The sequence below is a fragment of the Coregonus lavaretus genome (assembly GCF_964263955.1).
Source record: "Coregonus lavaretus genome assembly, chromosome: 29".
Taxonomy (NCBI): domain Eukaryota; kingdom Metazoa; phylum Chordata; class Actinopteri; order Salmoniformes; family Salmonidae; genus Coregonus; species Coregonus lavaretus.
The window spans coordinates 31,866,173-31,938,261 of NC_140016.1; positions in this window are offsets into that span (position 1 = coordinate 31,866,173).

The following is a 72,089-nucleotide window of genomic DNA, read 5'->3' on the forward strand; positions in this document are numbered from 1 at the left end:
ATACATTTGTGCTATTTATTCCAAATAAAAAACTGAAAATGCACATTTACATACAGTAAGTATTCCGACCCTTTACTCAGTACTTTGTTGAAGCACTTTTGGCAGCGATTACAGCCTTGAACTTCTTGGGTATGACGCTACAAGCTTGGCATACCTGTTTTTGGGGAGTTTCTCCAATTCCTCTCTGCAGATCCTCTCAAGTTCTGTCAGGTTGGATGGGGAGCGTTGCTGCACAGATATTTTCAGGTCTCTCTAGAGATGTTCGATCAGGTTTAAGTCCGGGCTCTGGCTGGGCCACTCAAGGACATTCAGAGACTCCTGCGTTGTCTTGGCTGTGTGCTTAGGGTCTTTGTCCTGTTGGAAGGTGAACCTTCGCCCTAGTCTGATGTCCTGAGAGCTCTGGACCAGGTTTTCATCAAGGATCTCTCTGTACTCTGCTCCGTTCATCTTTTCCTCGACCCTGACTAGTCTCCCAGACCCTGCCGCTGAAAAACATCCCCGCAGCATGATTCTGCCACCACCATGCTTCACCGTAGGGATGGTGCCAGGTTTCCTCCAGACGTGACACTTGGCATTCAGGCCAAAGATTTCAATCTTGGTTTCATCAGAACAGAGAATCTTGTTTCTCATGGTCTGAGAGTCTTTAGGTGACTTTTGGCAAACTCCAAGTGGGCTGTCATGTGCTTTTACTGAGGAGTGGCTACTGTCTGGCCACTCTACGATAAAGGCCTGATTGGTGGAGTGCTGCAGAGATAGTTGTCCTTCTGGAAGGTTCTTTCATCTCCACAGAGGAACTCTGGAGCTCTGTCAGAGTGACCATTGGGTTCTTGGTCACCTCACTGACCAAGGCCCTTCTCCCCCGATTGCTCAGGAGGCCAGCTCTAGGAAGAGTCTTGGTGGTTCCGAACTTCTTCCATTTAAGAATGATGGAGGCCACTGTGTTCTTGGGGACCTTCAATGCTGCAGACATGTTTTGGTACCCTTCCCCAGATCTGTGCTTCGACACAATCCTGTCTCCGAGCTTTACGGACAATTCCTTTGACCTCATGGCTTGATTTTTGCTCTGACATGCACTGTCAGCTGTGGAACCTTATATAGACAGGTGTGTGCCTTTCCAAATCATGTCCAATCAATTGAATTTACCACAGGTGGACTCCAATCAAGTTGTAGAAACATCTCAAGGAGGATCAATGGAAACAGGATGCACCTGAGCTCAATTTCAAGTCTTATAGCCAAGGGTCAGAATACTTATGTAAATAAGGTCATTTTAATAAATTAGCAAATATTTCTAAAAACCTTTTTTCGCTTTGTCATTATGGGGTATTGTGTGTAGATTGCTGAGGATTATATATATATTTTTAATCCATTTTAGAATAAGGCTGTAACATAACAAAATGTGGAAAAAGTCAAGCAGTCTGAATACTTTCCGAAGGCACTGTAAGTATGACTGGGGTCTGAACGGATAGTTCAGCGCTTCTGCTCTTTTCTATAACCTGTTTGGAACAAAATATGGTCTATACTTGGCATGCATGTTTCTCACTTATGAGTGGCACAAATCGGAATATGGGGGAGGGGAATGGGCAGGGTATATCCAAATTAAATACTGTAGTATTTATTATAGTGTCACGTTCGTTGAGCGGTTGACGTCTGGTTCTGAAGTGGAGCCGCTGACCGGAGCTGAACTAGACCCCAGTGGAGCGGACTGCTCTGGCTCTGGACTGGAGCAGCTGACCGGGGCTTGACTAGGAACCGGTAGAACGGACTGCTCTGTCACTGGAGTGGAGCCGCTGACCGGAGCTGAACTGGACCCCGGTGGAGCGGACTGCTCTGGCACTGGAGTGGAGCAGCTGACCGGAGATGGACTGGGCACCAGTGGAGCGGACTGCTCTGGCACTGGAGTGGAGCAGCTGACCGGAGCTGGACTTGGCACCGGTGGAGCGGACCGCTCTGGCACTGGAGTGGATTAGCTGACCGGAGCTGGACTGGGCACCGGTGGAGCGGACTGCTCTGGCACTGGAGTGGAGCAGCTGACCGGAGCTGGACTTGGCACCGGTGGAGCGGACCGCTCTGGCACTGGAGTGGATTAGCTGACCGGAGCTGGACTGGGCACCGGTGGAGCGGACTGCTCTGGCACTGGAGTGGAGCAGCTGACCGGAGCTGGACTTGGCACTGGTGGAGCGGACTGCTCTGGCACCAGCCGTACCGGGCTGGGGACACGCACCACTGGTCTGGTGCGAGGAACAGGCATGGGCCGCACCGGGCTGGGAACACGCACCACTGGTCTGGTGCGAGGAGCAGAAACGGGCCGTGCCAGGCTGGCGACATGCACCACTGGTTTGGTGCGAGGAGCAGGTACGGGCCGTACCGGACTGGATACTCGCACCACTGGTTTGGTGCGGGGAGCAGGTACGGGCCGTACCGGGCTGGCAACATGCACCACTGGTTTGGTGCGGGGAGCAGGTACGGGCCATACCGGACTGGATACACGCACCACTGGTGTGGTGAGGGGAGCAGGTACGTGGCATACCGGGCTAGCGACACGCACCAATGGCTTGGTGCGGGGAGCAGGTACGGGCCGTATCGGACTGGATACACGCACCACTGGTTTGGTGCGGGGAGCAGGTACGGGCCGTACCAGGCTGGGGAGGCGCACTGGAGGTCTGGAGTGTACAGCTGGCACAACCCGACCTGGCTGGATGCCCACTTTCGCACGACACGTGCGGGGCGCTGGCACAGGACGTACTGGGCTGTGAACGCGCACTGGCGACACAGTGCGTAGGACTGGCGCAGGATATAAAGGACCGTGGAGGCGCACTGGAGACCAGGAGCGTTGAGCACTGGCGACACAGTGCGTATCTCTGGATACCTTGGTTCCTCAATGAACACATGCTCCTTTTGTTGCCTAACCAGCTCCTCTCTCCGTGCATCCACTAATTCCTTCTCCCTACGGGCCTCCTGCAGCGCCTCCTCTTGAAGGGAGCTCTCCTGCTCTATCCTAGCTATCAGCCCCCGTAATGTGGTGGCCTCCTCTCTCAAATTGCTGATCCGCAGGTCTTGGAGGACCTCTAAAATAGCGGCCTCCTCCTCTACAGTCAGCCCTTTCACGGCCTCCTGCTGCTTCGTCGACCACCCCGTGTTCCCCCCCGCCCCCCCATTTTTTTTATTTGGGATGCCTCTTGGGTCTCCTTCGTCGATTCGTATTTTGGAGTCGCCTTCTTTTCTCCCTCGCTGCCTCTGTTTGTTCCCAAGGAAGGCGATCCATACCTTCCTGGATCTCTTCCCACGTCCATGATCCTTTTCTTTCCAGTATCTCCTCCCATGTCCAGGCTTTCTGCTTTTCCTGGCCACGCTGCTTGGTCCGTTGGTGATGCGATCTTCTGTCACGTTCGTTGAGTACAGGATTGGACCAAGGTGCAGTGTGGAATGGATACATGTTTATTTATAAAGTAAACACATGACAAAACAACAAAAGCAACGTAACGTGAAGCTCACAATGGCTACACACACACACAAGCCAAACAAGAGTCAAGATCCCACAACTATGGTAGGCAAAATGGCTGCCTAAGTATGATCCCCAATCAGAGACAACGATCGACAGCTGCCTCTGATTGGGAACCACACCCGGCCAACATAGATCTAAATATACTAGATCTCCACATAGATACACACATTACATAGAATACTCACACCCTGACATTTACATTTAAAATTTTCGTCATTTAGCAGACGGTCTCATCCAGAGCGACTTACAAATTGGTGCAATCACCTTATGATAGCCAGTGGGACAACCACTTAAAAAAAAAAAAATATTGGGAAGGTTGAACACCAGACGGGCTGCGGCATTCTGGATGAGTTGTAGGGGTTTAATGGCACAGGCAGGGAGCCCAGCCAACAGCGAGTTGCAGTAATCCAGACAGAAGATGACAAGTGCCTGGATTAGGACCTGTGCCGCTTCCTGTGTAAAACAGGGTCGTACTCTGCGAATGTTGTAGAGCATGAACCTACAGGATCGGGTCACCGCCTTGATGTTAGCGGAGAATGACAGGGTGTTGTCCAGGGTCACGCCAAGGCTCTTTGCACTCTGGGAGGAGGACACAATGGAGTTGTCAACCGTGATGGCGAGACCAAACGAACTAGCGAACTCTATGTCAGGGCGTGACATATAGTTACAGTTCAAGTCGGAAGTTTACATACACTTAGGTTGGAGTCATTAAAACTCGTTTTTCAACGACTACACAAATTTCTTTTTAACAAACTATAGTTTTGGCAAGTCGGTTAGGACATCTGCTTTGTGCATGACACAAGTAATTTTTCCAACAATTGTTTACAGACAGATTATTTTGCTTATAATTCACTGTATCACAATTCCAGTGGGTCAGAAGTTTACATACACTAAATTGACTGTGCCTTTAAACAGCTTGGAAAATTCCAGAAAATGATTTCATGGCTTTAGAAGCTTCTGATTGACATCATTTGAGTCAATTGGAGGTGTACCTGTGGATGTATTTCAAGGCCTAACTTCAAAATCAGTGCCTCTTTGCTTGACATCATGGAAAAATTAAAAGAAATCAGCCAAGACCTCAGAAAAGAAATTGTAGACGTCCACAAGTCTGGTTCATCCTTGGGAGCAATTTCCAAATGTCTGAAGGTAACATGTTCATCTGTACAAACAATAGTACGCAAGTATAAACACCAAGGGACCACGCAGCCGTCATACCGCTCAGGAAGGAGACGCATTCTGTCTCCTAGAGATGAACGTACTTTGGTGCGAAAAGTGCAAATCAATCCCAAAACAACAGCAAAGGATCTTGTGAAGATGCTGGAGGAAATAGGTACAAAAGTATCTATATCCACAGTAAAACTAGTCCTATATTGACATAACCTGAAATGCCGCTAAGCAAGGAAGAAGCCACTGCTCCAAAACCGCCATAAAAAAGCCAGACTATGGTTTGCAACTGCACATGGGGACAAAGATCGTACTTTTTGGAGAAATGTCCTCTGGTCTGATGAAACAAAAATAGAACTGTTTGGCCATAATGACCATCGTTATGTTTGGAGGAAAAAGGGGGATGATTGCAAGCCGAAGAACACCATCCCAACCGTGAAGCACGGGGGTGGCAGCATCATGCTGTGGGGGTGCTTTGCTGCAGGAGGGACTGGTGCACTTCACAAAAAAAGATGGCATCATGAGGAAGGACAATTATGTGGATATATTGAAGCAACATCTCAAGACATCAGTCAGGAAGTTAAAGCTTGGTCGCAAATGGGTCTTCCAAATGGACAAAGACCCCAAGCATACTTCCAAAGTTGTGGCAAAATGGCTTAAGGACAACAAAGTCAAGGTATTGGAGTGGCCATCACAAAGCCCTGACCTAAATCCTATAGAAAATTTGTGGGCAGAACTGAAAAAGCATGTGCGAGCAAGGAGGCCTACAAACCTGACTCAGTTACACCAGCTCTGTCAGGAGGAATGGGCCAAAATTCACCAACTTATTGTGGGAAGCTTGTGGAAGGCTACCCAAAAGTTAAACAATTTAAAGGCAACGCTACCAAATACTAATTGAGTGTATGTAAACTTCTGACCCACTGGGAATGTGATGAAAGAAATAAAAGCTGAAATAAATAATTTTCTCTACTATTATTCTGACATTTCACATTCTTAAAATAAAGTGGTGATCCTAACTGACCTAAAACAGGGAATTTTTACTAGGATTAAATGTCAGGAATTGTGAAAAACTGAGTTTAAATGTATTTGGCTAAGGTGTGTGTAAACTTCCGACTTCAACTGTAACAGAGTGTAGTGTTTTTGTGGACAGTAGTGTTTTTGCTGACATTACTACAATGTATTCTTTTGGGATAATACTGTAGTATTTACTATATTATTCTACAGTACGGTACAACATTCTATAGTAAGTAATACACATGATCGAGGGATACTACAGTGTGCAGTATAATGTTCTACAGTATACTGCATTTTACTACAGAATTCTATAGTAAGTAATGTAGTATTCTATAGTAAACTAGTATATTTTTCATGTGGGGATATAGACTGTCCCTGAGGGTGGCAGGTAGCCTAGCAGTTAGAGCATATGGCCAGTAATCATAACAGTGCTGGTTTGAATACCTGAGCTGACAAGGCGAAAAATCTGTCTATGAGCTCTTGAGGAAGGCACTTAACCCTAATTTGCTCCAGGGGCACCATACTACTGACCAGTGGAGGCTCCTCAGAGGAGGAAAGGGAGGACCATCCTCCTCAGTGAAATTTCATAAAAATAAAAATAGTGAAACATAAAAAAAGTTATCCTTTTTAGATAAAACTATACTATATTATTCATATGTCACCAAATAATTGATTAAAATACACTGTTTTGCAATGAAGGTCTACAATAACTTCAACAGCACTGTCTGGGGTAGCACCATGGTTTAGCCGGAGGACAGCTAGCTTCCGTCCTCCTCTGGCTACATTGACTTCAATACAAAACCAAGGAGGCTCGTAGGCCTCACCCCCTTCCATAGTGATACATGGTAATTATGACCACTTCTGGAGGACGTCCTCCAACCAATCAAAGCTTTTGTAGTATGAACTGACATGTTGTCCATCCAATCATAGAATTAGGATCAGAGAATGAACCTAGTGTGTTGTATTGGGATTGTGCCACAGAGCATCATGGGGGTTCTATGTGTTGAGAAGCTTGGTGACGTTGTATAGAGATTAAGAGTGAAGAGCGATTAGCATTTTGGGGATATTATTCCATTCAAATTAGTTTTTTCAAATTACAGGAGACAGAGGTATGTTATGGTTTTAGAACTTTATTTTTGTGTCCAGTTAGTGCAATTTATTTCAATTTGCCTTGCTAACTTCAGTAGCTAGCTAGCTACCAGCTCGAGTGTGCAGTTTTCTCCGCCAGAATGGTAGAATGGCCAACGCTGCCGAAAATGTTGTGGACTTTTTGTTGAAGAACCCCTTTAATTCTCTGGGGTACACGGAAAAGGTGCGAATTAAAAGCGAGGGTCGACCTCTGCCTGAGATCAGTTTCATGAAGAAGGATGAAAAGGTGAGGGCGTTCAATACCAACTGGTATCAAAAGTATAGCTGGTTAACAGGGAGCCTTTCATCAAGCTGCTTGTATTGCTGGCCTTGCCTGCTTTTTGGAAAGTCTGTGCTTTGGTCGAAAGGTGGGTACAGTGACCTGAAGAACATTGATAGTGACCTGAAGAACATTGATAGTTCAGCTAAACGGCAAAACAAAAGCAGGGAGCTTCTGGGAAAAAGCTGCATTGATTATGACGAAGGTCTGCGTATTCAAACTGCACAACACAACGAGAAAGTAAGAAGAAACAGGTATGTTCTCAAGCTGCTTATCAACACCACTGCGTTTTTGGGCATGCAAGAATTGGCTTTTAGAGGACACGACGACAGGGAAAGTTCCGCTAACAAGTGCAACTACAAGGAGCTTGCAGAGGTTATTGCACGTTACGATGCTTTACTTGCTGAACATATCGAACTTTCAACTGTCTTTTCTGGGATGTCGAAAACAATTCTGAATGATTTGATAGCTTCCATCGCATCATCCATTAAAAGTTAGATTAAAGACATAGGTTGACAGAGCACATTTTTTCATGTGCGTTCAAGTAGGCTTTCCACTTTCCTCCTGTATTTACTTAGAAAAGATGATAACGCATAATCACTCCGGACAGACACAAGCCAAAACTCATGACATAAATGTTGCAGCAGCATAAGGCCACACCTAAACATTAGAAATCTGACATGCTGTATGTGATGAAAACGAGACTATCTTTCCAGTCTGATCAACTGTAGGCTACTAATAATAGCAGCTGCATACAGCGTATGCACCCTGTCCATCTGGTCAGGGTAAACAAATTGGTAACATTGTGTATTTATAGTCCATTTGTTTGTCAGGAGAAAATGTGATTGTGATCAAATTTGGTTTATATTCAAACTTGGGCTGGCTAGGCTGCCTACCTTTTCAATCCAAAATTATTAACTGGAATTAATCAATCAACATAATAGTGATGATTATTTTATAAGGCCTACAGTTGCATAGGCCTGCATGATGCAAACATGCATAAAGCAAGCTCAGCCATGTGAGTTCTATTGTCTATCAGTTGTTGTCTATGTGGATTAGGAGGAAATCCCCTCCTAATCTAGTCAAAATATAATTTATATGAAAAAATATATAAGGTCGCTGCAGTTTGACAGGGTTTTCATCTCCCCCAGGGCCAGGAGTTTCTTTCAGGAGTTATTTTAAACCATGTGACCTGGTCCCATCATAGCCCATATAAAACCTTTTTACAACTGATTAATCACTGTCATACCTTATAGGGTCCAGAGTTTTCTTAGTTAGGTTAACATATACAGTGGGGAGAACAAGTATTTGATACACTGCCGATTTTGCAGGTTTTCCTACTTACAAAGCATGTAGAGGTCTGTAATTTTTATCATAGGTACACTTCAACTGTGAGAGACGGAATCGAAAACAAAAATCCAGAAAATCAAATTGTATGATTTTTAAGTAATTAATTTGCATTCTATTGCATGACATAAGTATTTGATACATCAGAAAAGCAGAACTTAATATTTGGTACAGAAACCTTTGTTTGCAATTACAGAGATCATACGTTTCCTGTAGGTCTTGACCAGGTTTGCACACAATGCAGCAGGGATTTTGGCCCACTCCTCCATACAGACCTCCTCCAGATCCTTCAGGTTTCGGGGCTGTCGTTGGGCAATACGGACTTTCAGCTCCCTCCAAAGATGTTCTATTGGGTTCAGGTCTGGAGACTGGCTAGGCCACTCCAGGACCTTGAGATGCCTCTTACGGAGCCACTCCTTAGTTGCCCTGGCTGTGTGTTTCGGGTCGTTGTCATGCTGGAAGACCCAGCCACGACCCATCTTCAATGCTCTTACTGAGGGAAGTAGGTTGTTGGCCAAGATCTCGCGATACATGGCCCCATCCATCCTCCCCTCAATATGGTGCAGTCATCCTGTCCCCTTTGCAGAAAAGCATCCCCAAAGAATGATGTTTCCACCTCCATGCTTCACGGTTGGGATGGTGTTCTTGGGGTTGTACTCATCCTTCTTCCTCCAAACACAGCGAGTGGAGTTTAGACCAAAAAGCTCTATTTTTGTCTCATCAGACCACATGACCTTCTCCCATTCCTCCTCTGGATCATCCAGATGGTCATTGGCAAACTTCAGACGGGCCTGGACATGCGCTGGCTTGAGCAGGGGGACCTTGCGTGCGCTGCAGGATTTTAATCCATGACGGCGTAGTGTGTTACTAATGGTTTTCTTTGAGACTGTGGTCCCAGCTCTCTTCAGGTCATTGACCAGGTCCTGCCGTGTAGTTCTGGGATGATCCCTCACCTTCCTCATGATCATCGGAGTCCGCACCTTTGGGGGGGGTGGGGGGGGGTACTGTCTTGCCCTGACTCAGGGGACGTTTATTTGTTGAGTCAGGGTGTGTATTTTCTGTGTTATGTTCTATGTTGGATTTTCTATGTTTAGATCTTGTATGTCTAGATCTATGTTGGCCTGTGTGGTTCCCAATCAGAGGCAGCTGTAGCTCGTTGTCTCTGATTGGGGCCCATACTTAGGCAGCCTGTTTTCACTAGTCATTTGTGGGATCTTGTTCCGTATGGTTTGTTGTATTACCTAGGACTTCACGTATCGTTTTGTTGTTTTTGTTCGTGTTTTTTACACTTAATAAAAGTATGTAGGCCTATCACGCTGCGCCTTGGTCCGCTTCTCATAACGATCGTGACAGATGTCTGAGTTTAACTTCATAGAGAAACTCGTTGTCCAAACCTACGATGGCGCAGATGAAATGGAATGTATCTGCTATTTGTATTTATAGCTAAGTCCCCTCTGTTCCCTGATTAAGAGTTGATGACTACTCCACTCCACTACCATTGTCAACTTTCTCCTGACATGAACTGAAGCCACGTCTCATGTGCCCGCTCATCCACTGGCATATTGAATGTTTCCCCTCCAAGCACTGTGAGTACCCCTATCAATTTTCTCTCATTACTGTATGTAGAGTCAATCACATACACAATCACATTATTACACATACATTATTTTACTCCTTGCTTGGACTAACTCATTCTTAGCTCTTTTGTCTAACTGTGTAGTGTGTTGTTGTATATTTTTTTTGTCTTCCCAGTCAAATCCTGTCCTGCACTGGTCAAGCCTCTGAACACCTCAACTCATGCCTCATACCCTCATTCAATCACTGCTGTGATCCCTTCCCAACACTGTGTAAGTAGCCCTCTCATTCCCATTCCCCATAATATTGTACTATAAATGTCTTTATTAAATACTTTAGGTTAAAATAATTAGTCTTTGACGATTTTTGAAACACAGGTGCGTTCCGCGCCTATACCGTGGGTCTCCCATCCTCCTCAATTTCTCAAGTCACCAGCCTCCACTGCTACTGACCCTGTAAAACAACACATTTCACTGCACCTATCTGGTGTATGTGACGATAAAACATATATATTTATTTATTATTATGATTTTCTTTAGGTCCTCTACCTGGAGGGAAATTATCAACGTTCTTCCAGTACGTCTGGCAGTGGTCACATGACCTAAGCCATGTAAACTGTCAGTCACGTGCCCGTCTTAAAAGGATAAGAAATGAACCAGAAGACTAATCCTAGCCTAGGAACAGATGTACGGTGCCCATTGTAGGGCACCGTCAACCTCCAGCCTTACGCCTCACCCCTCCTTGTGAGGAACAAAGCCTCCAAATGCCAGATGGATGGAACAGCGTTGCACGCTCGCCCTCTCAGCCCTCTTTGTGAGGGGTTAGCCGTGAGGCTTGAGGCCGAGGGTGTCCTAAAAGGCCTTAACCTTCATGAAAAAGGCCTCACCATCTGAAGGGCTAGGGCTTAGGGTGTCCTAAAATGGACACCGAACAGCTGATATCTATCCCTGACTCATTACACAAGGAACACAGCTTCCAAATGCCAGGCGGATAACGCCGGCGCACGCTCTCCCCACCAGATAACAGATGAGCCAGGCGGATAACGCCGGCGCACGTTCGCCCCACCAGATAACAAATGAGCGAGGAATTAGGCCTTGTGCACATTTGTCATCTACATGTTGTGGCAGAATTATTTATGAGGTTGTTATCTGGTTTCATTCAGATATCCATCCCAATGCATTAAATGTGATCACATTGAGCTTTGAACTTATGCTTTGTGTATTGTATCTCTCCCCCTAAATCCCTTGTGCTCTGAAGATACATGCCTGTTGAAGGAGAAATGTCAAAATGCTTCCCAGGCTGGCTGTGGCTGGCTGGCTGGCTGGCTGGCTGCGTGTGTGCATGCGTGATTGCGGCTCTGTCGGTCTGCCTGACTGCATGCCAATCAATCTGTCTGTCAAGAAAGACAGACTTTTCTATCAACTGCACATACAAAACAAAAACATTCTACAGCTAAATATAACTGTTTTCAAACTACTTACAGTATCCTTACATTAACATGAACTAAAGTTACCCTCTATCCTCCATGTAAAAAAAAGAAGGAAAAAAAGCATTTTAGTGAACTAACACTTGTACTTGACTTTTTTACTCCTTACTAGTTCAGACTTTGCTGATAGCTACTTTGAGGAAAAAATGTACTTACTATGACTGTGAATGTGGTTGTCCCACCTAGCTATTTTAAGATTAATGCATTAACTGTATGTCGCTCTGGATAAGAGCGTCTGCTAAATTACTCATATGTAAATGTAAATGTATTTAGTTGGTTCTAAAATAAACCAGCACAGATGAATGCTTAGATCACATCGACACGTAACTCTGTGGCGACAAAGCCCTCAAAACTAAATCACTCTTAAAAGGTAATCCCTTATAAATCATCCTAGGAAGTCCATATCCTGAGAAGATAAACACTTGAAAATGAAATGTGGAATTTCAATGATTGAGAGGCTCAGCAGTGTCTGTCTCTCAGCTCTCAGCACCACCATCAGAATGAAACAACGTTATCAGCAGACAATGAGGCATTACAGTCAATTAAATTTGAATAAAAGCACTATTCAATGTACTAGAAGGCTCATTATACTTTATGGTATTGGGTATGAACGCACTACAAGCCATTTAGAATAATAACACTCTCCATAGTTTGCTCCATGGTTTGCTTTATTGGTGACAAGTAGGCAAAAAAATACATTAACAATATGGCTGCCTCATAGCCTGTAGGAGTTAAGAAGAGGTAAAAGAGAGTTCAGCCGGTCAATCATGGCACTGTAATGAGTCTCCAGTGTTTTCCAAGTTAGCTGTCTGCTTTGCTCTCAGTGGGACTTCCAAGCTTTTCAAAGGTTTCTAGCTAATCATTTTCAAGAACATCCAGCAAGGTATGTTCCTCTCAGTGTATGACCAGACTGGTAGTATTTCTTTGATCTACCAAGGCTACCTTTTCTTGGTCTTACACTGTGGTCAATGACTTGCTATTAATTATTAAAATGTAACCTTATTTATCCTCAGAGAGTGTTGCATTATTCAACTGGCTTTGGACAACCACCTGTAATAACATTATCTGTCACTGGCCTTGGGAACAATAACAATCCATGTATAAAAGGACTGAATGTATGTCACGCCTCCAGTGGGATTGTTGCAATCACCTATGCTCATTTATACAATGGGTGGTTCTAATCCTGAATGCTGATTGGTTAAAACCGCATTCCAGCTGGTGTCTATTCCACAGGTTATCACCGGCAAAATCTATTACGTTAAAATGCCTATTTGCTCTGTTCCATCTGACTGCGCAATCCACTGTCTCATCAGCCCAGCCAAACAGTTTATAAACTTGATCTACACTATAAAAAGCATCTAGACATTATCTCACATTTCTTTTAGACTAACATTTCATTTTCAACAGTGGATATTTGTATAAACCCTGCTGTCTGTCTCTCTGACATTTGCAACATTGTTTCAATATTCAAATTCGATCTCCAGCTGTCCCATAGTAATGAATGTGTCGGGAGTCGGGACGAGACATACAGGCAGGCAGCGTTTCTCAGCCAGTCAAAATCATGAATCAGCTGGCATCATTTTTATGGATATACACAAAGAAATGTCAATTGAAAAAAGGTCAAACGAAATGAAGTGCAGCTAGTTTGCAGTCTTTCCAGCTTCCGTTTGAAGTGATTGTGTTAGCTGTGTTGTTGGCTAGCTCCTCTGAACAACAGTGTCCTGACGAGAGAGCTCATTTTCTATGCCAGGCAAAATCGCGCCTCATTAGCTTATTGTTATGAATATATCCAAATAAATGTCTATAGAAAACAGCTTAAACAAATGCTAATGCAGCTACTTTGCTGTTATTCTGGCTGCACTTTGACGTAACTGTAAATTAGCCCTAGTTGGCTAGCTAGCAAGCAAGGGATAAGAACGTTGCCAGCCAGTATGCCAAATGGAACATTTAGAACGAACGACTGGGTCACGTCCATAGACACAGAACAAAAAGACTGAACGACTGGGTCGTGTCTCTAGCAACCAAACCGATAGAACGAACGTCCAGACGGCTTGGGTAGCAACCCTACATTTGTGTCGGGACTATATCTTGTGGAAGGATGAAATAGTATGAATAAGTTAATAAAAATAACGTTTTTAATGAAAATATGTCAATCATTATTTGAATAAGTTGGTAACCCATTGTATAAAAGTGATAATGCCCTCAAAGCCTGTGTTTGGAAGATATATTGGCTCAACTTCGTCTCGGGCCTAACAACACCCGTGCCAATATATCCTCAAAACACCAGCTTCTCTGGCATTATCACTTAAATATTGTACTGTAGATACAAGAAAATCCCATGACATTCTCTCTATAAACTATAGTTGAGAGAAGAACTGAAGAACTGGACAATGAAATAAAGGTGAAATTACTTTGCTATTTGTGGGCAATAGAAGCAGGGCTTTCCTCAATCGCTACACACCATTACATAAACACAGTGATGTTATCTAAGGAGGGCCAGAACAATGTGGCCACACTTGGCCAATACTATGATGTGTGGCGAACTGCGACCTGTACATCCATTAAAGTGCAATGCATGGGCAAACAGCAAAGACAATAACAACAACACTTAGTGGCATGAACACACACGTGCACACAAACTGACACATACACACACACACACACATGCGCACACACACACACACAGGATTACCACACAGCTACAGGGGGTGAGCTTGTGATAACCCATTAACCCTCACCCTTCCTGTTGATGAACTAGATAAGTGACCTGACCATCTGCCTTCAAGACCAAAAGGATCCACACAGGGTTAAAGACACTGTACTGCACACAGCAAACAGCTTGAGCCCCATGTTATACATGTCACATGTTTACATCAATACTGTATCCCTCAAATGGTGATAATGTTACACTAATGAAAGTGTTACCCCATGGCTGGGATTCAGTCAAAACTGCACTGAGGAAAATCTACACTATGGGCAAATAGCATTGCTGTGCCACAATGAAGTGCACTTTAAAGGAAAAATAAGAAATAATGAACCATACTATTACAATTACTCACTAAGCTAAATGCTAACATGTTAATGGGGATGTAAACACCCTCGTCTGTAGCTACCCCTCTATTTGTGCTACATTAGCAACATTAGGCTAGACTAGCCCACTTTCTGTGTTATTCACAGTGGTATAAAGTACTTAAGTAAAAATACTTGAAAGTGCTACTTAAGTACTTTTTTGGGGTATCTGTACTTTACTTTGCTATTTATATTTATGACAACTTTTACTTTTACTTCACTACATTCCTAAAGAAAATAATGTACTTTTTACTCCATACATTTTCCCTAACACCCAAAAGTACTTTTGAATGCTTAGCAGGACAGGAAAATGGTCTAATTCACACCCTTATCAAGAGAACATCCCTGGTCATCCCTACTGCCTCTGATCTGGCAGACTCACTAAACACTTGCTTCATTTGTAAATGATGTCTGAGTGTTGGAGCGTGCCCCTGGCTATCCGTAAATTTAAAAAACAAGAATGGTGCCGTATGGTTTGATTACTATAAGGAATTTGACATTATTTATACTTTTACTTCTACTTTTTATACTTAAGTATATTTTAGCAATTACATTTACTTTTGTCCCAAAGTATTTGATTCAAAACCAAATACTTTGGGACTTTTACTCTAGTAGGATTGTACTGGGCTACTTTCCCTTTACTTGAGTCATTTTCTATTAAGGTATCTTTACTTTTACTCAAGTATGACAATTGGGTACTTTTTCCACCACTGGTTATTCACTGGTCTCACATAGACCTAATGGAGACAAAGTCAGTCGAAGTCGATAAGCTATTTCTCACAGCCCATAAAATAGACTTTGACAGGCTATAGCCATGAATAGTGGTGAATCCCAAATCGAACCCAAACTCCTATCCCAACCCGCTGTGCACTAACGTGGATCTGCCAGACATGACTAGAACTGAGCACTACTGCATTCAGTCAAAAATGCTAAGCGCATTCAGTCAAAAGTGCTAAGTTCCCAATTGACCCCTAACTCCTCAAACCTAAACACGTTGGGCCTGTTTCCCAGACACAGATTAAGCATTAAGGATCAGGGAACAGTATGATACAAGTATTTACAAAACGTTTACTCCCATGCTGTGGTATTCCATTCATATTTCATCCAATTTACCATCATTACCATTTCAACACCAATTGATGTGCAACACATTGCCAGAGTAGCCCTGTCTGCTTTCTAATCTCAATCTAATCTCAATCCATTTTCCAGGGGCCATATTCATAAATCTCAATATAGGAGTGCTGATCTAGAATCAGTTTTGCCTTTTTAGATTGTAATGATAGGACAGAAAAAAATAAGCCAGTTTGTCTAGCAAATGAGCACGCGCTGGTTCTGTCCCAAGGGTGCTTGAAGTCATTGTAATGAGAGGCAGAGCGCACATTAATTCCTGCTGTTCCATTAATATGAGAACCTTTTCCCCCGCCACAATCTCATACCTGTTGCTAAACACATTTAATTGTGTACATTTAAGTCCCAAAAAAAGACATGTGAAAAATGCCTCCTTCAAATACAAAATGTCCTACTGAGTTGGATATTGTTTGGCTGAAAGGTTTTGTAATCACGCCTGGGCTCAAAATCGTTTGGTTGAGTCTGCCTGGAGTGCCAGATGGCTGGGTTTGCAGTTTTGGTTGTTTTGGCGAGCTCAAACAGGCCCTCATAAAGTATTTGAAACCCAGGTCTGTTTGTAATGCATGGGATTCCGTGTGGCCTGGCTGTCATATTCATTCTTATTGCACAGCATTGTTGAATACTCAATTCTGATTGGCTAGAAGGGCTTTTCTAGAATGGACATTAAAACAAGATAACGGGACAGTTGGAAAAGATATCGGGACACCTTGGAATCATGACGCAATATGCGCCTACACATGCAGATCGTACTTGCTACAAAGTTACAGAATGTTAAACCAACACCTACACTAACCGAAATTGGATACAATGTAAACGCAGGTCCAACAAGGAAAAACTTAGTTACTAGGATTTATTTGTTTTTGCAGAGATATATATTTTTTGGAGCATCTGACGACCTAACATGGTCAGTGATGAACATTAATTTATCTGGTCCCTACTGTTACAGTCATGCTGCAAGTGGCGCTATGCTGTCAAATCCTCCCATGTTTCTAGTATGACCAGCTGTTTTCAGCAACTGATATTTATTTATTCGGTTGTCATATTTGCAGGTTTGCTAGCAACAAACTATATAGCTAGCTAATAGCCTAGTGTTTGATATGCAGTACGATCTCCTCATAATGAACAGTGTCGAGTGTCCTGACGAGAAGGCAAACTTTTCTAGCTATGCCACGCAAAATCGGGCATTATCAGCTCATTGTTATGGATGTATCCAAATGAATGTCAATAGAAAACAGCTACTTTGCTGTTATTCTGGCTGCAGAGGTTGTGACTGTGTTAGCCATAGCTAGCTGGTTAGCTAGCAAGCAAGGGATAGGAACGTTGCCACTGAGCATGGCAAAGGAACATTAAGAACGACCGAATGGGTCGCATCCATAAATATCGAACTAATCGAACAAACCACTGGGTCGCGTCTCTATCAACCAAAAGATGAGAAAGTATGAATTCGCTTATAAAAATGCAATTATTAACCCCAAAAAATGATTTATACCGGTAAATGTGTACTTTCATATTGTTTTCTTTGGCAACTTTGGTATAAGAGGGATAAACACCTCCGTTCTGTACATTACCTTGGAAAGATTAACTACGCAAAGGGACTCGGCACCACCTTATCCCGCTGCGTCATCCATTATTTCCAAGGTAATGTACAGAACGGAGGCATTTATCCCTTACATATAGTGACATTTCCAATGGATTTATGGGGTATCAGTCACTCCATTGTTATTGTAGAACATACATTTCCGTTGTAATTGTAGGTTATGCCGGTCTATTGAGGAATGTATTGTGTTGGGTATTCCATCAATGCCTTGGCTAACAGTATTTGTATGTCAACATGTGTTGATTGTGTGTGTGTGTGTGTGTGTGTGTGTGTGTGTGTGTGTGTGTGTGTGTGTGTGTGTGTGTGTGTGTGTGTGTGTGTGTGTGTGTGTGTGTGTCAAATTCTCTTGGATTTACACAGAAGAGGTGTTGTTCCCTTCTGATTTTTAAGATTAGTGGTCACAAACCCTTGAAGTGGAAGGTCACGATTAGTAAAAGCTAATCGATACAGAGTGAGTGGACAGCATAGGCGATGCTTGAATAGTAATATCCTAACTGGTTGAATGACTGTTAAACGCAACTTCTCCATATTCAGCACCTTCTGATTAATTTGAATCAAGGTGGCCCTGACATGGGAGGTTGAACTGTGTAGTGAATGGAAAAGGTTGAAATGTATCTGTAAAGTTTGGGAGATGGTGTATGTATGCATCCCTAATTCAAAGGGCACTGCCCTTTCTCTAATAGTCTCTGAGTTTCTAATGACTGTTATCTTCAAGTTTGGATGGCAAGGGGCAGAGAGACGTAGAGGGGTCATTAGGCCTGTCAGAGACAGACAATCCAAAAACACATTGGGTAAATTTTCTACAATCAACCCATGTATCAACAAATAGTCAATTTGAATTCAATTTAAGAGCTTAAAAAATGTAGGAGCTTATTCAAACCGATAGCACTACCCAGTCGGATTTAAAGACTAAACCGGAATAAAGTCCTACATCTGCTGATGAGAAGATACAGTACACAACAATTCAGAGTAGTGGGGAATCTACAAATCAAATTAATGGCCATCACGGTCTCTATAAAGCTAAATGAGTCACGCGCAGCGAGAGAGATGATGAAAAAAACTTGAGTATCCTATAATCCTTCCGCCACTAACCGTGTCACAAGGATTAGCATGCTAAAGAAAATTAACACGCTAAATACTGTGCAGCGAAATTAAACGCCCCGAAGCACCGGCGTGGAGAGTCCCTGCTATTCCCAAACATAATCATTTCGTTTCATAACTAGGCTACTCATCACCGCATTCTAGCAGGCTACAGTAGCGCAGTCACCTATAGCCCACTAACAAAAAGCATGCATTCAAACTCGCAACTTCATTGCCATCAACTGATGCAGTTGTATTGCCCACAGTTCAGAAAGCATTGCTTGGTTTATCAAGTAAGTAAACTAAATGCCAACCCTGATACATATATGCTTTGAATAAAATGACATATTTCAGGTAATGGGAAAATAGTTTATGGGAGGGATTTTCCTTTGATGTCGATTAAACTGCAGTTCGATGCTAAATGAAACACTTTTATGGAAGGTGCACTTTCAGTGGACTATGGTTTGTTTTTCTATTCACATTTCACCTTTTACATTTGTTATTTAGCAGTAGATACACTATGAATATCCATGTATATTGTGTTTTACCTGTATGTCCAGAGGCAAACCATCCAGAAGGATAATCCGAACGAGATTATAATTTTTTTAACAGTAGTTCACAACAACTATATGTCAAACGGATCCGATCAAATGCACCGATTGTAACTCGACATTCACACAATAGCCTAGAACTCTGAGGAAGTTTGTAAACGGGATGTCTGTAAATCCTTTCGAATACCATCAACCATCCGCTTCTAAGAGAGAATCTCTGACGTTCAGCACCACCAGAGGAGTGGACAGCTCCGTTAGAAGCAGCGGATCTAACCTCTCTGTATCTTCTCCTGTGCCACTGAAGCACAAACCACCACCTACTAGCTGCGTCCCGATCCGATTTACATACAGTCACAGGAAGAACCAATCAAAAGCCGGGCAGAAAATTCCTCCTGCGCGAGAGTGGAGACAGACAATCTGCCTCATCTGATTCCATCTACTGGAATGAATTGTCCTTGACTGAGATGAAAAGAGTTGGGGGCTGTCAAATGTCCCGCTTCCCACTGTTTAGAATTTTGAGTCACTGAAATCCGTCAGTCAAGTCCTGCAAGCATCACGCAAGCAAGCGTCATCAATGAACAGACCAGGTTATGACAAATATGTTGGTCCTCCAAATACATACAGTGGGGAAAAAAAGTATTTAGTCAGCCACCAATTGTGCAAGTTCTCCCACTTAAAAAGATGAGAGAGGCCTGTAATTTTCATCATAGGTACACGTCAACTATGACAGACAAAATGAGGGAAAAAAATCCAGAAAATTACATTGTAGGATTTTTAATGAATTTATTTGCAAATTATGGTGGAAAATGAGTATTTGCCATGAAATCGTGGGGTCATGAGCAGTTAACCAGGAAAGCCCCAACATCACTGGAAACGCAGGAGAATCAATCAGATAGAGACTAGTTTTCTCCCCATGACCCTCCTGCGTTTTCATCCAGAGTGGAGCTGTGACCTCCCTGTACATGCCTTAGATAGTCACCCTTTAGGGTCAGGCCTGATTAGGGAGGTCACAGCTCCACTCTGGATGAAAACGCAGGAGGGTCAAGGGGAGAAAACTAGTCTCTATCTGATTGATTCTCCTGCGTTTCCAGTGATGTTGGGGCTTTCCTGGTTAACTGCTCATGACCCCACGATTTCATGGCAACAGGGGGCTCTCAAGGGATGGTCAAGTCAGTGCTCGGGGAGGTGTGTAGGTGTTTCCATAGGGGCAACTACGGTGGAAAGTCCAAACCAGGTCTCCACCATGCACATTCCCCCCGAATATGCCAATTTGTCTCTCGCCTTCTGTAAAAAGAAGGCAACTCAATTACCACCCCATCGACAGGGGGATTGTGCGATAAATCTCCAGGTAGGCGCTGCACTTCCCCGGAGTCACGTGGTTTACGCCCGTACATTGACTACCGGGGTCTCAATCAGATCACTATCAAGTACAGTTATCCACTACCGCTCATTGCTAGTACAACCTGGTGCGTATCCGGGAGAAAGATGAGTGGAAGACAGAATTCAGTACCACCTCTGGGCAATATGAGTACCTCGTCATGCCATACGGGTTGATGAATGCTCCATCAGTCTTCCAATCCTTTGTTGATGAGATTTTCAGGGACCTGCACGGACAGGGTGTTGTGGTGTATATTGATGACATTCTCATATACTCCGCTACACGGGCCGAGCATGTGTCCCTGGTGCATCAAGTGCTTGGTCGACTGTTGGAGCATGACCTGTATGTGAAGGCGGAATAATGTCTGTTCTTCCAAGTGTCCATCTCCTTCCTAGGGCACCGCCTGTCCGCATCAGGGGTGGAGATGGAGATTGACCACATTTCGGCCGTGCGTAGTTGGCCGACTCCAACCCCGGTGAAGGAGGTGCAGCGATTTTTGGGTTTTGCAAACTACTACTGGAGGTTTATCCGGGGCTTTGGTCCGGTAGCGGCTCCCATTACCTCCTTGCTGAAGGGGGAACCGGTGCGACTGCAGTGGTCAGCTGAGGCGGACAGGGCTTTTGGTCATCTGAAGGACCTGTTTACCTCGGCTCCAGTGCTGGCTCATCCGGATCCCTCCTTAGCATTCCAGGTTGAGGTGGACGCGTCCGAGGCTGGGATAGGAGCTGTACTGTCTAAGCGCTTGGGTACGCCACCAAAGCTCCGCCCCTGACGCCACCAAAGCTCCGCCCCTGTGCTTTCTTTTCTAAGAAGCTCAGTCCGGCAGAGCGCAACTATAATGTGGGGGACCGGGAGCTGTTAGCTGTGGTTAAGGCTCTGAAAGTGTGGAGGCATTGGCTTGAGGGGTCTACACACCCTTTCCTCATTTTTACTGACCATCGCAATCTGGAGTACATCCGGGCGGCGAGGAGATTGAACCCTTGCCAGGCTAGGTGGGCCATGTTCTTCACTCGTTTTGTGTTTAATCTTACTTACAGACCAGGTTCCCAGAATGCTACGGCAGATGCCCTGTCCCGACGGTATGACACAGAGGAGAGGTCCATTGAGCCCACTCCCATACTTCCGGCGTCGTGTCTGGTGGCACCGGTGGTGTGGGAGGTTGACACGGATATTGAGCGGGCGTTACGTACCGAGCCCACTCCCCCCCCAGTGTCCAGAGGGTCGTATGTACGTGCCGCTCGATGTTCGCGATCGATTGATCTATTGGGCTCACATGTCACCCTCCTCTGGTCATCCTGGCATCGGTCGGACAGTGCACTGTCTTAGTGGGAAGTACTGGTGGCCCACTTTAGTCAAGGACGTGAGGGTTTACGTTTCCTCCTGCTCGGTGTGCGCCCAGTGTAAGGCTCCTAGACACCTGCCCAGAGGGAAGTTCCAACCCCTACCCGTTCCACAACGGCCGTGGTCCCACCTATCGGTGGATTTTGTTACGGACCTTCCCCCCTCACAAGGGAACACCACGATCCTGGTCGTTGTGGATCGGTTTTCTAAGTCCTGCCATCTCATTCCTATGCCAGGTTTCCCTACGGCCCTACAAACTGCTGAGGCCCTATTTACACATGTCTTCCGGCACTACAGGGTGCCTGAGGATATTGTATCGGCTCGGGGTCCCCAGTTCACCTCAAGGGTCTGGAGGGCGTTCATGGAACGTTTGGGGGTCTCGATCAGCCTGACCTCAGGTTTTCACCCCGAGAGTAATGGGCAGGTGGAGAGAGTTAACCAGGATGTGGGTAGGTTTCTGCGGTCCTATTGCCAGGACCGGCCGGGGGAGTCGTCGGGTTTTATCCCCTGGGCAGAGATGGCCCAAAACTCACTCCGCCACTCATCCACTAACCTTTCTCCCTTTCAGTGTGTGTTAGGTTATCAGCCGGTCCTGGCACCTTAGCATCAGAGCCAGATCGAGGCTCCTGCAGTGGATGAGTGGTTTCGGCACTCGGAAGAGACCTGGAACGCTGCCCATGTATGCCTGCAGCGGGCCATCAGGCGACAAAAGGCGAGCGCCGAACGCCACCGCAGTGATGCCCGGTGTATGCACCGGGAGAGCGGGTCTAGCTCTCGACCCGAAACCTGCCCCTTAGCCTGCCCTGCCGGAAGCTGGTTCGGCGTTTTGTGGGGCCATTTAAAGTCCTGAGGAGATTGAACAAGGTTTGTTATAGGTTACAGCTTCCTCTGAATTATTGTATTAACCCCTCGTTCCATGTGTCTCTCCTCAGGCCGGTGATAGCTGGTCCACTCAGGAGTCTGAGGTACGGGAGGTTCCTCCGCCCCCACTGGACATCGAGCGGGCACCGGCGTACTCGGTCCGTTCCATCCTGGATTCGAGGCGTCGGGGTGGGGGGCCTGCAGTATCTCGTGGAGTGGGAGGGGTACGGTCCGGAGGAACAGTGCTGGGTCCCTAGGAGGGACATCCTCGATCCTTCCATGTTGAGGGATTTCCACCGTCGTCATCCGACTCACCCTGCACCGCGTCCTCCTGGCCGTCCCCGAGGCCGGTGTCAGCGCACGGCTGGAGCCGCGCGTCAAAGGGAGGGTACTGTCACGGATTCAGCCGAGGCTGCTCCTCCTCCTTGCTCGGGCAGGCTTCGGCGTTCGTCGTCACCGGAGTACTAGCTGCTACCGATCTATGTTTCTGTGTTCTACTTGTCTTGTCTTTATTGTTCACACCTGGTTCCCATTAGGTATTGATGACTTCCCTATTTAACCCTCTGGCTCCCACTGTATGTTGTGCATGTTTGTTCATGTTTGGTTGTCGTCTGGTGAGCGGGTTTGTTTCCTCCCAGCGTGGAGGTTATGTTATTTACGTTACCAACGAGTAAAGTACGTTTTCGATTAGCTCTGTGTCCTGCGCCTGACTTCGTCCTACCGCATCACACTGACATCCTGACAGGACGTCCTACTATTGCACACCACCTCAGTGCTAACAGTATACTCTGGTTCATAGGCATATGATTACTGCATACAATAGCTGTAGGATCAGCAGAGGCATTCAGGGCAGTAAGAGGGACATAAATTAGGTTATTTATATTTGTGTCTTCCAACGCCCCTAGGATAATGTACATTTGCTGAATCATTATGGCAACTTAGCGACACAATGGTAGGGATTTATTGAGCTGGACTTGGGTCATTGATAAGTCATTGTCTCAACGCAGCCTTATAATGCTGTGAAAGGATCCAGGAACCCAAATGGTTTGGCTGGATCCCATCCTCCTTATAATACGAGCTTTGTTTCCAGAAGGTATCAAAATTGTCAATAAATGTTACACCCACAGAGCTGCAATAGTCTCGTAGCCAGTTATGGAGGGCTAAAAGTCTGCTGAACCGCTCAATGTCACGATTTAGGGAGGGCAGAGGACCAGATATTATGGGGTGTTTGTTGGTGTCAAGTAAAGACCCAATCAGTTCTTTAACAGTGCCGTTTCAGATGAGGGAGGACGATTATTTTTTCATGAGCATGGCCTCATTTCTATTACAGCATGTTGGATGACAGTCATTCCTATTCCATTCACCCAGTTAATGTAACAGCGATATGTTTAGGCTACTACATGATACTCAAATTTTCCCTATACCAATCATGAGGGTGCTACAACCTATGAATGAAAGTTTACAACGTAGGTGGACACATGGACAGACAATGACATTCAATACTGCCTTGCACACGCTTGCCTGCATCTAGCTGATAGTGGGTGTAATCATTAGTCCAACAGCAACAGACTTTCTATTGAACAAATTCATGTATGTTTATCTTTGTTTTGTTACGTTTTTTTCTGTTTAACAAACGTTTTCAACAGAATTGGCGTAATGAATACACCCCTGATAACGCGTAAACACAGTTCACAGTTTCATAGCAGCCACGTTGTATTCCTTCTCGCATCTTGCTTATGCGCTCTCCTCCTTTCACCTCTTCCCTTCGCTTGTGGACTTCAATGCACAACACTTCAGCTGTATGTGACCAGGCGAAAAAACCTTTCCAAGCCAAACCGCTACACACAGCCTACATCGTTGTCACCATATTAGCTTAAAGTAACGTCATAGTCAGCATAGCTAATAGAACTAACGTGTTAGTAAACCCGCTATAATCATGCAGTAACGTTACAGTGTACAGTCAGTAACAGTTACACCCGCGGGCCCCGGTGTCAATAAATTAGTTAAACCAAAAGCTTACCTTGACTTGGAAGAGTTCCAGTGTTGTGTTGGATAGTCATAGCCAGTTAGCTAACATAGCATCCCTCTGTTTGAGCAAGGTGTTTCAGTAGGCTAAATTTGCTAGCTGCATTTGCTAGCTAAGTAAGTGAAACATAACAAAAATGACAATCTCTCTCTCTCTCTCTCTCTCTCTCTCTCTATTTCTCTCTTGCTTCTCCTTCATTTAGGAAGAAATTATTTTGTTCAAAACCAAATGTTATGCACTGCTGTGATAGCTAGCTGTAGCATATGCTTTCAGTACTAGATTAATTATCTGATCCTTTGAATGGGTGGACAACATGTCAGTTCATGCTGCAAGAGCTCTGATATGTTGGAGGACGTCCTCCAGAAGTTGTCATAATTACTGTGTAAGTCTATGGAAGGGGGTGAGAACCATGAGCCTCCTAGGTTTTGTATTGAAGTCAATGTACTCAGACGAAGACGGAATCCAGCTGTCCGGCTATAACATGTGTCTACCCTACATAGTGCTGTTGAGGCTATTGTAGACCGTCTTTGCAAAATAGTGTGTTTTAATCAATTATTTGGTGACATTTGATTATATTTAGTATAGTGTTATCTAAAAATGATAACCTTTTTAATGTTTTAACATTTTAATTAGAAATTCACTGAGGAGGATGGTCCTCCCCTTCCTCCTATGAGGAGCCGCCACAGACATAGCCCCATATGTCAACCATGTCATTGCTACAGACAAATGAAGTTACAGCGAGATTTATGGTCAGAATAAGTGGAAACCCTCCATATATGTAGCTCAGTTGGTAGAGCATGGCGCTTGCAACGCCAGGGTTGTGGGTTCGTTTCCCACGGGGGGCCAGTGTGAAAAATTTATGCACTCACTAACTGTAAGTCGCTCTGAATAAGAGCGTCTGCTAAATGACTAAAATGTAAATGTAATAAAATGTTCTCCACGGGCTGATGTGAATCATGGCACATAATTAATCCGTTTCTCTGGTTTTACTATTTATAGGTATGTGTTTGGGTAAAAATAACATTTTAGTTTTATTCTATAAACTACTGACAACATTTCTCCCAAATTCCAAATAAAAATATTGTCATTTAGAGCATTTATTTGCAGAAAATGACAACTGGTCAAAATAACAAAAAAGACACAGTGTTGTCAGACCTCGAATAATGCAAAAAAAATAAGTTCATGTTCATTTTTAAACAACACAATACTAATGTTTTAACTTAGGAAGAGTTTAGAAATCAATATTTGGTGGAATAACCCTGATTTTCAATCACAGCTTTAATGTGTATTGGCATGCTTTCCACCAGTCTTTCACACTGATGTTGGGTAACTTTATGCCACTCCTGGCACAGAAATTCAAGCACCTCGGCTTTGTTTGATGGCTTGTGACCATCCATCATCCTCTTGATCACATTCCAGAAGTTCTCAATGGGGTTCAGGTCTGGAGATTGGGCTGGCCATGACAGGGTCTTGATCTTGTGGTCCTCCATCCACACCTTGATTGACCTGGCTGTGTGGCATGGCGCATTGTCCTGCTGGAAAAACCAATCCTCAGAGTTGGGGAACAATGTCAGAGCAAAAGGAAGCACGTTTTCTTCCAGGACAACCTTGTACGTGGCTTGATTCATGCGTCCTTCACAAAGACAAATCTGCCCGATTCCAGCCTTGCTGAAGCACCCCCAGATCATCACCGATCCTCCACCAAATGTCACAGTGTGTGCGAGACACTGTGGATTGTAGGCATTTCCAGGTCTCCGTCTAACCATTAGATGACCAGGTGTTGGGCAAAGCTGAAAATTGGACTCATCAGAGAAGAGGACCTTACTCCAGTCCTCTACGGTCCAATCCTTATGGTCTTTTGCAAACCTCAGCCTGGCTCTTCTTTGCTTCTCATTGATGAAGATATTTTTTATAGCTTTGCATGACTTCAGCCCTGCCCCTAGGAGCCTGTTTCGAACCGTCCTCGCCGTGCACTTCACCCCAGTCGTTTTCGCCCTCTGCCGGTCTGTAGCTTTGTTGTCCCCAATGTCTGCTGCTTGACCTTGTTCTTTTGAACCGCCATCTTTGACATTTTAAGGATGGAAGCAACCTGATGCCCTCTGCCAGTAAAGCCAGAATTGAACCCTTCTTTTCCTCACTCAAAACGTTCCTTTTCAACTCTTTTGGCATGGTCAATAGTTATTTTTTTATTAATATTACTTTTGAGGTACTATTAGCACTGTTTTTGCCATCCAGCTGGTCCTATTGCAAGAGGATAGTGATGACCACAGCAGTGGTTTTTATACTTTTCCCCGTTAAATAAGATTTGGTTCAGGTGATCACCTAATCAGTACCTAATTCAGTAGAATGAGGTGTGCCTGTGTTGGAATTCAACAGACACTGGAATGGAATGGCTGTCATACATGTAGAGATGCTGATTTAAGAAATATTTACATTTGTCTCTTAATTTATTCCACAGCTGTATGTGCACAGAGTACCCATCTCACACAGGTATTGCTGAAATTGCACCGGTTAATGTCGTAGAAAATTTTACTTAGTCTTAATAAAAACCAATGTGTTTCCAGAGTTTTTGTAGAATTAAGATAGACTTTATTGCAATTTATATAAAGCCGAGGTGGTCTACAGAGCATCTGATTTTCCACCTCCCAGTTCTCAGTTTATATAGTCATTTTACATACATTTTAGCTTAATCCCTCCCTCGTTGGTTCCCCCACCACTGTCTCCAAATCTCCATCTTTTGACTCTCTTAATTTATGATAGTGGCGAATTCTGACTTCTCCTCCTCCTATGTATGCAGATTTGAAAACAATAGTGGCAGGACCAAGCTTTCTCATGCAAAAAATAAGAGCCATCTCTTATCAGTTAGGAGAATCCTTGAGGTTAGGGAATGCACACACTCCTGCAGCCTGTCCCAGTTCACCAGTTTCAGAGATAGACCCCCTCTGCACACAAAGTCTCCAGCCACAAACACATTAACCTGGTTTAAACATGTCATGTCCATAACCCATTCTCAACCATATACATTTAAGACATTCCTAACAGCCATCCTCCCTGGACCTTGAGCCACTATGGTTTCTTCTTGTGACTATGTATATGTGGCTATGTACATCAGGTCAGGCTATGTGTGTCAGGTCATAGCGCACAAACAAGTGATAACGCTAGTTCCATTGCTACTCCCATCTCCACACAGCTGTACCCTTGGAAGATAGTAAAAGACAGGATGAAGTGAAAAACTGTGGTCACTCTGAGGCTCTTTGTCTAGGATGAACTGAAAAACCTGTGGTCATTCTGAAGCTCATGGTCCTGACCGTGTGACCAGGTTACTCAGAAGCAACGAGAAACAATACAGGCCTATACAGGTCTATCTGTTCCTGAAGTTTATCTCCATCCCATGTCCTTGACTACACACCCAGACCAGCTGCAGGGAGCTAGAGGGAACCATCCTTTCTCAGAAGCACAGCATTTGCACTAAAGAAATGTCTCTACAATGTTTAAGCATATTATAATACATGTAATGGAAAAATACCTATAGAAACATTTCATCATGGCTCTGTTTTAACCCATTAATTGGTTCCTAATCCATAGGCATATAAGGCATACAGGCGTTTCATTCTACAACATGAATAATTCATATAATTGGTTTGTTATGTTGTCTTATAAACATTTCATTCTACAACATGCATAATTCATATAGCTGGTTTGTGATGTTGTCTGCCCTTAAGTGAGACAGAGCAGTTAACCAAAAATTCCCAACATTAATCATATTGGCAATTAATATCTTACATACATATATACACTACCAGTCAAAAGTTTGGAAACACCTACTCATTCAAGGGTTTTTCTTTATTTCTACTATTTTCTACATTGTAGAATAATAGTGAAGACATCAAAACTATGAAATAACACATATGGAATCATGTAGTAACCAAAAAAGTGTTACAAAACAAAAGTTTACCAAAATATATTTTATATTTGAGATTCTTCAAATAGCCACCCTTTGCCTTGATGACAGCTTTGCACAGTCTTGGCATTCTCTCAACCAGCTTCATGAGATAGTCACCTGGAATGCATTTCAATTAATAGGTGTGCCTTCTTAAAAGTTAATTTGTGGAAATTATTTCCTTCTTAATGCGTTTGAGCCAATCAGTTGTTTAGTGACAAGGTGTGTGTGTGTGTGTGTGGGGGGGGGGGGGGGGGGGGTGGGTATACAGAAGATAGCGCTATTTGGTAAAAGACCAAGTCTATATTATGGCAAGAACAGCTCAAATAAGCAAAGAGAAACAACAGTCCATCATTACTTTCATTAGAGTTACCAGCCTCAGAAATTGCAGCCTGTCACGTTCGTTTAAGGACGGGTCAGACCAAGGCGCAGTGTGAAATGCGTACATGTTTATTTAAATGATAAACACACGACAAAACAACAAACCAAACCAAACGTGAAGTCCTAAGGCTGAACACTAAACAAGCCTCAACACGGAACAAGATCCCACAACTAACGAGTGCCAAAAGGCTGCCTAAGTATGATCCCCAATCAGAGAGCAGCTGTCTCTGATTGGGAATCACACCCGGCCAAACATAGACATACAATCCTAGAATGAAAATATAGAACTACTAAGATAGAATATTCACACCCTGATTCAACATATAAGAGTCCCCTGAGTCAGGGCGTGACACAGCCCAAATAAACGCTACACAGAGTTCAAGTAGAGACCGGTGGAAATGTGACCTTTGGTCTGGAGTCCAAATTTGAGATTTTTGGATCAAACCGCCATGGCTTTGTGAGACGCGGTGTGGATGAACGGATGATCTCTGCATGTGTATTTCCCACTGTAAAGCATGGAGGAGGAGGTGTTATGGTGTGGGGGTGCTTTTCTGGTGACACTGTCTGTGATTTATTTAGAATTCAAGGCACAATTAACCAGCATGGCTACCACAGCATTCTGCTGTGATACGCCATCCCATCTGGTTTGGGCTTAGTGGGACTGTCATTTGTTTTTCAACAGGACAATGACCCAACACACCTCCAGGCTGTGTAAGGGCTTTTTTACCAAGAAGGAGAGTGATGGAGTGCTGCATGAGATGACCTGGCCTCCACAATCCCTTGACCTCAACCCAATTGAGATGGTTTGGGATGAGTCGGACCGCAGAGTGAAGGAAAAGCAGCCAACAAGTGCTCAGCATATGTGGGAACTCCTTCAAGACTGTTGGAAAAGCATTCCAGGTGAAGCTGGTTGAGAGAATGCCAAGAGTGTGCAAAGCTGTCATCAAGGCAAAGGGTGGCTATTTGAAGAATCTCAAATATAACATATATTTTGATTTGTTTAACACTTTTTTGTTTACTACATGATTCCATATGTGTTATTTCATAGTTTTGATGTCTTCAATGTTATTATACAATTAGAAAATAGTAAAAATAAAGAAAAACCCTGGAATGAGTAGGTGTGTCCAAACTTTTGACTGGTAGTGTACATGTGTGAAATATTGTATAGGAGAAAACAAGGGAAATATGTCAATGTCAATACGTGCATAACAACTAAGCATAATTATTTTGGATACTGAATAGGTAAATAATCAAGTCTTATTTGTCTCTTATTTTGAGAATGATTGTGGTGGTACTCTAATGGGGTGTGGGAGCAGAAACCCAAATAAAGGGTGTCACATGGTACAAGCATTGTCAGTGGTTGGTACAAGTACCCACTGATGATTTTGTGAATGGAGTTTCACATTCCATTACCCATTAAAGTGTTCTGCAAAGCTCCAGATTGCATTGTCAACCTCGGCTACACCCACTATGACAGGCTAAATTACCAGGCCTTGGAGCATGGGAGTGACCCCCGCACTCAGACTGGGTTGGCACTTATGGTTCTGAGAGGATTGTGTAAAAAGAAAGAAAATGATTTAGATCAGTCCAACTTCTCAGCAGGTCAGCTTCCATTCTTGACCTCTTGACTCCGGGTGAGGCCTTTGTAAAATAATCTTACGAGTAACACTTTCTATGAGTTACCTTTGTCTTTGTCAAAATAGCATTTTTATTGGCTGTTACAAGGGGCCATAAGGTATTTAAGTGAGCCTTATAATGTACGGCAGGTAGCTTAGTGGTTAGAGTGTTGGGACAGTAACCGAAAGGTTGCTTGTTTGAATCCCCGGGCCGGCAAAATGAGAACTCTGCTCTTGAGCAACAACTCTTCCCTGGCAAGGATGTTGATTAAGGCAGCCCTCCCACTCCTCTCTGATTCAGAGGGGTTGGGTTCAATGTGGAAGACACATTTTGTTGAATGTATTCAGTTGTGCAACTGACTAGGTACCCCCTTTCCCAATGACTGTTTGTGAGCCTTTACCCAGCAAACAGGGGATGTCGTGAGGACTTTTGGGGATTTTCCCATTAGGTCCCTTAAGGGTTTCGGTGTGACGTTATCCCTCTAATGTTCTAAGAACATTGCGTGATGGTCGCAAGGGAATGTTCTCTGGGGGACCTTTGTCTAGTTCCTTGTAAGTTCCTAGGATATCACTCAGGAAGCTCCCTTGATTGACCCAGGTTTCCCAAACCATTACAAGTGTAACGGAGTGTGTACACTTATTACTATGAAATTATTAATGCGGCAACACATGCTATAAGTCAGCAAGAAACTCTAAAATAGTGACAATTATAACTATGGTTAACTTATCATTCTGAAGGCAATTAAGTTCTTAAAATGACAAGGAGACAGTAGATATTTTACAAAAACAAAGATCTATTTAGAAATAACCAGGGTAAAGCAATGAATATACAGGATGGATGAGTAATGGAGATTGTGATGGCAAAATGTTTTACTAATATGATAGGCTACAGAATCAGAGTCACACAGAGGTAATGGGGATTAGAGGGCCTAACATCAAACAGTTATTCTTGATATTTCAGAACGAAACAAGACAGGGATTAAGGGAGGAATATAGATAGTAACATTAAAAGTAACAGATACAGGTTACATAATCACATTCAAATCAGGGAAAAGATAGGTGAGCTTGAGCTGGATACTCTTAAAAACTGGTAAAAACTCAACTCGTCGTGTTTGGAGGACAATGAATGCTGAGATGCATCCAAGGATGACTGATCCGTGTAGAAAAGTATTTAGTCAGCCACCAATTGTGCAAGTTCTCCCACTTAAAAAGATGAGAGAGGCCTGTAATTTTCATCATAGGTACACGTCAACTATGACAGACAAAATGAGAAAAAAAATCCAGAAAATCACATTGTAGGATTTTTAATGAATTTATTTGCAAATGATGGTGGAAAATAAGTATTTGGTCAATAACAAAAGTTTCTCAATACTTTGTTATATACCCTTTGTTGGCAATGACACAGGTCAAATGTTTTCTGTAAGTCTTCACAAGGTTTTCACACACTGTTGCTGGTATTTTGGCCCATTCCTCCATGCAGATCTCCTCTAGAGCAGTGATGTTTTGGGGCTGTCGCTGGGCAACACTGACTTTCAACTCCCTCCAAATATTTTCTATGGGGTTGAGATCTGGAGACTGGCTAGGCCTCTCCAGGACCTTGAAATGCTTCTTACGAAGCCACTCCATCGTTGCCCGGGCGATGTGTTTGGGATCATTGTCATGCTGAAAGACCCAGCCACGTTTCATATTCAATGCCCTTGCTGATGGAAGGAGGTTTTCACTCAAAATATCACGATACATGGCCCCATTCATTCTTTCCTTTACACGGATCAGTCGTCCTGGTCCGTTTGCAGAAAAACAGCCCCAAAGCATGATGTTTCCACCCCCATGCTTCACAGTAGGTATGGTGTTCTTTGGATGCAACTCAGCATTCTTTGTCTTCCAAACACGACGAGTTGAGTTTTTACCAAAAAGTTCTATGTTGGTTTCATCTGACCATATGACATTCTCCCAATCCTCTTCTGGATCATCCAAATGCACTCTAGCAAACTTCAGACGGGCCTGGACATGTACTGGCTTAAGCAGGGGGACACGTCTGGCACTGCAGGATTTGAGTCCCTGGCGGCGTAGTGTGTTACTGATGGTAGGCTTTGTTACTTTGGTCCCAGCTCTCTGCAGGTCATTCACTAGGTCCCCCTGTGTCACGATCGTCGAACACAGTGGACCAATGCGCAGCGTGATGAGTGAACATACTTATTTTATTCCACACGAAACAAAACGATAACGTGAAGTCCTTGGTTACAATGCAAAACCAACACGGAACAAGATCCCACAAACACTGTGGCAAAACAGGCTGCCTAAGTATGGTTCCCAATCAGAGACAACAAGCAACAGCTGACACTCGTTGCCTCTGATTGAGAACCACCACGGCCAACACAGAAACACATGAGCTAGATAAAGAACCTATAACCCAAACACATAGAAACTACACACCCTGGCTCAACATAACAGAGTCCCAGAGCCAGGGCGTGACACCCTGTGTGGTTCTGGGATTTTTGCTCACCGTTCTTGTGATCATTTTGACCCCACGGGGTGAGATCTTGCGTGGAGCCCCAGATCGAGGGAGATTATCAGTGGTCTTGTATGTCTTCCATTGCCTAATAATTGCTCCCACAGTGGATTTCTTCAAACCAAGCTGCTTACCTATTGCAGATTCAGTCTTCCCAGCCTGGTGCAGGTCTACAATTTTGTTTCTGGTGTCCTTTGACAGCTCTTTGGTCTTGGCCATAGTGGAGTTTGGAGTGTGACTGTTTGAGGTTGTGGACAGGTGTCTTTTATACTGATAACAAGTTCAAACAGGTGCCATTAATACAGGTAATGAGTGGAGGACAGAGGAGCCTCTTAAAGAAGGTCTGTGAGAGCCAGAAATCTTGCTTGTTTGTAGGTGACCAAATACTTATTTTCCACCATAATTTGCAAATAAAATCATAAAAAAATCCTACAATGTGATTTTCTGGAGAAAAAAAAATCTCAATTTGTCTGTCATAGTAAAAGTGTACCTATGATGAAAATTACAGGCCTCTCTCATCTTTTTAAGTGGGAGAACTTGCACAATTGGTGGCTGACTAAATATTTTTTCCCCCACTGTATATCTGTTTGGAACCAGTGGTCTTCAGAGAACTCTCCATGCACGCAGTCCAGTGGCGATTTTAGTATGTAAATCTTGGTGGGGCAAATTTCCCCAATTTTTTTGGGATGCATGCCATTAAAGCCACTACACAACACAACACAACACTAAACAATACATTAATTGCACTATAAAGGTGACAAACGGTGCCCACAAACTGTTAGGGCCTACATAAAGCTGTCCCAACAGCAGAGCTTTCTTTTCAGCAACATGGACTGAATCCATACCACCGGTACACCTGGCTATCAGCGGAGCCTTGTCTGGCAGTGAAACAGTTAATTCAGCCTCATTTACTGCCTTTTAAAAAAACATAGCTGATATGGCGGACTTGCTTAAACAAATATGGTTTCTACTGACAATTGAGATGTGCAAACTACTGTATGGCATAAGGGAACGATGAGTGGATAAGAGGCAATCCGTAATTTCGATCAAGACATTATTGAGTGAGCTAAGACGGACGTAGTCAATATAACTATTTGTTCAGCACTTTTGAAATGTACAGCGACAGAGTTCAGAACATGGGCCGTTCTTACATTATTCTCCCTGAACACGAAGTCAGAACTGTAGGATAAATAAAGGGGGCATATAAGCAGACAATGAAAACTCTTACAATATTCGATGATTACATTTCTCTAAAACAGGCTATAGGCAACATGTGCACCACCAAGTCAGAACAGTAGGCTAAGTTATGAGGGGGAAAGGGAGCAAATTATTAGGGTGAGGCACATGTGCTAATAACAGCTTACTACACAACATACACTTAGTATTACTTTCTTAGCTACAGTATACATATCTCCCTGGCATATTACAACATTTGTGCAGCAGCATACTATACATTTTTGGACTCACCTTGTTGTGCTGTGCGCACTTGAACAGCAAGGTGGCACGGCGGTCCTTCTTGTGGGCAAATTTTGTCATGAAATGTTGTCAGAAAAGTCTGGCATTCTCTGGATTTACTGTGAACTTGGAAAAAAACAAGGTTGAATCATGTCATCAGTGATCTTCAGGTCAGAACTCTAGAAAGAAGCCTGAGTTCCCGACTTGGAATTCCGAGTTGAATGTTCATAACGTATTTTCCCACTCGGAGCTTGTTTTTTTTGGAGTTCCCAGTTGTCTTGAACTCACTGAAGTCTGAGATTTCCCAGTTCTGAATTTCCAGTTGTTTTCAATGCGGCAGATGTCATGCTGGATTGACAGCACGGCTAATGTATTCAACCTTTTCTGGTCCTTGGTGTTGCGTGTGAATGTTAATCATTTTAAGATTGGAAAAGAGACCCTTAAACCCAGACTTGGACCACACACTCTCTCCACCGAATAGTAGGCATGGGAAGTAAAATAGTGATTGCTTTGCAACGTTTGCAGTTAGCCACTGATTCCTTCCAAACCACTGTCACATTCGTTGAGTAGAGGATTGGACAAAGGTGCAGCGTGGAATGCATACATGTTTATTAACTAAGTTAACACACGACAAAACAACAAAAGCAACGTAACGTGAAGCTCACAATGGGTACACACAGTGACGTCCTCCCCGTTGCCTCCCCGTTGCACCCCTGGTCCGGTCTAGACCTCGGTGTGATGCTTCCCCTCTCAATCCTCCCACAATGCACCAAGCCCTGTCTAGACCCTGGTGTGGTAGACCCACGACCCTGGAGAGGGGTTGACATCTGGTTCTGGAGTGGAGCCGCTGACCGGAGCTGAACTGGAACCCGGTGGAGCGGACTGCTCTGGCTCTGGACTGGAGCAGCTGACCAGAGCTGGACTGGGCACCGGTGGAGCCGACTGCTCTGGCACTGGAGTGGAGCAGCTGACCGGAGCTGGACTTGGCACCGGTGGAGCGGACTGCTCTGGCACTGGAGTGGAGCAGCTGACCGGAGCTGGACTGGGCACCGGTGGAGCGAACTACTCTGGCACTGGAGTGGAGCAGCTGACCTGAGCTGGACTGGACACCGGTGGAGCTGGACTGCTCTGGCACCAGCCGTACCGGGCTGGGGACACGCATCACTGGTCTGGTGCGAGGAGCAGGCACGGGCCGGACTGGAGACACGCACCGCTGGTCTGGTGCGAGGAGTAGGCACGGGCTGCGCCGGACTGGAGACACGCACCGCTGGTCTGGTGCGAGGAGCAGGCACGGGCTGTACCGGACTGGAGACACGCACCACTGGTTTGGTGCGAGGAGCAGGCATGGGCCGTACCAGACTGGAGACACGCACCACTGGTTTGGTGCGGGGAGCAGACGAGCCGTACCGGACTGGATACACGCACCACTGGTTTGGTGCGGGGAGCAGGTACGGGGCGTACCGGGCTGGTGACACGCACCACTGGTTTAGTGTGGGGAGCAGGTACGGGGCGTACCGGGATGGAGACACGCACCACTGGTTTGGTGCGAGGAGCAGGCACGGGCCGTAACAGCCTGGAAACACGCACCACTGGTTTGGTGAGAGGAGCAGGCACGGGCCGTGCCGGACTGGAGACACGCACCACTGGTCTGGTGTGAGGAGCAGGCACGGGCCTTGCCGGACTGGAGACACGCACCACTGGTTTGGTGCGAGGAGCTGGCCCGGGCTGTGCCGGACTGGGGACACGCACCGCTGGTCTGGTGCGAGGAGCAGGCACGGGCCGCGCCGGACTGGAGACACGCACCGCTGGTCTGGTGCGAGGAGCAGACACAGGCTGTGCCGGACTGGGGACACGCACCACTGGTCTGGTGCGAGGAGCAGGCACAGGCCGTGCCGGACTGGAGACACGCACCGCTGGTCTGGTGCGAGGAGCAGGCACGGGCCGTACCGGACTGGAGACACGCACCACTGGTTTGGTGCAGGGAGCAGGTACGTGAGGTACCGGGCTGGTGACACGCACCACTGGTTTAGTGCAGGGATCAGGTACGGGGCGTACCGGGATGGAGACACGCACCACTGGTTTGGTGCGAGGAGCAGGCACGGGCCGTACCAGGCTGGAAACACGCACCACTGGTTTGGTGCGAGGAGCAGGCACGGGCCGTGCCGGACTGGAGACACGCACCACTAGTTTGGTGCGAGGAGCAGGCACGGGCCGTGCTGGACTGGAGACACGCACCACTGGTTTGGTGCGAGGAGCAGGTACGGGCCGTGCCGGACTGGAGACACGCACCACTGGTTTGGTGCGAGAAGCAGGCACAGGCCGTACCGGTCTGTGAAGGCGCACTGGCGGCACAGTGCATAAAGCCGGCGCATAGCCTGGTGCCTGCACGGACACACTCTCCTCTAACCGAGTGCGGGAAGTTGGCTCTGCTAAACCTGGCTCCGCCAGCCTCTGCTCTAAGGCCCGAGCTCTCTGCTGCTGGAGGGTTAACTCCTCTCTCAGCTCCTCCTGTTGCCTGGCGAGCTCCTCTCTCCGTGCATCCACTAATTCCTTCTCCCTGTGGGCCTCCTGTAGCGCCTCCCTCTGAAGGGAGAACTCCTGCTCCTTCCTCGCTATCAGCGAGTTGTCTCTTCTGTTAGAGTGCTAATCTGCAGGTCTCTCCGAGCCTCCTGCTGCTTAGCCAACCACCCTGTGTGCCCCCCCCCCCCCCCCAACATTTTTTATTGGGGCTGCCTCTCGGGCTTCCTTAGCGGCCGGGACCTTTTGAGTCGCCGTTTTATCTCCCTCGCTGCCTCCGTCTGCTCCCAAGGAAGGCGATCCATCCTTGCCTGGATCTCCTCCCACGTCCATGATCCTTTTCCGTCTAATATTTCCTCCCATGTCCATGATGTGTGTTCCTCCTGTTCACGCTGCGTGTTCCGTTGGTGGTGGGATCTTCTGTCACGTTCGTTGAGTACAGGATTGGACCAAGGTGCAGCGTGGAATGCATACATGTTTATTAACTAAGTTAACACACGACAAAACAACAAAAGCAACATAACGTGAAGCTCACAATGGCTACACACAAACAAGCCAAACAAGAGTCAAGATCCCACAACATAGGTAGGCAAAATGGCTACCTAAGTATGATCCCCAATCGGAGACAACGATCGATAGCTGCCTCTGATTGGGAACCACACCCGACCAACATAGATCTAAACATACTAGATCTATACATAGATATACACATTACATAGATACTCACACCCTGACCAAACCAACTAGCGAACTCTATGTCAGGGCGTGACAACCACTCATTGTTGAATTTGCGATTTCCAACTTGGGTTGTGTAATGTTTATGTCCAATGGCCGATGAGCACCGATACGTTTTATCTATAATTTCTCTTCATATGACAAGGATTGAAAAGGATTTGCCAGTAGAATGTCGACGTGATTCATGATGATGACTGCTTGTCTAGCTTGCTAGCTAAGATTTTGAAAGTATGACGTTGACATGATCAGTCCAATCAAAGCTACAGTAGATATAACGTGATTTGACGTCATTTTATCTGTGGCCAATGACCTTGAGCCTTCTTGGCTGGGCACTTCTAATGTAAATCTATGGCAGCACCCAAGGGGGCTTGAAATGCCTAGCTCTGCCCCACCTGCCCTGAATGACGGGTCGCCACTGACGCAGTCCAAAACAAAGCATTTCAGTAGTCCAGAGAATTCTTGCAAGGTCCCCATGTGGGGTGTCCTTGGATTGTTTTGCAGTTCATAAATGACAGAAACCATATGGCTGGTCGACGTCGGAAAACAAGGAGTGGTGTTCACACATTCGGTTTATAGTCCTGGAAAGGAAAAGGTGAGGCCTACTGTCAGGAGAGCTGTGATTGGCTCAGGTGAGGGAATAGTTCCTGGGGCTGGGTCAGCCCCCATTCATCGTCTGCATCGTTCTGTGACTTATGGCGGGCTAATCAATTGTCCACATAAATGGAGGGTACTTTGTACACTCTCATAATGTCATCCACTGCCTGTGTGAAGACTGTGTGATTGCACCAATACCAACCAGTATACTTTTCCGTGGACGAATAACGGTAATACCTGTCAGAAAAACATGTCACACAATTCTAAAATTCAATCTTATTATACACATATCTCAACACTTTTAACCATGTTATTTTCCGTTTGTTGACGATGTTTGCTCGAGGAAATAGTTGAAGGCCAATGGAGAAGTTCCTTGGCTGTGTTGTAGTCATCGTCATTTTTTGTCAGAACCTTGCTGTGTCCATGTCTCCGGCAGGATGTCTGGGGCACCATTTGGTTAAACTTACCGCCCTTGAGATGATGGGAGGAGATTGGATGTAGACTAGAGGTGTGAGATGAGCAAAAGAGGGGAAGTACGACTTCTGCTGGGAGCTAGCTGTGAGTGCCCCCCCCCCCCCCTCATGGGAGGAGATTGGATGTAGACTAGAGGTGTGAGATGAGCAAAAGAGGGGAAGTACGACTTCTGCTGGGAGCTAGCTGTGAGTGCCCCCCCCCCCCCCCCCTCCCCCCCCCCCCCCCCCTCTTCATTTCTTCTCTGGCCAGTGAAGAGAAGTCTGTATTCTCATTGTGGTTGATGACTGGCGTGTAAGTGTTAATTAGACGCTTCTCTACAATAGGTAAAAGCAGAGGTCTCCAACAGGTTGATCGCAAGCTACCGGTAGCTCACCGCCCACATATGAGTAGTTCACCAAACAATTCTGAAAGTACATGCAATTTTTATGTTTTCCACCACAAACTGTGATAAACAAATCTCACAGACACTGCAAGCTCCCAGCTACTATCTAATCAATGCAAGATTGACGTCATCCCACCCCTGGTTAGCCACTATTGGTTTAAAAAGCCAAACCTAACACTATATCTGCCAATTAATTTCCAGTAAAATTGCCCCTGTCTTATCTGTCTATCACTCCGTGTGTAGCCAGTTGATGTGATAAACTTCTTGTGGGTTGACAGAAATACTTTCCCCAAAACCCTCTCAATTAAATGTTAACTGCAAAGTAGGCTTACATGGCAGAAGTATATCATGAGTAAGTATATCATTTGTATCTATCTATTGTTATTTGCAAACTTTTCCATGAAATTAGCAGCAGCAGTACAGAACCAGAACTAGACCTGCACTTAAGATGGCACATTCCTCAATCGCTAGATGCGCAATTAAAGGGTCAGATGTGCAATTCATGTGGAATTACACTCAAAAATCTAAATGTGTTGGTTTTCTTCCAGACCTTAAAAAATGGTCTCCTGATGTGATTTAAGCATTGACATGTACTCAGAACATCCAATTTAGTTTTTTCTCTATGAACAATTGTATTTTTGAGAGTGAAAAATAAAAAGAATCACAGTTTATGTAGGGCCACCCATAGAGTTGTTCATTATCCCAAATTTTACCAGGTATATTGACAGAAAACATTGTGCACTACTTTCTCTTGTACACTAAGGACCCAGGGAAGAGTTGCAGGGGAGAGAAGAATGTGCCTATTTGAAAGCAAAAAAAAATTGCTCAGGACGTTACATTTTTTAAAAGTAGCTCTCACGCTAGAAAAAGTTGGAGACCCCTGAGTTAAAGTAATGCTTTGTAAGATTAGCACTATGGGCTAAAAGATGGGCACTTTAAATTCCATTCATAATGTATTACACTTAGACGGATCACATAAAGTCTTACCAAAGCATCAGCAACATCGAAACCAACTAACCTAAGATGGAGTCTGAAAAATGATATAGGACTCTGATATCCTGGGCCAGTATTCATAAAGCGTCTCAAAGTAAGAGTGCTGATCTGGGATCACTTTTACCTTTTAGATCAAGGATGCTCTAACTTTCAACCGCCAGTTGTCCATCCCTGTTTTAGATCATAATTAATTAAATTATATTGACTGGGGGGGGGGGGGGGGGGGGTGATCCTGTGAGCAGTCCTACTCTGAGATGCTTTATAAATACAGGCCCTGTCTTCTCCCCACAAATGAGACAACGCCCAAACTTAAAATGAAGACGGGGCACTGACTTGGCAGTGATATATTACCATGAGCGTTGAGACACTGACTTCTGGGCGAGTTGGAGAAACACATTCCCTCGATTCCACTTCCAGTCCCTGGAAACTGCCTGAAAGAGAAATCATTACTCACCAGCTGTAAAAAGGGGTCCAGTCTCAGGGTAGCACAATCCAACCAGAGCCCACTCATCTCAGCTGGCAGCCTGGATATCCTTCCACCAAGCCTGTGTGGCGAGAGTCTGAGCGAGGCAAAAATAATGATTTATATTAGTTGGGTCAGTTAATAAGCTCTAGCTATCCTCCTGTTTAGCTAAACGTTCGAAGACGTTCGAAGAAACGATAGGAGAAACAAGTAAACAACACATTTTGAAGTAGAAAATAAGGCCCATATATGGGCTGGGGTGATAATAGGATACACTTATGCAAACTTGATCAAAGTACTTTTGTAATCGGAATGATGTTGAAAAAGCAGCAGGATTTGAACACCCACGCAATGAAGAGGTGAGAGCTAGCTAATTACCCTGGTAATAATCAACAGAGAAGCACACACACAGAGACGCACAAAAGCAAATACACAAATGCACACGCATGCACCCACATGCACACATACAAACACACAAAGTAAGCTGTTTTTTGTTCTATAACAGTACCTCATTTTCTTGCTGGTGGGAAGGATTACCGTTTTTTTTCTCCCTGTATCGTGGCATTGTGTTTAATTAATATAGAAATGACAACATGCTAATTTGTGTCAGAGTATAGGGCAATACTTATTTTCAGTTTGACATCATTATCTTTGAAAACTGTTTGTTTTGTTACACTTACATGTTTATTCTACACCATTCAATGACATAAACTGTCACGGTTTTCTAAGCCAGAACCCAGAAGCAGACCAGGACAAGGTGAGTTGAACGTAGGTGAGTATTTATTAACAGATTCAAAAAACTATGCAGAATAATCCAGGGGACAGAGCGGGTGGCGGAGATGAGTTGGTGGAGGTGAAGTGGCAGATCCAATGATGGCTCGGCAGCCGCCGACAACCAGGCAGGGGTTGGGTGAAGGTTCCGGGAGAATGACTGTAGATAGAAACAAACGGAGGTAAGTACACGGCAAGCCAACAAGGTGCAAGACAACAAAACTAACGCTAGTAACTCAGAGGCTGATACGCTGACAAACATACTGTTCATGGCTAACGATCCGGCAGGGAATGGATGTCAGGTCAGAGCTTAAGAAGGGGTGATGATCAGGACCAGGTGTGCCGAGGCTGATGAGAAGCAGGTGCGGGTAATCGAGAGATCACCCGCCTAGCAACGTCGCCCGGCAACCGGACAGGGTGCGTTCAGGAACCTTCGGGAAACAGGAGATATCGAGCAGAAAAACGGCAACACAGGCAGGAACAGACTCAGGACGCAGGGATCATGACAATAAACGATCCAGTACTTTTGTATACCTTTTCGCCAGTAGTTCTGAAAGTAGATCTCACGAACCAAAAGTGGTCCCCGAAAATGGTGTACTACGTCACATATGCAGATATGTGCATCACGTCATTGCTCTCTCTCTTGCTCTGCTGTGTGTGTATCTTGCTAGCTGTCACTCAAATGGCGAGAGCCTGAAAATTGTCTGGGACTCGAATTGCTAGGGGGCTGGCCCACGTGGGGGGAAATGAAGGGAAAATGGTGAAGCACAGCTTCCAGTAAACAGTCACTTTCAAACTAGGGATTTCATAACTAATTGAGGTAAGACAGTAATTGAGCTCAAAGATTATGTATGTATGAACTACACATTGACACATCCAGCCTAAAGCAGGAGGTTAAAAAATACTTACTAGTCATTCCGGAGCATGCTTCCGATAATTTAATTGGATCTTTTTGTCATTTAGCCTATATTTATTCATATATATATATATATATATATATATATATATATATATATATATATATATATATATATTTATTTTTTTCTTTTCACCTTTATTTAACCAGGTAAGCCAGTTGAGAACAAGTTCTCATTTACAACTGCGACCTGGCCAAGATAAAGCAAAGCAGTGTGATAAAAACAACAACACAGAGTTACATATGGGGTAAACAAAACATAAAGTCAGAAATACAACAGAAAAAATATATACAGAGTGTGTGAATGTAGTAAGTTATGGAGGTAAGGCAATAAATAGGCCATAGTGCAAAATAGTTGCAATTTCGTATTAACACTGGAATGATAGATGTGCAAGAGATGATGTGCAAATAGAGATACTGGGGTGCAAATTTGCAAAATAAATAACAATATGGGGTTGAGGTAGTTGGGTGGGCTAATTTCAGAATGGCTGTGTACAGGTGCAGTGATCAGTAAGCTGCTCTGACAACTGACGCTTAAAGTTAGTGAGGGAGATAAGAGTCACCAGCTTCAGAGATTTTTGCAGTTCGTTCCAGTCATTGGCAGCAGAAAACTGGAAGGAATGGCGGCCAAAGGAGGTGTTGGCTTTGGGGATGACCAGTGAGATATACCTGCTGGAGCGCAGACTATGGGTGGGTGTTGCTATGGTGACCAATGAGCTAAGATAAGGCGGGGATTTGCTTAGCAGTGATTTATAGATGGCCTGGAGCCAGTGGGTTTGTCGACGAATATGTAGTGAGGACCAGCCAACAAGAGCGTACAGGTCACAATGGTGGGTAGTATATGGGGCTTTGGTGACAAAACGGATGGCACTGTAATAGACTACATCCAATTTACTGAGTAAAGTGTTGGAGGCTATTTTGTAAATGACATCGCCGAAGTCAAGGATCGGTAGGATAGTCAGTTTTACGAGGGCATGTTTGGCACCATGAGTGAAGGAGGCTTTGTTGAGAAATAGGAAGCTGATTCTAGATCTAACTTCTGATTGGAGATGCTTAATGTGAGTCTGGAAGGAGAGTTTACAGTCTAACCAGACACCTAGGTATTTATAGTTGTCCACATACTCTAGGTCAGACCCGCTGAGAGTAGTGATTCTAGTCGGGTGGGCGGGTGCAAGCAGTGTTCGGTTGAAGAGCATGCATTTAGTTTTACTAGTGTTTAAGAGCAGTTGGAGGCTACGGAAGGAGTGCTGTATGGCGTTGAAGCTCGTTTGGAGGTTTGTTAACACAGTGTCCAATGAAGGGCCAGATGTATACAAAAGGGTGTTGTCCGCATAGAGGTGGATTCGAGCGTCACCAGCAGCAAGAGCGACATCATTGATATACACAGAAAATAGAGTCGGACCGAGAATTTAACCCTGTGGCACCCCCATAGAGACGGCCAGAGGTCCAGACAACAGGCCCTCCGATTTGACACATTGAACTCTATCTGAGAAGTAGTTGGTGAACCAGGCAAGGCAGTCATTAGAGAAACCAAGGCTATTTAGTCTGCCAATAAGAATGCAGTGGTTGACAGAGTCGAAAGCCTTGGCCAGGTCGATGAAGACGGCTGCGCAGTACTGTCTTTTATCGATCGCGGTTATAATATCGTTTAGGACCTTGAGCTTGGCTGAGGTGCACCCATGACCAGCTCGGAAACCGGATTGCATAACGGAGAAGGTACGGTGGGATTCGAAATGGTCGGTGATCTGTTTGTTAACTTGGCTTTCAAATACTTTCGAAAGGCAGGGCAGGATGGATATAGGTCTGTAACAGTTTGGATCTAGAGTGTCACCCCCTTTGAAGAGGGGGATGACCGTGACAGCTTTCCAATCTCTGGGGATCTCAGACGTTACGAAAGAGAAGTTGAACAGGCTAGTAATAGGGGTTGCGACAATTTCGGCGGCTAATGTTAGAAAGAAATGGTCCAGATTGTCTAGCCCAGCTGAGTTGTAGGGGTCCAGATTTTTCAGCTCTTTCAGAACATCAGCTGTCTGAATTTGTGTGAAGGAGAAGCGGGGGGGGGGGGGGCATGGGCAAGTTGCAGCGGAGGGTGCAGAGCTGGTGGCCGGGGTAGTGGTAGCCAGGTGGAAAGCATGGCCAGCCATAGCAAAATGCTTGTTGAAATTCTCGATTATTGTAGATTTATCGGTTCCTAGCCTCAGTGCAGTGGGCAGTTGGGAGAAGGTGCTCTTATTTTCCATGGACTTTACAGTGTCCCAAAACTTTTTGGAGTTAGTGCTACAGGATGCAAATTTCTGTTTGAAAAAGCTAACCTTTGCTTTCCTAACTGATTGTGTATATTGGTTCCTGACTTCCCTGAAAAGTTGCATATCGCGGGGGCTGTTCGATGCTAATGCAGTACGCCACAGGATGTTTTTGTGCTGGTCAAGGGCAGTGAAGTCTGAGGAGAACCAGGGGCTAGATCTGTTCTTAGTTCTGAAATGTTTGAATGGGGCATGCTTATTCAAGATTGGGAGGAAAGCACTTTTAAAGAACAACCAGGCATCCTCTACTGACGGAATGAGGTCAATATCCATCCAGGATACCCGGGCCAGGTCAATTAGAAAGGCCTGCTCCTTAAAGTGTTTTAGGGAGCGTTTGACAGTGATGAGGGGTGGTCGTTTGACCGCGGACCCATTACGGACGCAGGCAATAAAGCAGTGATCTTTGAGATCCTGGTTGAAGACAGCGGAGGAGTATTTAAAGGGTAAATTTGTCAGGATAATATCTATGAGGGTGCAGATTTAGGGTTGTACCTGGTAGGTTCGTTGATCATTTGTGTGAGATTGAGAGCATCTAGTTTAGATTGTAGGTTGGCCGGGGTGTTAAGCATATCCCAGTTTAGGTCACCAAGCAGTACGAACTCTGAGGATAAATGGGGGGCAATCAGTTCACATATGGTGTCCAGGACACAGTTTATTGCACACCTGTAGCCTATAACCTATTGCATACCTGTTAATACTGAGAGAATGAGTTAAATGTTTAGACGGGTGGGTTGTTAAGCAACAAAACCGATGCGTGTGAAACATTGGGTTAAAACAGATGTTGTTTGCTTAGACTGTTGACAACATGTAAACTATATTTAGTCTCCAAATGTTTATCGAAAACATAAATACATTTGCACAATGAGCACTTGTCTCTCAAATACATTTGTTACTGTTGTTGGTTAGCTAGCTAGTGAATTTTAACTATATTAGCGTAGACATGACATAAGTCAAAATACCACAAAACAAGACATGGGATCAATAACAAGACACAACTAGCTGAAACAAGCCACCTACGATTCCCCACATGGCAGCTACTTGTCATTGTTGGTAACTATCTGACCATTCAGAATCATAACAGACCCCACTGGTATAAAGCATCAAAGCTGCCACTTTCTTTGCCTTATTCATCGATTCTAAAATACAATCTGATACAGATAGAATAAAGTCAAAAGCAAGCAGCTGTCAAAGTGGTTTCATAACTGAAACATTTTAACTAAATCAAAACACTCATGAAAGAAAGTTTTAAATACTCCTAATCTTGAATCATTTGTATAATGATGTACGCATTGAACTTTCTGCCTGTAAATTAAAAAATGTCATCTAGATGCATGTATCCATGACAATTAAGAGTGACATAAATTAATTATTGTGTTTATTTTACAGCATTCTTTCATTTAGAGTCACTACCATACACTCACTAAACAACGTTTCTCAGCTTTCTATTTCTGTCGCTCCAAAGCAAAATTTGATATCCCTCTTCACTTTGAATTCACAATTTTTCCCACCAATAAAGTCCCTCTCTGATAGAGCACCCACAGGAATTTGTTTTATTCCTTGGAATCTTCCCACAGTATCATCCAGCCATATCCAGGCAAGCCACTTTTATCCCACAGCAGCTTTGGGAGTCTCATCTCTTTCTACAGATGTAGGAGGTCATTTCCATGTAAAAGGACCCATGAGCACCAACAGGTGAAGTTCATAGGGGCATGTAAATTTGGGTGTCAAATGAAAGCTAAGAATCAATATTTTTGAGAAAGTAAGGCATTGTCGTGATGTGACTTATTTTAATGTATGACTGTTATTTATCGAATCACCTAACTATGTTTAATTATCACTCAATTAAATTAATCATGTAATAATTAACTAATTAGTCATTTGGGGCACCACGGAAGAAGTTGTTTAACAAGTTACCATCTCCTGAATTAAACTCTTAGAAAATATATATATATGTTATATATCGATAACAGTCACTTATCAGTCTCATTCTGAACGTCGCATAATCCGTGAACCTGCAAGAACCCTAACCTTAACCGCAACAAAGCCTCCTTTACTCATGCTGCCAAACATGCCATTGTAAAACTGACTATCCTACCGATCCTTGACTTTGGCGATGTCATTTACAAAATAGCCTCAAACACTCTACTCAGCAAATTGGATGTAGTCTATCACAGTGCCATCCGTTTTGTCACCAAAGCCCCATATACTACCCACCACTGTGACCTGTACGCTCTTGTTGGCTGGTCCTCACTACATATTCGCCGCCAAACCCACTGGCTCCAGGCCATCTATAAATCACTGCTAGGCAAATCCCTGCCTTATCTTAGCTCATTGGTCACCATAGCAACACCCACCCGTAGTCTGCGCTCCAGCAGGTATATCTCACTGGTCATCCCCAAAGCCAACACCTCCTTTGGCCGCCATTCCTTCCAGTTTTTTGCTGCCAATGGCTGGAACGAACTGCAAAAATCTCTGAAGCTGGAGACTCTTATCTCCCTCACTAACTTTAAGCATCAGTTGTCAGAGCATCTTACCGATCACTGCACCTGTACACAGCCCATCTGAAATTAGCCCACCCAACTACCTCATCCCCATATTGTTATTTATTTTGCTCATTTGCACCCCAGTATCTCTATTTGCACATCATCTCTTGCACATCTATCATTCCAGTGTTAATACTAATTGTAATTATTTTGCACTATGGCCTATTTAAATATATAAAACAAATCTGCAATACACAAATTGGCTTAATTATTTATTTACTAACTAACTAAATAATAACACAATACAAACACACATAAGTTATTGATTACCAACATAATACAATGAAAACAGGTCCCTAGTGGACTGGACTAACATTAGCATGAATGCTTGGGTAGTGGAGGGGTCAGAATGGAAGGGAGTGACAGAGATTCAAACTATCATAGTTACTTTGTAAACTATGCTCACAGTAATCATAATACTTATGCACCTTCATAATCGCTGATTCGTATTAGAAATGCAACATGGTATTTACGTGTTGCTGTCCTCGATAGTTGAGTTGATGATGTAGGACTCTGATTTGCCCACCAGACATCTCAATGTCCTTGGTAGAGTTTCTGGTCGTAGTGGTGGTTAGTGGTTGGATACTTCAGATGTACCAGCGGTTGTCGGAGAGGGATTGTCCTTTCCAACTCGTGTCTTTAGTGAAAGTTCTCTAGACGACTATACGTACCAGCTGCAGACTGAAATGTTAAGGTCTAGTGCATTGTCTTCTTCTTCACCTCGTGTAGAGGTTGAGAGTTTCAGAGTTTTTCCATTTCAAACATGTGGACTAACGTCTCACGTTTTCTGGTCTTTCTGGTCTTGTAGAAATTCAACCATTTTACAATGTTTAGCTCACGCTTCAAGTCTGCTGGTCTGTAGAGTTTCAACCATTTTAAGCCGTGGGGCTTGCTGGTCTGGTAGAAATTCAACCATTTGCAACGTTTAGCTCACGATTCACGTCTGCTGGTCTGTAGAGTTTCAACCATTTTAAGCCGTGGGGCTAGCTGGTCTGATAGAAATTCAACCATTTGCAACGTTTAACTCACGCTTCACATCTGCTGGTCTGAGGTGAATTTTGTCACGAGGCTTTTTATGCACTCGGGGTAAAAGGGGCGTTCCATCATTTTTGTGCTCATCTGGGCGTGACTGAGAACAAATCAATATGGAAAACAATCATCTCATCTAGAATGCTAAAATCACATTGTTATCTTCACAAAAGTATTATTATACTTAATCATTCGTTTTATACAACAATTAGATGCAAACCTCATAACTGGGAAGTGCAGCCCCGCAGAGATACAGTTATGTTGTTCCACATTTAATGACATAGTAACGAATTTGACATGATTGTTTTTAAGTCCCCACCAACCACTTCCCACATTCTTTTAAGTAGGAATATTGTTTCATTATCCACTTTTGGATGTTGGAGTCTTGGCGGGGAAGACTTCCTTTGTTAACAAAGGGGTCCTTTCTCCCAATACTTCATGGCAAGGAAGAGAAAGTCTGCACAGTATTTACGACCGGTCATAAAACTGGCCTCCGGGAAAGGGGGTGTTCAAACCTTTGCCTAGCCGGCATGTTTGATCCTCAACCGATGAGGGCAAGTCATGACAGCATATATACATTTTTCAACCATTTTCCATCTTAAAAATTAGGAATAAGCAAAGGCTTTGATTTCTGGTCAAACAGATGGAAAGGGGGTCTTAGAAAAATATCTACCAGAAAAACTCTTAAAAGGTATTAGAAATACATAAAAACACAATAATGTTGAAGTGAAGACAACTATATTGCCAACCAATATCAACACCTATATTTCGTTTTGGAGAAATGTTTCTGCTTTCTCTAAGTTTAAGAAACATTGCCTTGTGCCTTGAAATTCCATTACCAAAAACCTACATATCTTTAAGATTTTTTAGAAATCTCTCTCTCATGAGGAGGGAGGATAATAAAGGTTCACAGAAGTAAACCTTTATTATCAATTAGTTATATTGTTTTTACTGATATACATTTTGTTTATGAATTATTAAGTAATTAAAACTCTAAATTCCGTCACCAAATGGGTAACGGAATTTTTGAAAATAATCGGTAACGGAACTTCTACAATTAAATTGACTACAATGGGAAATCATAGTAGTCACAAACCACAGTTGGGTTCACAAGTTTGGACAGCACAGTATAGTACAGCACAGTTGAGTAGAGTTCAGTACAGTACTCAGTAGAGCACACGAGTTGAGTGTGTATCTGTATTGTACTGTACTGAACTCTACTCTACTCTGCTGTGCTGTGCTCTACTGTACTGTACTGCACTCTACTGAGCTCTACTGTGCTGTACTCTGATGTCCAAACTTGTGAAAAATAGAAGTCTATGATCGGTTCAAATTTGGTCAGGTCCGGACCAACCAAATTTGATCTTGTTTGGGGGCAGACCTCATTTAAATAATAGCCAGTGTGTAGAATAATACCCACATATGTAAAGGAGGATATGGCATATTTATACCTTTTGTGTACCTATTTAGAATGACATTCATATCCATAATTATGCATTTCTGTTTAGTACAGATCAGGAACCACAATTCCGTGTCACGATCGTCTATAACAGGAGACCAAGGCGCAGCGTTGCGAGTGAACATGATGACTTTTAATTAGAAAAGCACGTCAATACAAAACAAAAGACGAAAGTGAAGTCCAACAGATACAAAGACTAAACTTGGAACAAAAACCCACAATGCCCACAGGAAAACATTCAGATAAATATGGCTCCCAATCAGAGATAACGAGCCGACAGCTGACACTCGTTACCTCCGATTGGGAGTCACACGACACCACAATTAACACACCCAAAACACAACCAACCGAATACACCCTTACAACCAACCCCACAACAAATACCCAACAAAACAAATACACCCTGGCTCAAATCCAAAAGTCCCGGAGCCAGAGTGTTACAGTACCCCCCCCTAAAGGTGCGCACTCCGGGCGCACCAGCATACAGTCTCGGGGAGGGTCTGGGTGGGCGTCTGTCCACGGTGGCGGTTCTGGCCCTGGTCGTGGTCCCCACCCCACCTTAGTCACCACCCGCTTCCCTAGCCTCCTCCACATGACCACCCTCCAACTTACTCCACCTGGATTTAGGGGCAGCACCGGGCTAAGGGACAGCACCTGGCTAAGGGGCAGCACCGGACTAAGGGGCAGTACCGGACTAAGGGGCAGCACCAGGATAAGGGGCAGCACCGGGCTAAGGGACAGCACCGGACTCAATGGCGGATCCTGGCTGGCTGGCTCTGGCGGATCCTGGCTGGACGGCTCTGGCGGATCCTGGCTGAACGGCTCATGGCTGGCTGAAGGATCTGGCTGCTCATGGCTGGCTGACGGATCTGGCTGCTCATGGCTGGCCGACGGATCTGGCTGCTCATGGCTGGCCGACGGATCTGGCTGCTCATGGCTGGCCGACGGATCTGGCTGCTCATGGCTGGCCGACGGATCTGGCTGCTCATGGCTGGCCGACGGATCTGGCTGCTCATGGCTGGCCGACGGATCTGGCTGCTCATGGCTGGCTGACGAATCTGGCTGCTCATGGCAGGCTGACGGATCTGGCTGATCCTGTCTGGCCGAAGGCTCTGGCTGATCCTGTCTGGCGGAAGGCTCTGGCTGATCCTGTCTGGCGGAAGGCTCTGACTGATCCTGTCTGGCGGAAGGCTCTGGCTGATCCTGTCTGGCGGAAGGCTCTGGCTGATCCTGTCTGGCGGAAGGCTCTGGCTGATCCTGTCTGGCGGAAGGCTTTAGCGGCTCCGGTCTGGCGGACGGCTCTGAAGGCTCATGGCAGACGGGCGGCTTATGCAGCGCTTGGCAGACGGACAGTTCAGACGGCGTTGGGCAGACAGGCAGTTCAGGCGCCGTTGGGCAGACGGGCAGTTCAAGCGCCGTTGGGCAGACGGGCAGTTCAGGCGCCGTTGGGCAGACGGGCAGTTCAGGCGCCGTTGGGCAGACGGGCAGTTCAGGCGCCGTTGGGCAGACGGCAGACTCTGGCCGGGCGACGCGCACCGTAGACTTGGTGCGGGTGGCAGGAACAGGCCGGACCGGGCTGGCGACGCGCACCGTAGACTTGGTGCGGGTGGCAGGAACAGGCCGGACCGGGCTGGCGACGCACACCGTAGACTTGGTGCGGGTGGCAGGAACAGGCCGGACCGGGCTGGCGACGCGCACCGTAGACTTGGTGCGGGTGGCAGGAACAGGCCGGACCGGGCTGGCGACGCACACCGTAGACTTGGTGCGGGTGGCAGGAACAGGCCGGACCGGGCTGGCGACGCACACCGTAGACTTGGTGCGGGTGGCAGGAACAGGCCGGACCGGGCTGTGGAGACGGATAGGAGGCCTGGAGCGAACAGCGGACACCACCCGTCCTGGCTGAATGCCTACCCTCACACACTCTGTGTGAGGCATCCGCACAGGACATACAGGGCGGTGTACCCCTGGCCTGGTGGCCTCCTGGATACTCCCCCTTTTCTCCTCCGTCAGCCCCGTCGTCCATGCCGTGTGCCCCCCCCTAAAAATTTTCTGGGGTTGACTCACGACCCTCCGACGATGGCCCTGCTGCCGCCGTTGCTCCTCTCTCGCCAGGGCCTTGATCCTTCCCCAAGGTCCCTTGCCTCCGAGCATGTCCTCCCAGGACCACGATGTGCCCACCTGGGCCATCGCCAGCCTCTCTATCTCCTTGCCCGGTGCCTCCTCCCATGTCCAGTCTCCTTGCTCCTGGACACGCTGCTTGGTCTTTCTTTGGTGGGTTTTTCTGTCACGATCGTCTATAACAGGAGACCAAGGCGCAGCGTTGCGAGTGAACATGATGACTTTTAATTAGAAAAGCACGTCAATACAAAACAAAAGACGAAAGTGAAGTCCAACAGATACAAAGACTAAACTTGGAACAAAAACCCACAATGCCCACAGGAAAACATTCAGATAAATATGGCTCCCAATCAGAGATAACGAGCCGACAGCTGACACTCGTTACCTCCGATTGGGAGTCACACGACACCACAATTAACACACCCAAAACACAACCAACCGAATACACCCTTACAACCAACCCCACAACAAATACCCAACAAAACAAATACACCCTGGCTCAAATCCAAAAGTCCCGGAGCCAGAGTGTTACATTCCGTTACCTGGTGTAAATCTGGTAACACTTTATTTGGATAGTCCATCTGTAGATGCTCTACAGACAATCAGTAACATTTCAACTAACTGTCTACTAACCATAGCTCTAACCCTAACATTAACCTTAACCCTTATCCTAACCCTAAACTTAACCTTATCCTAACCCTAGTCCTAACCTTAACTATTTTAAATGTCAACTTCAATGGGGTAGGGACGTCCCAAGGATCCCAGATAGCACAGACCATGAGAGTACGTTATGACAAGCACAAGCTAGCTGTTCATTAGGACAATGTTTTCTTACAGAACCCATATGTACATTACACTGTTATTCAATACAAAATGTATTGGCTATAAATTTCAACTCTAAATAGTATTTGCTGATGACTGAAAATGTTTATGCTTCAGTGATAATGCCCAAGAAGCCAGTGTTTGGAGGATATATTGGCAAAGGTGTTAGGCCCGAGACAAAGTCGAATTTATTCATACTTTTTCATCCTTCCACGAGATATAGTCCCGACACAAATCGTTCGTTCGAAATGTTCTATTGCCATACTGGCTGGCAACGTTCTTATCCCTTGCTTGCTAGCTAGCCAACTATGGCTAATTCACAGTCACATCAAACAGTGCAGCCAGAAAAACAGCAAAGTAGCTGTATTTGCATTTGTTTAAGCTGTTTTCTAGTGACATTTATTTGGTGACATCCATAACAATGAGCTAATGATGCGCGATTCCACCTGGCATAGAAAATATGCTATTGTCAGGACACTGTTGTTCAGAGGAGCTAGCCAACAACACAGCTAACACAATCACTTCAAACTGAAGCTGGAAAGAGTGTAAACTAGCTGAATTTCGTTTCGTTTTAACTGTTTTCTATTGACATTTCTTTGTATATATCCATAAAAATGATGCTGATTCATGATTTCGACTGGCTGAGAAAAGCAATGTCTGTCTGTCTTGTCCTGACTCCCGACGCCTACACGTTCATTGCTATGAGACAGCTGGAGATCGAATTTCAATATTTAAACAATGTTAGCAATATCAGAGAGACAGACAGTAAGGTTTATACAAATCTCCGCTATTGAAAATCAATTGCTAGTCTAAAAGAAATGGGAGATAATGTCTAGACGCTTTTTACAGTGGAGATCAAGTTTATAAATTGTCTGGCTGGGCTGATGAGACAGTGAATTGCATAGTGAGATGGAACAGAGTAAAAGGCATTTCAACGTCATCATTTATGGAATAGACACCGGCTGGAATGCGGTTTTAACCAATCAGCATCCAGGATTAGACCCACCCGTTGTATAATGGCAAATGGTTGCCGCACTGGTTTTAGTCACACGTTCTAATTTAGCTAGCTAGCTAACATTAGCTATTTATCTCATCATGAATGCAAGCACATAGCCTGAATGATAGATCTGTGCCAACTGTTTTGCATTTGCAGATTGCATATTTCGGAAAACAAACTAAATAAGCACACTAGCTAACATAATGCCCAGACAGTAATAGTGTTCTTTTTGTATCAAGGATCGGTGTTCACTTTGGCGCCAGTCCAGTGTTGGCACATAAGGAGCACAGATTACCTTGCTGGCTAGCTAGCCAGCTAACGTTATCTAAGTGAGAATTTGATGAGGACAGGGCTGCTTGCTTGGTGAAGTGTACTTTTGATTATTTACTTATTCAAATACGCTGGCTGTGGCAAGTTACTCACTGTCAAACCACCATGTGTGGTGAATGATGGACGGAGTCAGGCGCAGGAGTAAAATAACCGGATGCAGATTTATTCCTTCCAGACATATAATGCGCCTACAACGGCAATCGAAACAGGTACAGGGGAAAACAATCCTCCCTGTCCAAACACAGTCTCAGAATACAACCCTGGCCAAATAAATGAGAGAGTATCTCAACCGAGCTACTCTCCTCCCACATAGAACAATCACTCACAAAGACAAGGGGGCAGAGGGAACACTTATACACAGACTAATTAGGGGATGAGCACCAGGTGTGTGTGATTGACAAGACAAGACAAGTGGAGTGATGAGAATGGGAGTGGCAGTAGCTAGTAAGCCGGTGACGACGAACGCCGAAACCTGCCCGAACAAGGAGGAGAGGCAGCCTTGGCGGAAGTCGTGACACTACCCCCCCCTTGACGCACGGCTCCAGCATTGCACCAACTCCGGCCTCAGGGATGGCCAGGAGGACGCGGAGCAGGGCGCGCCGGATGGCGACAGTGGAAATCCCGCAACAGGGAGGGATCGAGGATGTCCCTCTCCAGGACCAAGCACCGTTCCTCCGGACCGTACCCCTCCCACTCCATGGGGTACTGAAGGCCCCCCACCTGACGCCTCGAATCCAAGATGGAACGGACCGAGTACGCCGGGGCCCCCTCGATGTCCAGAGGAGGTGGAGGGACCTCCCGCACCTCAGACTCCTGGAGCAGACCAACCACCACCGGCCTGAGGAGAGACACATGAAACGAGGGGTTAATACGGTAATCAGGGGGAAGTAATAACCTGTATGTGACCTCGTTTATACTCCTCAGGACTTTAAAGGCCCCACAAACCGCAGGCTCAGCTTCCGGCAGGGCGAGAGCCAGACCCGATCCCCCGGTACGAAGACCGGGCCTCCCTGCAGTGGCGGTCAGCGTTGGCCTTCTGACGATGCACGGCATGCTGGAGGTGAACGTGGGCAGCGTCCCAAGTCTCCTCCGCGCGCCGAAACCAGTCATCCACCGCAGGAGCCTCGGTCTGGCTCTGGTGCCACGGTGCCAGAACCGGTTGGTAACCTAAAACACATTGGAAGGGCGTTAGGTTAGTGGAGGAGTGGTGGAGAGAGTTCTGGGCATATTCTGCCCATGGCAAGAACACCGACCACTCCCCCGGCCAGTCCGGGGGAGTAGGTCCGCAGGAACCTACCCACATCTTGATTAACCCTTTCCACCTGCCCATTACTCTCGGGGTGGAATCCAGAGGTCAGGCTGACCGAGACTCCCAGACGTTCCATGAACGCCTTCCAGACCCTAGACGTGAACTGGGGACCTCGGTCGGACACTATATCCTCTGGTACCCCGTAGTGCCGGAAGACGTGAGTAAACAGGGCCTCCGCAGTTTGTAGGGCTGTGGGGAGACCGGGCAGAGGAAGGAGGCGGCAGGACTTCGAAAAGCGGTCCACAATGACCAGGATGATGGTGTTACCTTGGGAGAGGGGAAGATCAGTAAGAAAATCAATACTTAGATGAGACCATGGTCGTTGTGGAACTGGTAATGGTTGCAACTTACCCGCTGGGAGGTGCCTAGGTACCTTACTCTGGGCCCACACCGAGCAGGAGAAGACATACACCCTCACGTCCTTAGCCAAGATAGGCCACCAGTATTTATCGGTCAGGCAGCGCACTGTACGACCGATACCTGGATGACCAGAGGAGGGTGATGTGTGTGTCCAGTAGATCAAACGATCACGGATAAGAGCAGGCACGTACCGCAGCCCAGCTGGACACTGAGGTGGAGATGAATCTGGCGAAATGCCCGCTCTATATCCGCGTCCATCGCCCACACTACCGGCGCCACGATGCAGGAGGCCGGGAGTATGGGGGTGTTGTCTCTGGGCCTCTCTTCTGTGTCATTCAGCCGGGACAGTGCGTCTGCCTTCACTTTCTTCGTACCCGGAATGTATGATAGTGTGAAATCAAACCGGGTGAAGAAGAGGGCCCACCTGGCCTGGCGAGGATTCAGCCTCCTCGCTGCCCGGATGTACTCCAGGTTACGGTAGTCTGTCCAGACGAGGGAAGGGTGTTTCGCCCCTTCGAGCCAATGCCTCCACACGGTCAAAGCTCAGACAACAGCCAGCAGCTCCCGGTCACCAACGCCGTAGTTCTGCTCCGCCGAGCTGAGCTTCTTAGAAAAGAAGGCACAGGGGCGGAGCTTGGGTGGCGTGCCCGAGCGTAGAGACAGGACAGCGCCTATCCCTACCTTGGACGCATCCACCTCCACTACGAACGGTAGAGATGGATCGGGGTGGGCCAGTACCGGGGCTGAGGTGAACAGACCCTGCAGTCTACTGTAGGCAATGGTAATGGGAGCTGCGACCTTGCCAAAGCCCCGGATAAACCTCCGATAGTAGTTGACAAAGCCAAGGAAGTGCAGCACCTCCTTAACCGTAGTTGGAGTCGTCCAATTACACACGGCTGAAATGCGATCTCCCTCCATCTCCACACCTGAGGTAGTAATGCGGTATCCGAGGAAGGAGACTGACTGCTGGAAAAACTCACACTTTTCTGTCTTGGCATAAAGGTTATTCTCCAGCAGTCGGACCAGTACCTTGCGAACCAGGGACACATGCTCGGCGCGCATAGCGGAATACACCAGGATGTCATCGATGTAGACCACCACACCGCGACCAAGCATGTCCAAAAACACCTTGTTCACAAAGGACTGGAAGATGGATGGAGCATTCATCAAACCGTAGGGCATCACCAGGTATTCATAATGCCCGAGGTTGTGCTGAATGCTGTTTTCCATTCATCCCCTTCCCGAATACGCACCAGGTTGTAGGCACTCCTGAGATCTAATTTGGTGAAGAAGCGGGCCTCATGCATTGACTCAATCGCTGAAGGAATGGGGAAGAGGATAACTAAATTGTATCGTCACCTTGTTCAGTGGTCGATAATCAATGCGCGGGCGTAAACCGCCATCTTTCTTCTTCACAAAGAAGAAACTCGAGGAAGCAGGTGAAGTGGAGGGACGTATATACCCCTGGCCCATGGACTCGGTGACGTATGTCTCCATAGCCTCCGTTTCAGCCTGCGACAGGGGATACACATGACTCCTGGGAGCGTCTACCCGAAGGTTTATCGCGCAATCCCCCTCCGGATGAGGTGGTAATTTAGTCGCCTGCATCTTGGAAAATGCAAGCGCCAGATCATGGTATTCGGGGGGAATGCGCACGGTGGGGGTACCGTCTGGACTTTCCACCGTTGTTGCACCAACGGAAACACCTAGACACCTACCCGGACACTCTCTCGACCACCCCGTAAGAATCCTCCGCGGCCATGAGAAATTGGGGTTGTGAAGGGCTAACCACAGGATATCTAATACTACAGGGTAAGCAGGAGATTCAATAATCAAAAAGGTGATCTGCTCAAAATGAGTCTCCTGGGTGATCATGGTGACTGGTACAGTAACCTCCTTAACTAACCATGACCCTAATGGTCGACTATCAAGGGCTCTGATGGGGAGTGGAATGGATAGGGGAACCAATTAAATGCCTTGACGGCGTGCAAATGCCCATAAAGTTCCCAGCTGCACCTGAATCGACTAGCGCCTTACACTGGGGAACTATCATGTGATCGGGAAAGGAGATAGATAGGGTACAGTGCGCCGCAAAGGGCTCTGAACAAGTGTGGGTGTTCGATACCTGGGGTGATGCGTGAGTACCCTGCCTACCGCCTCTAGACCCAAAAGAACGTTGACTGCGACGTGAGGTGTATTCTCCCTTCGTGCCACCAGTGTGGCACTGTCGCTGTCCTCCTCCGCTCTCTCGACCGGTGGCTCCACCCAGCTCCATCTGCTCAGGATCCAAGTCGTCCGGGGTGGGAACGGGCAGACCCCTACCAGGACATCCTCTGGCTGCCAGCAGATTGTCCAGCCGGATGGCCATGTCCACAAGTTGGGAGAACGATAGCATTTCATCCCGGCAGGCTAGCTCCCGTCGGACGTCCTCCCGTAGGTGGCACCGGAAATGGTCGATCAGGGCCCGCTCATTCCACTCGGACCCCGCTGCCAGTGTCCGGAACTCCAGCGCGTAGTCCTGTGCGGTCCTCGTCCCCTGCCTCAGCTGGACCAGCCACTCGCCCGCCTCTCGACCCTCAGGCGGGTGATGAAAACCGCCCGAAAGAGGCGAGCGAACTCCCTGTAGTCCTCCAACGTGGCTCCTCCTTCGTTCCACACCGTGCTGGCCCACTCCAGGGCTTTCCCACAGAGGCAGGAAATGAGGACGGATACTTTCTCCCGCTCCAATGGCGCCGGCTTGATGCTGGAGAAATACAGCTCCAGTTGGAGTAGGAATCCTTTACAGCGCGCTGCCGTCCCATCAAACGCCGGTGGCCGGGATATCTGGATCCCTCCGGGTTCTGGGGTGTAGGTGGCTGGATCCGGTTGACCAGCTGGTCTCGACAGATTGGGTCCTCTCCTCTCCAGGCGTTGGACGACCTGTAGAACCCGATCCATCGCTTCCCCCAAGCTGGCCAGCATGTTGGAATGCTCCTGGACCCTTGCCATGACTCCAGGCATGCGGCCTTCTCCTGCTGACTCCATATCAGCGGGTGAGTGATTCTGTGGTGAATGATGGACGGAGTCAGGCGCAGGAGTAAAATAACCAGATGCAGATGTATTCCTTCCAGACATACAATGCGCCTACAATGGCAATCGAAACAGGTACAGGGGAAAACAATCCTCCCTGACCAAACACAGTCTCAGAAAATACAATAAATGTAATGACACAGGGGAAAATCAACCCTGGCAAAATAAATGAGTATCTCAACCGAGCTACTCTCCTCCCACATAGAACAATCACTCACAAAGACAAGGGGGCAGAGGGAACACTTATACACAGACTAATTAGGGGATGAGCACCAGGTGTGTGTGATTGACAAGACAAGACAAGTGGAGTGATGAGAATGGGAGCGGCAGTAGCTAGTAAACCGGTCACGACGAACGCCGAAACCTGCCCGAACAAGGAGGGGAGAATGCCTCGGCGGAAGTCGTGACACCATGCCTACCCTCCCTCACATTGTGACCTAGGGCTGAACAATGTTCAATGAGCAGCTCGTAGAGAGCTCTCTTCAGGCAACCATTGAAAATGTCATAAAACGACGCAAATCAGCACACACATTTGTTTATTCTATGTATATAAAACTGCCACTTTATTTGTGGAATAAAGACTGACACAAATACTTCTGTGAAATGCTAATATACAGTATATTCAGGAAGTATTCAGATCCCTTGACTTTTTCTACATTTTGTTACATTACGGCCTTATTCTAAAATGGATTAAATAAATAAAAATCCTCATCAATCTATACACAATACCCCATAATGACAAAGTGAAAACAGGTTTTTAGAAATGTTTGCAAATGTATTAAAAAGATAAAACAGAAATACCTTATTTACGTACACTACCAGTCAAAAGTTTGGACATACCTACTTATTGAAGGGTTTTCCATTATTTTGCCATTTTTGCCATTGTAGAATAATAGTGAAGACATCAAAACTATGAAATAACACATATGGAATCATGTAGTAACCAAAAAAGTGTTAAACAAATCAAAATATATTTTATATTAGAGATTCTTCAAATAGCCACCCTTTGCCTTGATGACACCTTTGCACACTCTTGGCATTATCTAAACCAGCTTCATGAGGTAGTCACCTGGAATGCATTTCAATTAACAGGTGTGCCTTCTTTAAAGTTAATTTGTGGAATGTATTTCCTTCTTATTGCGTTTGAGCCAATCAGTTGTGTTGTGACAAGGTGGGGGGGGGGGGGGGGGGGGTATACAGAAGATAGCCCTATTTGGTAAAGACCAAGTCCATATTATGGCAAGAACAGCTCAAATAAGCAAAGACAAACGACAGTCCATCATTACTTTAAGACATGAAGGTCAGTCAATACGGAACATTTCAGTCGCAAAAACCATCAAGCGCTATGATGAAACTGGCTCTCAAAAGGACCGCCACAGGAATGGTAGACCCAGAGTTACCTCTGCTGCAGAGAATACGTTCATTAGAGTTACCAGCCTCAGAAATTGCGGCCCAAATAAATGCTTCAGAGTTCAAATCACAGACACATCTCAACATCAACCGTTAAGACAGGACTGTGTGAATCAGGCCTTCATGGTCAATTTGTTGCAAAGAAACCACTACTAAAGGACACCAATAAGAAGAAGAGTCCTGCTTGGGCCAAGAAACACGAGCAATGAACATTAGACCAGTGGAAATTTGTCCTTTGGTCTGGAGTCCAAATTTGAGATTTCTTGTTCCAACCACCGTGTCTTTGTGAGACGCGGTGTGGGTGAACGGATTATCTCCGCATGTGTATTTCACACCGTAAAGTATGGAGGAGGAGGTATTATGGTGTGGGGGTACTTTGCTGGTGACACTGTCTGTGATTTACCCAACACACCTCCAGGATGTGTAAGGGCTATTTTACCAAGAAGGAGAGTGATGGAGTGCTGCATGAGATGACCTGGCCTCCACAATCCCCTGACCTCAACCCAATTGAGATGGTTTGCGGTGAGTTGGATGACTGAGTGAAGGAAAAGCAGCCAACAAGTGTTCAACATATGTTGGAACTCCATCAAGACTGCTGGAAAAGCATTCCAGTTGAAGCTGGTTGAGAGAATGCCAAGAGTGTGCAAAGGTGTCATCAAGGCAAAGGGTGGCTATTTGAAGAATCTCAAATATAAAATATATTTTGATTAGTTTAACCATTTTTTGGTTACTACATGATTCCATATGTGTTATTTCATAGTTTTGATGTCTTCACTATTATTCTACAATGTAGAAAATAGTTTTTAAAAATAAAGAAAACCCTTGAATGAGTAGGTGTGTCCAAACTTTTGACTGGTACTGTAAGTATTCAGACCCTTTGCTATGAGACTCGAAATTGAGCTCAGGTGCATCCTGTTTCCATTGATCATCCTTGAGATGTTTCTACAACTTGATTGGAATCCACCTGTGGTAAATTCAATTGATTGGACATGATTTGGAAAGGCACACACCTGTCTATATAAGGTTCCACAGTTGACAGTGCATGTCAGAGCAAAAACCAAGCCATGAGGTAGAAAAAATTGTCCGTAGAGCTCCGAGACAGGATTGTGTCAATGCACAGATCTGGGGAAGGGTAGCAAAACATTTCTGCAGCATTGAAGGTCCCCACGAACACGGTGGCCTCCATCATTCTTAAATGGAAGAAGTTTGGAACCACCAAGACTCTTCCTAGAGCTGGCCGCCCTGCCAAACTGAGCAATTGGGGGACAAGGGCATTGGTCAGGGAGGTGACCAAGGACCCAATGGTCACTCTGACACCACTCCAAAGTTCCTCTGTGGAGATGGGAGAACCTTCCAGAAGGACAACCATCTCTGCATCACTCCACCAATCAGGCCTTTATGGTAGAGTGGCCAGATGGAAGCTCCTCCTCAGTAAAAGGCACATGACAGCCCGCTTGGAGTTTGCCAAAAGGCACCTAAAGACTCATACTATGAGAAACAAGAACTCTTTGGCCTGAATGCCAAGCGGCACCTCTGGAGGAAACTTGGCACCATCCCTACGGTGAAGCATGGTGGTGGCAGCATCATGCTGTGGGGATGTTTTTTTCAGCGGCAGGGACTGGGAGACTAGTCAGGATCGAGGGAAAGATGAATGGAGTAAATTATAGAGCGATCCTTGATAAAAACATTTGCCCCAGAATGCTCAGGACCTCAGACTGGGGCGAAGGTTCACCTTCCAACAGGACAACGACCCTAAGCACACAGCCAAGACAACACAGGAGTGGTTTCAGGACAAGTCTCTGAATGTCCTTGAGTGGCCCAGCCAGAACCCGGACTTGAACCCGATCAAACATCTCTGGAGAGACCTGAAAATAACTGTGCAGCGACGCTCCCCATCCAACTGACAGAGCTTGAGAGGATCTGCAGAGAAGAATGGGAGAAACTCCCCAAATACAGGTGTGCAAAGCTTGTAGCGTCATACCCAAGAAGTCTCAAGGCTGTAATCTCTGCCAAAGGTGCTTCAACAAAGTACTGAGTAAAGGGTCTGAATACTTATGTAAATGTTATATTTCAGTTTTGTTTTTTTAATCAATTTTCAAAAATGTCTAAAAACCTATTTTTGCTTGGTCATAATGGGGTATTGTGTGTAGATTGATGAGGAAAAATATATATTTAATCAATTTTAGAATAAAGCTGTAATGTAACAAAAAAGGTTAAGTGGTCTGAACACTTTCTGAATGCACTGAATGCCGATAATACCGGTCAACCGATTTATCGGTAACCACAGCTAACAGCTCCCGGTCCCCCACATCATAGTTGCGCTCCGCCAGACTGAGCTTCTTAGAAAATAAAGCACAGGGGCAGAGCTTTGGTGGCGTACCCGAGCGCTGAGACAGTACAGCTCCTATCTCAGCCTCGGACGCGTCCACCTCAACCTGGAATGCTAAGAAGGGTTCCGGATGAGCCAGCACTGGAGCAGAGATAAACAGGTAATTCAGATGACCAAAAGCCCTGTCCGCCTCAGCTGACCACTGCAGTCGCATCAGTCCCCCCTTCACAAGGAGGTAATGGGAGTCGCTACCTGACCAAAGCCCCGGATAAACCTCCGGTAGTAGTTGGCAAAACCCCAAAATCGCTGCACCTCCTTCACCGTGGTTGGAGTCGGCCAATTGCGCACGGCCGAAATGCAGTCAATCTCTTGGAAGAACAGACATTTCTCCGCCTTCACATACATGTCATGCTCCAACAGTCGACCAAGCACTTGACGCACAAGGGACACATGCTCGGCCCATGTAGCGGAGTATATGAGAATGTCATCAATATACACCACTACACCCTGTCCGTGCAGGTCCCTGAAAATCTCATCAACAAAGAATTGGAAGACTGATGGAGCATTCAACAACCCGTATGGCATGACGAGGTACTCATAGTGCCCAGAGGTGGTACTCAATGCTGTCTTCCACTCATCTCCCTCACGGATACGCACCAGGTTGTACGCGCTCCTGAGATCCAATTTTGTGAAGAAGCGCGCCCCGTGCAATGACTCCGTCATACTAGCAGTGAGCGGTAGTGGATAACTGTACTTGATAGTGATCTGATTGAGCCCCCGGTAGTCAATGCACGGGCGTAAACCTCCATCCTTCTTCTTCACAAAAAAGAAACTTGAGGAGACAGGTGAAGTGGATGGCCGAATGTATCCCTGCCCCAGAGATTCGGAGACATATGTCTCCATAGCCGCCGTCTCTTCCTGTGACAGGGGATACACGTGACTCCGGGGAAGTGCAGCGCCTACCTGGAGATTTATCGCACAATCCCCCTGTCGATGGGGTGGTAATTGAGTTGCCTTCTTTTTACAGAAGGTGAGAGACAAATCGGCAAATTCGGGGGGAATGTGCATGGGGGAGACCTGGTTTGGACTTTCCACACTAGTTGTCCCTATGGAAACACCTACACACCTCCCCGAGCACTGACTTGACCATCCCTTGAGATCCCTCTGTTGTCATGAAATCGTTGGGTCATGAGAAGTTAACCAGGGAAGCCCCAACACCACTGGAAACGCAGGAGAATCAATCAGATAGAGACTAATTTTCTCCTCATGACGCCCCTACGTTTTCATCCAGCGTGGAGCTGTGACCTCCCTAATCAGGCCTGACCCTAAAGGACGACTATCTAAGGCGTGTACAGGGAAGGGCACATCAACAGGAACAATAGGAATCCCTAAACTACAGGAAAACTTACGATCAATAAAGTTCCCAGCTGCACCTGAATCTACGAGCGCCTTATGCTGGGAATGAGGGGAAAACTCTGGAAATACAATATCAATACACATATGCGCAACAGGGAGCTCTGGGTGAGTCTGGTGCCTACTCACCTGAGACGGTCCACCAGTGCTCTGCCTACCGCCTCGACTCCTGAAAGACCCTCCCAAGCACCGACCAGCAGTGTGTCCTCTGCGGCCACAGTTGATGCAGGAGATGGCCCTCCTTCCGGTCTCCCTAAGTGCAGCACCTCCAAGCTCTATAGGAGTAGGGTCGGAGGTGCTGGGGGATGGAATGGATGTCCCCTGATCCGGACGTCCACGGGTTGCCAACAGGTTATCCAGCCTTATCGACATGTCCACCAGTTGGTCCAGGTTAAGGGTGGTGTCCCTGCAGGCCAGTTCCCGACGAACGTCCTCCCGGAGGCTGCATCGGTAGTGGTCGATCAGGGCCCTCTCATTCCATCCTGCTCTGGCAGCCAGAGTCCTGAAGTCCAGTGCAAAGTCCTGTGCGCTCCTCCTCCCCTGTCTGAGGTGGAATAGACGTTCCCCCGCCACTCTCCCCTCCGGTGGATGATCGAATACCGCCCGAAAGCGGCGGGTGAAATCCTCATAGCGTACTGACGCTGCGTCTATTCCTCCCCACTCGGCGTTGGCCCACTCGAGCGCTCTTCCAGATAGACAGGAGATGAGGGCGGACAAGCTCACGTATCATGAAAGAGCCGGGTGGATGGTAGCCAGGTAGAGCTCTACCTGGAGCAGAAAACCCTGGCACCCGGCAGCTGTACCATCGTATGCCCCCGGGAGCAAGAGCCGAATCCCACTGGACACAGGTGACGAAGGGGTGGACAGCGGTGTGGGTGGTTGTGTAGTTGTAGGAGGTGTGGGACCACCACCTCTCTCCCATCGCTCCATTGTGTTCAACACGCGCTCCATTGCGGTGCCGAGAGTCTGGATCATGGTCGACTGCTGTTGGACACGTTCCTCCATTGATCCGGACGAAATGAATGTACCTGCTGACTCCATATTTTGGTGCGTGTTTCTGTCACGTACGGCCCGTGCCTGCTCCTCGCACCAAACCAGTGGTGCGTGTTTCTGTCAGGATGTCAGTGTGATGCGGTAGGACGAAGTCAGGCGCAGGACACAGAGCTAATCAAAAATGTACTTACTCGTAGGTAACGTAAATAACATAACCTCCACGCAGGGAGGAAACAAACCCGCTCACCAGACGACAACCAAACATGAACAAACACGCACAACATACAGTGGGAGCCAGAGGGTTAAATAGGGAAGTAATCAATACCTAATGGGAACCAGGTGTGAACAATAAAGACAAGACAAGTAGAACACAGAAACATAGATCGGTAGCAGCTAGTACTCCGGTAACGACGAACGCCGAAGCCTGCCCAAGCAAGGAGGAGGAGCAGCCTCGGCTGAATCCGTGACAGACAACTTGAATGGAAAATTACTGAGGATAATCGCAGACGATATTGCCACTCCTATTTGCCATATCTTCAATCTATGCCTACAAGAAAATGTGTGCCCTCAAACTGAGGAGGGAAGCAAAAGTCATTCCGCTATCCAAGAATAGTAAAGCCCCCTTTACTGGCTCAAATAGCCGATCAATCAGTCTGTTATCAACCCTTAGTAAACTTTTGGAAAAAATTGTGTTTGACCAGATACAATGCTATTTTACAGTAAGCAAATTGACAACAGACTTGCAGCACGCTTGTAGGTAAGGACTTTCAACATGCATGGCACTTACATAAATAAAATAAAAATATTGTGTGAGCCGTTTTGTTAGACTTCAGTGCGGCTTTTGACATTATCGATCATAGTCTGCTGCTGGAAAAACGTATGTGTTATTGCTTTACACCCCCTGCTATATTGTGGATGAAGAGTTAGCTGTCCAACAGAACACAGAGGGTTTTCTTTAATTGAAGCCTCTCCAACATAATCCAGGTAGAACCAGGAATTCCCCAGGGCAGCTGTCTAAGCCCCTTACTTTTTTCAATGACCTGCCACTGGCTCTAAAGCCTGTGTGTCTATGTATGCAGATGACTCAACACTATACACGTCAGCTACTACAGTGAGTGAAATCACTGCAACACTTAACAAAGAGCTGCAGTCAGTTTCCGAATGAGTGGCAAGAAATAAGTTAGTCCTAAATATTGTATTTGGGAAAAATCATTCACCAAACCCTAAACCTCAACTAAATCTTGTAATTAATAATGTGGAAATGTTGCAAGTTGAGGAGACTAAACAGCTTGGAGTAACCCTGGATTGTAAACTGCCATAGTCAAAACATGTTGATGCAACAGTAGCTAAGATGGGGAGAAGTCTGTCTATAATAAAGTGCTGCTCTGCCTTCTTAACAACACTATCAACAAGGCAGGTCTTACAGGCCCTAGTTTTGTCATGCCTGGACTACTGTCCAGTTGTGTGGTCAGGTGCCACAAAGAGGGACTTTACAATTGGCTCAGAACAGGGCAGTACGGGTGGCCTTTAAATCTACATGGAGAGCTAACATGTAGTAGTAGAGTAGTGGCCTGAGGGGACACACTTAATGTTGTGAAATGTGTTATGAAATGTAATGTCATGTAATATTTTAAATTGTATATACCTGCCTTAATGTTGCTGAACCCCAGTAAGAGTAGCTGCTGACTTGGAAACAGCTAATGGGGATCCTTACTAAATACTAAATACAAATCATGGTTGGTGTCTTGACAGATTTGTCCAAAATCGTGTGACATAAAACGTTATTTTTCTGTCCTTGCATTTATGTAAGTTGTATTCATATCATATATTAAGCATTAATCAGTTAAATTAGACATTGAACTTGAACCCTGTAAGAATCCTGGATCTAGCTGTCTGACAGTTTTTTTGTATAGAGACCTCAGAAATGCTTGTGTAACTACTTAACATTTTCTGTCTCCTTACGTTATATGGTGAAAACTGTTTTCATGGACACACAAATCCATAATAATATATGAGATTGAAAAATCAAATGCTTCTAACCGAAAGAGTCACCTTACATTGATACTTAAAACGATACTGTCATTAACGTGGTTCTTTAATTATTATGCATAATACTTGTTGGATGTGCATTTGGTGTTGAGCTGATTAATTACGCCATGACATTCTCACACATCATCATCTGATCCAGAAAGGAATTTCCCAAATGACAGCCAAGTGATAAACAGTTGTTGTGATGGCGCATGCAATCCAAAAGCCCAAGTGCTGGGAAAAAGGTGTTGCAAGGAATGTCCAGAATATTTTGTTGTCTCATTTGTTATGCTGGTGAAGATTTGGATTGTGCCTGTATCCACGTTGGATCTAATATCTCTAGCGAATTGAGGTTGATCATCTGTTGTTGTCTGCTTGACTTACAGCAGGGTCTCATTAGATTTGACAGAGAAAGCATCAAGGTAATGAGTTCATGTTTTCATCTGTTTTTGTGCCTCGGATTGGACACTGAGTCTAATGTGCGCAATTGTGTAGTGTGTACTATTGCGCAACACCCAACGCTCTTCCTGTTAATTATTCTTGATAAAATGACGACAAATTACATAGCCTAGTGGGTTTATTCACAATATGATCTGGTGATGAAATAACATGACAAATATATTTTGTTTTCCATGTTACACCTGCCATTTTAACCAATACAAGGGGCTTGAAGTAGCGTACTTGAACTTGAATTTGGAGCTCAGAAATTCAAATACTGGAACAGGCCTACCTTGAAAATCAGACATTTCCTCAATTTGGTGCTTGAAAAGTCCTAGTAATTATTGTAGCCAATTTATATTTATAAGTTCTCCTCCTCCTTCATATTATTTGTGATTTCATTGTTGATCAGTTTTTGTGAGAGATGTGGCCACCATCGTTTTTCCCCGCCGCTTCAATTGAAGGGTGTTGCACTACTCTCATGCGGTAAAACTATGTGCGGTTATTATGAGGACAACATCTAATGTTGGCTTCAACTTGGCTTTCCAAACAAATCCTTCCATTAAAAAAGGAACCTGGTTTTTGGTCACTTTCTCATTATAAAAACAGTGATGGTGAGATTAATGCTACATCTATTCATGCCTTAATTATGTGTGCCTGCATCGGCCATATAGGCTACAGAAAAATCGCCGTACATGCATCCAATCTATTTAGTCAAGCGATGTCCACATTATTCTCACATATTTTAGAATGTAATAACAATTATAATATCATTATTCTTAAAGTGGTAATGGCCTACTTTTTATTTTACACTTTTTGCTGCCTTTTGGGGGGAGGGTGGTTATATGTTTGGCCCTATATGTACAATTACATAAATTATACAATTGTATAACATTGGTTCTTGAAAATTACAATTAAGTTATTGAAAAAGTCCCTAAAACTCTTTGAATTTGGCATGCCAATATCTGTATGAACCCTGCTTAAAGGATGTACAGTCCTAGGACTATCAAATCAAATCAAATTGCATTTGTCACATGCGCCGAAAACAACAGGTGTATACCTTACAGTGAAATGCTTACTTACAAGCCCTTAACCAACTATGCAGTTTTAAGAAAGAATACCCAAAAAAAATCACACAAAAAATACAATATAAAATAATACGAAATAAAAGTAACAAATTATTAAAGAGCAGCAGTAAAAATAACAATAGCGAGGGTATATACAGGGGGTACCAGTACGGAGTGCGCGGGCACCGGTTAGTCGAGGTAATTTAGGTAATATGTACATATAGGTAGAATTATTAAAGTGACTATGCATAAATAATTAAAAAGAGAGCAGCAGCATAAAAGGGGGGGGGGGGGGGGCAATACAAATAGTCTGGGTAGCCATTTGATTAGATGTTCAGGAGTCTTATGGTTTGGGGGTAGAAGCTGTTTAGAAGCCTTTTGGACCTAGACTTGGTGCTCCGGTACAGCTTGCCATGCGGTAGCAGAGAGAACAGTCTATGACAAGGGTGGCTGGAGTCTTTGACAATTTTTAGGGCCTTCCTCTGACAATGCCTGTTATAGAGGTCCTGGATGGCAGGAAGCTTGGCCCCAGTGATGTACTGTCGGAGGCAGAGTAGTTGCCATACCAGGCAGTGATGCAACCAGTCAGGATGCTCTCGATAGTGCAGCTGTAGAACCTTTTGAGGATCTGAGGACCCATGCCAAATCTTTTCAGTCTCCTTAGGGGGAATAGGTTTTGTCGTGTCCTATTCACGACTGTCTTGGTGTGCTTGGACCATGTTAGTTTGTTGGTCATGTGGACACCAAGGAACTTGAAGCTCTCAACCTGCTCCACTACAACCCCGTCGATGAGAATGGGGGCGTGCTCGACTATGTTATTGTATAGGTGGCGTTATGGGCTAATTTGCATATGTTCACTTTTATTCCTCTAAGTACACATGTGGAACTGTATAAAAATCATTTTTATTTTTGTTTCAAACCATTTTGAAATGTTGATCCCAATGTCACACATTGGCCCCATTATTCATAGAAAGACCCTTGTTTACATGACCTTTGACTGTTGTAAACACTGTAGTAAATATACTCAAGACAAATGCTGACGCTGACACCTTGTGGTGACATTACAATAGGACGTTACTGCATTTCAATGCTTATTTGTGAACAGTGCAGTTTCAAATTTACTTTGACACAAAGTTTAATTCATTCAGCCAGCCACCCCTTCTGGTGGTTTAGCACAAACACTTTTGCATACTTCTTATCCACTGCCATAGATAGACACATCTTTAAGTTGTAGCTAAGAAGGTACACTCAACAAGTTTTACTGTCATATTTATAGAGTATACAGTTTATTTTTGATGGATATCCTGTACACCACAAATAAAATGTTCTTAAATAATTTGAGCTTTAAGATTTTGTTAAGAAATCATCATTTAGAATATATGTTAATCCTTTGGAGCTCAATTTGTGTAAAAAAAAAAAGTATGTTTTTCATTCCACTTTACAAAAACAGTATATCGGCAGACATATCGCCAATCGGTGACTTTTGCCTCTATAAAATTGGTATTGGTATCAGACCCAAAAATCGCATATCAATCTGACTCTAGTTTTGAGGGCATGTGCAAATGAAATTGCTAGGTAGCTTGCTAGCTAGTTAGCTTTGGCTAACCCAGGATCTGACAGACAAAATTGAATCTCATGTTTTTAGCTCCCCATATGTGTACTAACTTTCCAGTTTTCCTTACTGCATGTAATATATTGTATTTGCATGCTGACGTCACAGAATGAATTTCCATGTAGTTGGACAATAAAGTATATTGTATCGTAGCATATGATCTCTGCTTGTTGGCTAACTAGCCACCTTGTCATTGGCATAAAGAGTGAACAAATTAATCAGATGTGTGTGGCAATAGCTAACTAATTATCACATTAGTTTGCCACTAAATAAGCTGGCTAAGCTAGCTAGCTGCAGTGTCAACCATGCTAGATCAACCGGTCTGCCGAGCGTAGCATCATCCCACTCCGTTGCTCTCTCTCACTATGTGTGGCTGTATGTGTGTGTGTACATGTCATTCTGTTTTTATGACAAGGCCTAAAAGCACATTGTCATACAGTGTAAGCTTTTTGTGCCATATACTACACATTTGTTTAAGCTTCAAGTGGAAAGGAGAGTTTTGGAAGAGAAGGAGGATGGAGGGTAAATTCTACTTTGGCAGGGAAAAAAGTATTTAGTTGACTATGGCAATTGATATCTGCACTGTTTGATTTTTTATTACTTACATGCAGTGGTGACCTGTCATTCAGGGCCGCCACCTGTTTTGAGCCCCACCTGTTTAGCAAAAAATATATATATATATATATATATATATATATATATATATTTTGTTGTTGTTGTTGCCTGTTTTGCATGTTATTGTGGCATTAATACATGTCAGTTTGCAAACAATGTAATATAAAAAAATCATTAAGTTAATAAAGCCGCATACAAACATGGTATCTTTTTTGCTTTCTTGAGTAAGGCAGCTCCAAAATGCAGGTGTTTCAGCCTAGCTCAGTGCTTTCTGTGGTGATGGGGCAGCCAGCGGAAAATACGGAGCGTAGGGGTTGTTAATATTCTCTAGTTGCGCCGTGATTGGCTCAGTGTTCTGTCACTCATGGGGACACTACGTCAGCGCAAAATCTACAGGGAGAGCTCAAAAATTCTAGCCCCTTGTGTGCTGCCATAGATTTACATTAGAAGTGCCCATCCAAGATGGCTCAAGGTCATTGGCCACAGATAAAATGACGTCAAATCACATTATATCTACCGCTTTGATTGAACTGATCATGACAACATCATACTTTCAAAATCTTAGCTAGCAAGCAGTCATCATCATGAATCAAGTCGACAATCCTTTTCAATCCTTGTCATATGAAGAGAAATTAAAGATAAAACATATCGGTGCTCATCGGCCATTGGACATCAACATTACACAAAAAGTTGGAAATCGCAAATTCAACAATGAGTGGTTTGGAAGGAATCAGTGGCTAACTGCAAGCTTTGCAAGGCAATCACTAGCCTGCTATTCAGTGGAGAGATTGTGTGGTCCAAGTCTGGGTTTAAAGGTCTCTTTTCCAAGCTTAAAAAGATAAACATTCACTCGCAACACACCATGGGCCAGAAAAGGTTGAATACATTGGCCTCGCTGTCAAACCAGCATGACTTCTGCCACGTTCAAAACAACTGGAAACTCGGAACTGGGAAATCTCAGACTTCAGTGAGTTCAAGACAACTGGGAACTGGAGGAAAAAACTAGCTCAGACTGGGAAAATACGTTTTGAACGGTCATCCAACTCAGAATTCCAAGTCGGGAACTCGGGCCTCTTTCTAGAGCTCCAACCTGAAGATCACTGACCTCATGATTCAACTTTGTTTTTTCAGAGTTCCCAGTTGTCTTGAAAGCACCATAAATCCAGACAATGCCAGACTTTGATAAAGTTTCATGAAAAAATTTGCCCACAAGAGGGACCGCCGCGCCACCTTCCTGTTCAAGTGAGCACAGCACAACAAGGTGAGTCCAAAAATGTATTGTATGCTGCATAAATGATGTAATATGCCAGGGAGAAATGTATACTGTAGCTAAGAAAGTAATACTAAGTGTATGTTGTGTAGTAAACTGTTAGTAGCCCATGTACCTCACCCTAATAATTTGGTCCCTTTCCCCTTCATAGCCTACTGTTCTGACTTGGTGGTGCACATGCAGCCTATAGCCTGTTTTAGAGAAATATCATCATCTAATATTGTAAGAGCTTTCATTGTCTGCTTATATGCCCCTTTTATTTATCCTACGGTTCTGACTTGGTGTACAGGGAGAATACTGTA